General features: G+C 47.1%; 5 protein-coding genes across 5 annotated transcripts in view; 4 read left to right on the top strand and 1 right to left on the bottom strand.

The window, feature by feature from the left end:
* Positions 1–16,366: 16,366 nt before the first annotated feature.
* Positions 16,367–20,237, top strand: LOC136546269 (WAT1-related protein At4g30420-like). The gene is made up of 6 exons (XM_066538238.1): positions 16,367–16,729; positions 16,868–16,942; positions 17,128–17,244; positions 18,708–19,101; positions 19,236–19,387; positions 19,506–20,237. The coding sequence occupies exons 1-6, from the start codon at positions 16,440–16,442 to the stop codon at positions 19,708–19,710; spliced, it is 1,233 nt and encodes a 410-aa protein (XP_066394335.1). The 5' UTR covers positions 16,367–16,439; the 3' UTR covers positions 19,711–20,237.
* A 703-nt stretch (positions 20,238–20,940) lies between these two features.
* Positions 20,941–33,318, top strand: LOC136541968 (WAT1-related protein At4g30420-like). Its single transcript, XM_066534171.1, has 7 exons — positions 20,941–22,534; positions 22,636–22,704; positions 22,809–22,925; positions 31,365–31,596; positions 31,708–31,866; positions 31,967–32,118; positions 32,260–33,318. The coding sequence occupies exons 1-7, from the start codon at positions 22,335–22,337 to the stop codon at positions 32,462–32,464; spliced, it is 1,134 nt and encodes a 377-aa protein (XP_066390268.1). The 5' UTR covers positions 20,941–22,334; the 3' UTR covers positions 32,465–33,318.
* Positions 33,319–34,983: 1,665 nt separating this feature from the next.
* LOC136546268 (WAT1-related protein At4g28040-like) lies at positions 34,984–37,510 on the top strand. Its single transcript, XM_066538237.1, has 6 exons — positions 34,984–35,656; positions 35,746–35,859; positions 36,108–36,321; positions 36,452–36,613; positions 36,708–36,859; positions 36,993–37,510. Exons 1-6 carry the CDS (start codon positions 35,388–35,390, stop codon positions 37,195–37,197), a joined length of 1,116 nt encoding a protein of 371 aa, XP_066394334.1. The 5' UTR covers positions 34,984–35,387; the 3' UTR covers positions 37,198–37,510.
* Positions 37,511–40,709: 3,199 nt separating this feature from the next.
* Positions 40,710–42,530, bottom strand: LOC136541967 (tetraspanin-8-like). The gene is made up of 2 exons (XM_066534170.1): positions 41,905–42,530; positions 40,710–41,399 (listed from the first exon to the last, which is right to left on the bottom strand). Exons 1-2 carry the CDS (start codon positions 42,409–42,411, stop codon positions 41,088–41,090), a joined length of 819 nt encoding a protein of 272 aa, XP_066390267.1. The 5' UTR covers positions 42,412–42,530; the 3' UTR covers positions 40,710–41,087.
* Positions 42,531–68,292: 25,762 nt separating this feature from the next.
* The window catches only part of LOC136541966 (protein GAMETE EXPRESSED 2-like), a 6,204-nt gene continuing 3,836 nt past the window's right edge, over positions 68,293–70,660 (top strand). Inside the window, 8 exon segments of the mRNA XM_066534168.1 lie at positions 68,293–68,329; positions 68,332–68,607; positions 68,610–69,095; positions 69,448–69,698; positions 69,700–69,775; positions 69,858–70,064; positions 70,227–70,246; positions 70,325–70,469. Of these exon segments, the coding sequence (XP_066390265.1) occupies positions 68,293–68,329; positions 68,332–68,607; positions 68,610–69,095; positions 69,448–69,698; positions 69,700–69,775; positions 69,858–70,064; positions 70,227–70,246; positions 70,325–70,469 (1,498 nt within the window).

The raw sequence follows: 70,660 nt of genomic DNA, 5'->3' as shown, positions 1-70,660 counted from the left end.
TTGAGCTTAGATCATATTTCTATGTTAAATCTTGAGGAAGCTTGCACATTGAAAGGATCAAGATGCTCAAGAGGTGGGGTGAATTGGGCTAATTCTAAATTTCTTTACAATAATTAAACCCTACGGTTAGCCCAACTTCACCCCTTATGCCTAGAAGGTGTTTCTAATATTCTACCGCACAAAAAGTCTTGCAACCTAAGTTCCAATCCTACTCTAGCATGGCAATTCTATGAATGTAAAGACAAGAATTGAATTGCTCAAAGTAAAGAGAGAAGGAGGACCACGGCGATATTTTGCCGAGGTATCGGAGGGTTGCCACTCCCCACTAGTCCTCGTTGGAGCACACGCGTAAGGGTGTAGCTCCCTCTTGGTCCGCGCAAGGATCAAGTGCTCTCTATGGGTTGATTCTTTGACATTTCGTCGTGGTGAATCACCCACAACCGCTCATAACTTGAGTTGGGTCATCCACAAGCTCCACCGGATGATCACCAAATTCTCAATCATCACCAAGCCATCTAGGTGATGGCGATCATCAAGAGTAACAAGCATGAACTCTCACTTGACCACGACAAGCCTAATGAGAAGGGTGGATGCACACTTTGCTACTCTTGCTTTCACTAATGAGGGCTCACTCTTGGATTCTCAAATCTCAATCACCTCACTAGGACCTTGCTCTTCTTGGCACTCTCAAGAGTGTTTCTTAGCTGTTGGAATGAGCAAAAGTATTCCCTCACATGAATGGAGGAAGTATTTACACACCCGTGTTAAAAACGAACCGTTATGTACCTCTGTGGGGTGACCGGACGCTCCGGTCAAGTTGACCGGATGCTCCAGTCAGTTCTCCCCGACTTGCAGTGTGTCCAGCGTCTGGTCAGCACTGACCGGACGCGTTCGGACATGATTTTCCCTCTCTAGAACTTACTGGAGTCAACCAGACGCTGGCACCAAATGTCCGGTCACTCACCTCTCAGCGTTCGGTCACGCTAGATGATTTTACCTTGATCAAATGAACTGACCGGACTCTGCACCAGCGTCCGGTCAGTATTTGACCCTCTATTCACTTCCAACTCTTAATCATACGTGAATGAAGTTTGCTCCAATTAATCTAAGGGCTTTTAGGAGCTACCAAATGCTACATTTGACAAGTTTGCACCACACCTAACTCACTAAACTCACCTAGGTCAAGCTACCCGTCCATACCCCTTTAATAGTATGGCCAAAAGAAAAAAAATCCTAAACTACTCTAAGTGTCTCTCCAACTCCAAACGGCACTTAGAACTAGTCCATCCTTAACCTTGTCGTCTATCCTTTGAAAACCAAAACAATTTCCATCATAGGGGCATGACAACCATGATTGCCCAATCAATCTCCATTTTCATGACCTAAATTAATTGCCTCTGCAAAACATACGTTAGTCATAGTAATTATGTATTATCATTAATCACCGAAACCCAACTAGGGGCCTAGATGCTTTCAATCTCCCCCTTTTTGATGATTGATGACAATACCACCTTGAGTATGTGAAAGAGATGAGGTTTTTAACATGCTTGGTTCACATAAGCTTTTAACAATAAGAATAAAAGAGTTAGGCAAGCTTATATGACCTAAGCCAACATGACATACTTAAAAGATATGAAATAAGCATGAGTACAAGTAATAAAGCTCATTTGCATCAGAGTAAAACACAGAAGCAAAGCAAATGAGCATAACACAAGTGATATGACATATAAATAATTCAAAGTAGAGAGCACATATGTCACATATCACATAACTATCATGATCACGTAGATATCACTATCACATAAATATAGTTCGATGCATGAAAGTAAACACATGAATGCATAATAGTGTATCACACATAAAAACTAAATATAATAGATAAGCTAAATTCCCCCTAGATAAGTCGCTCTCCCTAAGTCTAACATACTCAATCCCTCAACCCCTTTGGCGTCAAACACTAAAACCTAAGGATCAGTCAGTGGGACTGCAGCGGACGAGTCAGGCGCTGAGGTATGAGGAGCGAGCTAGAACTGTGTGCCATCATCATTTGATCTTGAGCTCTGAGCTATCTGACCCTCTGTAGCTAGAAGCGATGCTGAAGTGATCTAGGTCGGATCAGGGACTAGTGCGGCCTAAGACTCTGTAGGTATGACTGTAGCAGGTGGCTTTGATGATGCAACTAAAGAAGGGAGCGTCTCTATAGTCCCAGTAATAGGTGCAACTATGGAAGGACCTGGGACATGTAGATATGGCGGAGTCGGCTGCCCTGTCAACTCACTGAAGGTAGCACCAAGGCTCTTGAAAACTATGGTATCTAGTGCTAGCAGCGAGGAAGTCTGAGCTGATATGAAGCCTGTCTGAAAAGGTGTGAACTGTAGGGCTGGCACCGGTGAGGCAAACCACTGAGACACTTGCTCTATAGGAGAAGGAAACTATGCTAGTGGCTGTCCCTGACTCTGAAGCCCACTGGGCTGTACAACTAGAGTCATAGAAGTGGTGGTAGGCTGGCCGATCTAGGGTGAAGGCTATGACAGTGAAGCCCCAATAGCTATCACAACATGCTACATAAATCCGAGGAGCTGCTGCTACATGAGGAGCTGCTGCTGCTGCGGTATAGCCTGCTGCTATCGTTGGAACTCATCTTGCCTAGTCTAGAACTGTGCAAAAGTAGCAGCGGTCTCCTAGGCCTAGCGAGCCTAATCCTGCCTCATCCGCCCAAGTATAGCAAGAAGAGCAGGGTCTGTCTGTGGTGCAGGTGGAGCTAAACTAGAGCTACCGGCCTCATGGTCATGTCATCATGGAGGCATCTGAGGGATAGCCTAGTAGTCATCATCTGAGCTGTCACTGGGGTCACTCTCGACCATCCCCTCCTGCTGAGCATCTAACTGCTCCTCTTCTATAGCTACTATGCCTCTGATGGTTTCATCCTACTGAGCTGTAGTCTTTGGCACCTCTAGATGACGGCGCGGCTGGCTAGGTGTCCTCACTGCACTATGGCGGAGCATCTGAGTCATGTTGTATGCAGGAAACTCTGTAGTAGCACCATTGTACTCTGCTAGCATCTCTAAAGGCCTCACTGTCACTGCCCTATGAATTAAGAATATAATCCAGTGAACATAGGGCAACTGTCGATGACCTCTGAACCCCTCTACAATAGTATCCTCCATCTCTGACAGTAGGAGATCCCAAATATCAAATATAGTCTGCTGCATCAGAGAGTTTAGTAGCCATAACTGTATGCGAGTCAGGCCCTCATGATATCCCATCCTCAGAAGCAGGGTTTTCCTCATAATAGCATCAAGCACTCTAGCTGTAGGAGTGAGGTTTCTAGGTGTCCTGCTCGACCCCTCGCTGAAAGGCTCTATGAAGCAATGGCGGACTAGATCTATAGGGGGGCAGAAGACCACTGTGAGGGTGTCTAGGAGGCTCTGTCTATCCATAGCACACCTCATGTAGCTAGATGGGCTGCTCCTAAAGCCTGAGTATCTCTCTGACCCTAAAGCTCATTAGCCTGTAGTCTCTGCCTCTGAAAGCAAAATGTATAAATCTATGCTGCGGGTCAATCCAAAGTGTAGCATAGAACTCATGGACCCAAGATGAAACATATAAGTCTATCCGTCTGAGTAAGTCTGTCAGCCCTGGTAAGTAGGATAGGTAATGGCGTATATGCTCTCCAGCTACTACTATAATGGACTCAATGTTGCACACCCTCTGTGGTCTGAATATAACCCCACTATTAAGATATGCATGATAAAAATCCTCCTGTAGTGGTGTGTAGAAGCCCTCTGATGCACGCTCATCCTATCTCGATGGAAACCACTCCTCAAACTGAACAAACCTGAGCTATTACACCTACTTGGCCATGGTGGCCCTCAAATCCAAGTGAGTCACTAGAGGCGGACCTTGTGGTCTAGGTGGCAGACGAGAACCCCACCGTTGTGTCTCTGCCCCTTGGTGTCACCTGGGTACGAGTATGACTAGAGCAACATAACTGTGGCTAAGGTGCCAGCTCTGTCTCCTCGGATTGCACTCCCTCCTGAGTCAGCTCTGCTGGTTGTAGCTCCTGCTATGACTCCCCTGAAGCTAACTCTCATCAATAACGACACATTGTCCTCTAAACATGGCTGTCCTAGCTGGACCACCATGATGATGCTCAACCTCTGGGACAACGGCCATTTGAGCTGGAGAAAGCTGCTCTGCAATGACTACACCACTCCTAGCACCCCTACCTCTGCACGCTCTGCGATAGCTACAACTACGACTGCTCTAGCGGTATCAACATCTGGATACTTGTGCTTCTTCATTGCAAGCTTCTTTGTCGCCTTGCCTTTTGCATCAGTAGGTGAGCGAGGTGGACGCCTCGGATCCTCATCACCTGGACCACCACTGACATTCTTATCATGGGCCATTTGAAATGAACTGCTACCTCTGATAAAGATCAACTGCCAACTATCACTTCCAAGGCTTGGCCTCGATCTATACTCGTGAGCTTGGCCCTGAGTTGACTAACAACTCCCAAGATGACCTCAGAAACACCGACTCACTGAATGTTAGAATAGATCAGATATATGAATAATTATAATATATCTAGAGATACGAAACCCTAAGCAGCAAGCAATAGATACAAAATTGGAAACGAGGGCTTGCTACCTGATGAACCGGTGAATCGATGAGAAGAGGAACGAATTAGGGAACCACCGGATCAGCACTATGAAGCTAGGATTAGGGTTGCGCTGGTCGGCATGGATCGGCAGCAGGGAAGATGCAATGTAGGCAGTGAATGCTGTTGGCTTTAGCGTGGATGGAAGCTAGGGTTCTGGCGAGGCTTTTGAGGCAACACTGGCATTAGGGCACTAGAGCAGTGAGCACGGTGGTGACATGGAATAGAAACGCGGGCACAGCGTCTCGGGAGCGAGGCGCGTGGGGCCAGCGGCGGTGCGGACTACTGCGGGAGGCGCACGGGCACGGGAAGGCACAGCGCGGCGGCGACGCTGAAGCAGATCGACACAACTAGTGGTGGAGCATGGCTAGGGCATAGGCACAGCGTAGGCAGGAGTGGCAAAGTCGGCGTGGTGGATGCAGATAGGTCACGGCGTGACGCGATTTATGGTGGCCCCTGATGGAATAGAAAAGGAAACGAGTAAGAGTTCAAAACCCACACGTTTTCTACTGACCGGATGCTCCGGTGGCAACGGCCGGACGCTGCCACCCAGAGTCCGGTCAATTTTAGAGAGGTCCAAAACCCCTGGAATCACGACCGAACATGTCCGATCACCACTAACCGGATGCAACCAAAGTTCGGTCCAACCTATCTCCTTCGTCTTCGCTCGATCGGACGTAGGAATGCCTTCTGATCGGATGCTGGATAGCAGAGTCTGGTCACTCCTTCACAGCAAGGTTCACCTCCTATGACTGACCGGACGCTGGACTTTAGAGTCCGATGCAGCGTCCGATCACTCTTTTTCAGCAAATCTTCAAAGTTTCTTCTTGCTGTCTGTTTCCAATCAAGTCCCAACTTCAATAAGACCTAAATAAACACTAATTTGGAACTGATGTGAGTGACCTCTCTCAAACCTTCAAAATTTTCAAAATATTTTGCCTTAGGCTATAATTCTTTTTAAGAAAATAGACAATAAAAGGATGATTGAAGAGAAATGACAAAACAACATTCATGCATATGCAATGCAATACTTGAAAGTAAATCTAGTTGCTTATCAAGTTTGATCCAAGGTTAAGCTTCTTCACACATTTTCGGCGGTTATCTTAACCATGTTAGACAAGCTCTATATGCATTACCAAAAATTAAACATATTGTATATTACAATGCAATGCAAGGGACAACACAAGCTCATTTTTAGTGAAGTTACTAAAATCAAGAACATTGAGCTCATTTCGCAATCAACAAAAAGTCGCCTTATCTAGCGGTTTAGTGAAGATATCCGCCAATTGATCCTCGGTCCTTACACCTTCTAATGAAATATCAATCTTTGCAAAATGATCTCTAATAAAGTGATGGTGGATATCTATGTGCTTGGTGCGAGAGTGTTGAACCAGATTATTTACAAGTTTTACCGCACTTTCATTATCACATAAAAGAGGTACTTTTTTTAGAACTACACCATAGTCTAGCAAAGTTTGTTTCATATAAAGTATTTATGTACAACAAGCACTCGCGGCAATGTATTTTGCTTCGGCGGTGGACAAAGCCACACTATTTTGTTTCTTAGAGGACCAAGACACAAGTGATCTACCAAGCAAATGGCACCCTCCGGATATGTTTTTTCTATCAACTTTGCAACCGGCATAATCCGAATCAGAATAGCCAACTAATTCAAATATAGCTCCTTTGGGATACCAAAGGCTAATGCTTGGTGTGTGCTTAAGATACCTAAGGATTCTTTTAACGGCAATTAAATGGGTTTTCTTAGGATTAGCTTGAAATCTAGCACACATACACACATTAAATATGATGTCGGGCCTAGATGCGGTTAAATATAACAAGCTATTAATTATAGAGCGATAGATAGTTTGATCAACCATGTTACCTCCCTCATCTAGGTCAAGATGTCCATTAGTTGGTATTGGTGTCTTGATTGGCTTATATTTATCCATATTGAATCTCTTGAGAAGATCATTTGTATATTTCTCTTGAGAGATGAAAAACCCTTCTCTTATTTGCTTGACTTGAAAACCAAGAAAGAATGTAAGCTCTCTAATCATTGACATCTCAAACTCCTTCAACATCAATTCACCAAACTCTTTGTAAGAATCTTCATTTGATGATCCAAAGATGATATCATCAACATACATTTGACAAATGAAGATATGTCCATCAAGCTATAAACATGAAGGAAGACCATATAGTGTGAATAGTGTGGTGTCGACCTTTCTAATGGTGAAGCCCTTCTCAATGAGGAAGTCCCGAAGACGCTCATACCAAGCTCTTGGGGCTTGCTTAAGACCATATAACGCCTTGGACAACCTATAAACATGATTAGTATGTCTAGGGTCTTTAAACCCAGGAGGTTGATCAACATAGACTAGTTCATTAATAAAGCCATTTAAAAATACACTTTTCACATCTATTTGATATAGTTTCATTTCATGATGTGATGCATATGCAAGGAGGATACGAATGGCTTCTAGTCTTACAACTGGTGCAAAGGTCTCTCCAAAATCCAAACCTTCAACTTGAGAGAACCCCTTTGCAACTAGTCTTGCCTTGTTCCTCACAACAACACCTTGATCATCTTGCTTGTTGCGGAACACCCACTTTGTTCTAATGATTCTTACGCCTTGTGGTCGCTCTTCAAGAGTCTAAACTTTATTGCGGGTGAAGTTGTTCAACTCTTCATGCATGACATTTATCCAATCCGGATCTTGAAGAGCTTCTTCTACCTTAGTGAAAGGTCCTAATGGCTAGAGGGAGGTGAATAGCCTAATAAAAATTTCTACAACAACACTTAACAAAATGGTTAGAGAATTATGAGGCGAAGCAAGTGTTGCGCTAGCCTACTCAAAATACAAGCCACCTACCATAATTCTAGTTTAGATAGTGTCTATTCACACAATAGCTTTGACACTACCCTATGTTAGTGTGCTCTCAAAGGCTAACTAAAGAGCCACACCAACCAAGCAAGCAAGCTCACACAACTAGCTATACTAAAGTGCTTGTCAACTAGTTTGCGGTAAAGTAAAAAGAGTGATCAAGAAGGTTATATCATCGTGTAGATGAAGGAATCAATCAATCACAAGGATGAATAACAATGAAGACCAATCACCTCAGAATCAATGATGAACACAATGATTTTTTACCGAGGTTCACTTGCTTGCCGGCAAGCTAGTCCTCGTTGTGGCAATTCACTCACTTGGAGGTTCATGTGCTAATTGGCTTCACATGCCAAACCCTCAATAGGGTGCCGCACAACCAACACAAGATAAGGATCACACAAGCCACGAGCAATCCACTAGAGTACCTTTTGGCTCTCCACCGGGGAAAGGTCAAGAACCCCTCACAATCACCACGATCGGAGCCGGAGACAATCACCACCCTCCGCTCAACGATCCTCGCTGCTTCAAACCATCTAGGTGGCGGCAATCACCAAGAGTAACAAGTGAAACCCATGGCGAAACACGAGCACCAAGTGCCTCTAGATGCAAACACTCAAGCAATACACTTGGATTCTCTCCCAATCTCATAAAGATGATGAATCAATGATGGAGATGAGTGGGAGGGCTTTGGCTAAGCTCACAAGGTTGCTATATCAATGAAAATGGCCAAAGATGTGAGCTTCAACCGGCCATGGGGCTTAAATAGAAGCCCTCATGAAATAGAGCCGTTGTACCCCTTCACTGGGTACAGTGTGGGGTGACTGGACGCTTCGGTCCGATCGATCGAACTTAGGACCCAGCGTCTGGGCGCTCGATGTTAGCCACATGTCACACTACGTTCAACAGGAGTCGTCTAATCTCAATGGTCATCTATTGACTGGACGCTTTGCTATAACTGATCAGACTTTGAGCCTCCAGCGTCTGGTCATTTCTAGTAAGGTTCCAGAAATGTATTTTGCCGACCGGACTCGTCCGATCATGCTTGACCGGACCCTGCCAGTGTCCGATCAGACAACGTCTCCTCTATGCACCTCACGTCAGCATACGTCAGCACTGACCGAATGCACCCTACCAGCGTCCGGTCGCAGAGCAACCCAACGTCTAGTCATTTGACCGATGCTAGCATCTTCGTTGTTACACCTGACCGGACACGCCGGTCCAACCGAGGCTAGTGACCTCCGTCTTTTCTGTTTAGGGCATCGGTGGCACCGTCGGACTATCCGCACTCTACGGGCGGACACTCCGCCGGTGGAGTTACTTACCCTTGCACCTAAACCTCACCACCCTTGATCAAATGTGCCAACCACCAAGTGTATCACCTTATGCACATGTGTTAGCGTATTTTCACAAACATTTTCAAGGGTGTTAGCACTCCACTAGATCCTAAAGGCATATGCAATGAGTTAGAGCATCTAGTGGCACTTTGATAACCGCATTCCAATACGAGTTTCACCCCTCTTAATAGTTCGGCTATCAATCCTAAATATGATCACACTCTCTAAGTGTCTTGATCACCAAAACAAAATAGCTCCTATGGTTTATACCTTTGCCTTGAGCTTTTTGTTTTTCTCTTTCTTCTTTCCAAGTCCAAGCACTTGATCATCATCATGGCATCATCATCATGTTATGATCTTCATTTGCTTCACCACTTGGAGTGTGCTACCTATCTCATGATCACTTGATAAACTAGGTTAGCACTTAGGGTTTCATCAATTCACCAAAACCAAACTAGAGCTTTCACTTAGTAGGCTCAAAGTAAGAGACAAAAGAGTGATGTTCAATAAACGAAGTAAGCTTTTGAGAGCGAGTCATTACTTCCTTTGATGGACTTCCTATGATGAGATCTTGTGGATGAGCTTGTAGTGGAGGTGAATTTCTTCTATCAACCACTTGAGGGAGAGGTTGTGGAGCATCAACATCTTGTGCTTGTACCACCATTTACTCATGGTAGACATGAGTGTCTTCATTTTCTACTCTCCCATCTTTTTCACCATCTTGTGGCACACTTGATGAAGAAGGTGGATTGATCACTTGTACATCATCATCATCATCATTAGGCTTGATGTCTCCAACCGAAATATTCTTCATGGCCTCTCTCAATGGTTCATCACCTACACATTAAGATTCTCATGTGCTCCTTGGGAGCCATTAGATTCATCAAATTCCACATCATATGTTTCTTCAACCAAGCCGGTGACATGATTAAATACTCTATATGCTTTGGACTTTGATGAGTAACCAACAAGAAAACCAATATCACAACATCTTTGAAACTTTTCTAGGTGTTGCCGCTTCTTGTAGATGTAGCATTTGCATCCAAACACCCTAAAGAAGGAGACGTCTGGCTTCTTCCCATTGAGCAACTCATAAGATGTCTTGCCAAGAAACTTTTGAAGGAATAGGTGGTTGGATGCATAGCATGCGGTGTTGATAGCTTCCGCCCATAGAGCTTTGGGAGTATTGTACTCATCAAGCATTGTTCTTGCTAGTGTGATCAATGTCCGGTTCTTTCTCTCAACTACACTATTTTGTTGAGGAGTATATGTTACGGAGACCTCATGCTTGATCCCAACTTCATCACAATAGGCTTCTATGTTTGTGTTGTCAAATTCTTTGCCATTGTCACTTCTAATCTTCTTGAGCTTCACTTCAAACTCATTTTGTGCTCTCTTGACAAACTTCTTGAAGCATGATGCAACTTCAGATTTGTCATGAAGGAAGAACACCCATGTGTATCTTGAATAGTCATCAATAATCACAAGACAATAAAGATTTTCTTCCAAACTTTTGTATGTTGTTGGTCCAAATAAATGTGGAGTTCTAGCACTCTTGTGGTTGACATGAAAGCTTGTGTTGGATGAGTATTTGCAACTTGCTTGCCGGCTTGATATGCACTATAAAGCTTGTCCTTTTCAAACTTCACATCCTTCAACTCTCTCACCAAATCATTCTTCATTAGCTTCTTTAGTGAGCTCATCCCAACCTGAGCAAGTCTTCTATGTCATAGCCACCCAAGTGTTGTTTTGGTGAATAGGCATGTCTTCAAGTTAGCATCTTTAGAGGTGAAATCCACTAAATATAGATTGTTATATCTAAATCCTTTGAATATCACTTGATCATCATCCTTCTTAGATACAACAACTTTCTTCTCGGTAAACAAGCATTGGAAGCCAAGATCACACAATTGTCCAATGGATAGCAAGTTAAAACTCAATGAAGCAACATATAGCACATTTAAGATTGAATGGTCATTTGCTATTGCCACTTTGCCCAATCCTTTAACCTTGCCCTTTGAATTATCTCGAAATGTGATTCTTTCATGTCCATCTACTTCTTCATCTAGTGAGGTGAACATACGAGGATCACCAGTCATATGTTGTGTGCAACCACTATCAATTACTCAATGACTTCCACCGGTCTTATAGTTCACCTACACACAAAAGATCAAGCTTTAGAAACCCAAACTTATTGAGGGCCCTTCACCTTCTCAATAAGTGACTTTGCAACCCAAATTTTCTGAGGCATATTTTTGTTTGGAGGTCCTAAGAACATGACTTTCATCTTTCCACTAGAATCCTTTTTAAGCATGTAATGAGCATTGAAAGCAAAAGGTCTATCATGCTTGGGCAAGGGTTGTGGTGGTGGAGTTTGACACTCATGGGCAAAGTGGCCTTCTGGTCCACACTCAAAACATCTCTTTGGCTTTGGCTTTGACTTGTGTTGTTGTTGAGTTTGAGCCTTCTTCTCTTGGTTTGCCAAGTACCTAATGCCACTTCTATCCATTTTCATGACGGTGTTCATTAGTAGCTCACTTTAAAGATGCTTGCCTCTTATGAATTTGCTCAATCCAATCTTAAGATGCTCTTTCTCTAACTTGAGCTTCTTGTTCTCTTCCTTGAGTTTCTTATTCTCTTCTTTGAGCTTCTTATTCTCAAGAATCAAGTCACCATCATGATCAAGAGTTTTTAGCACTATAGTATTGGTGGTTTTGAGCTCTTCAAGATCTTTCTTGAGCTTTTCATTGTCATTCTTGAGCTTGACAAACTCATCATAATTATCGGTCTCAACCACTTGCTTGCCCTTGCTACTAGAACTTTGCTCAATGCTCTCAATGATCAAATCATCACATGATGTAGCTATATCAATCTTAACAACATCGTTAGTAGCATCATGTGGCTCATTAGATAAATATTCTTGAGCAATGACAAGATTATCATGATTAATCTTAAGATTGGTATATTCATCTTTTAGCATAATATGGCTAGTGATGAGCTCATTGTGTATCCTCTCAAGTTTATCATGTTTATCTTTAAGCTCTTTCTTAGAAGATTTGAGCTCCTTGAGTTTGGATGACATAGCATCATTTGCTTCTCTAAGCTCAATACTAGCCTTTTTTGCTACATCATATTTAGCTAAAAGAGAATCATTCTTAGCTTCTAGCTTGTCATTTTAGCTCTAGTCTTATATAGATTGTTCTGCTGGGGCTGAAACGATCATATACAATCGTTGATTATTACTGCTGGTTGGTTTGGTGTGAGAGAAAAATACTATTCTGGCTAAAAATTTACGATCATTTACGACCAAGCGAACAGGCTGATAATGATCTTAGTATATTGATTTAGCAATTTAATAAGATCATCATATGAAGGTGTTTCATATTCATCATCATCACTATCACTATCACTATCATCATTGTTAGCATGCTCATCACCACTACTATCATCATCATTTGATACCTTGCGTTCACCTTTGGCCATAAGGCATAAGTGTGTAGAGGATGATGGTGGTGGTGTCGATGAAGGTGATGAAGAGTCAATCACAATGGCGGCCACCTTCTCATTATCACTATCATCATCGGATGAGCAACTTGATGAATCAATGTTCGTGAGCCAATCACCGACGATGTATGCCTTGCCATTCTTCTTTTTCTTGTGAAAGTCCTTGCCATCCTTCTTCTTGTATGGCTTGTTTTTCTTCTTCTCATCTTCTTCTTCATTACTTGAGTCATCTTAATTGCCCTTGTACTTGTTCTTATGCTTGTCTTTCTTAGGCTTTGTGCATTAGTGTGCTAGATGATCAAGTTCTCCACAATTGTAGCAATCCATCTCCGAGATTGGCTTCCTTCTAGAGCTAGTGAAGAACTTCTTTTTCTTGCCATCAAACTTGATGCCACTCTTGTTAAGCTTCTTTAGCATCTTGACGGTTCTTCTCACCATGAGAGCAAGACTTGCATCATCAATTTCATCATCACTTGAGCTCTCATACTCAAGCCTTGCTTTGCCCTTCTCTTGGCTAGCTTTCAATGCTAAGTCCTTGTCTTTCTTCTTAGTAGAGGATGAGCCATCTTGTGGTGTGATGTGCATGTACATCTCATGAGCATTGATCTTTCCTAAGATTTGTGTCAGTGTAGCGGTGGAAAGATCACCTTGATAAAGCACGGTCACAATATGCTCATATTTGTCAATGGGGAGGACACTCAAAATCTTTCTTACAACGTCGGATGGTTGCATTTGAGTAAGTCCAAGCCCATTGACTTCCTCTACAAGAACATTCAAGCGTGAGTACATTTTATTAGCACTCTCTTTAGGAAGCATCTCAAATGAATTTAGCTTTCTCATGACAAGATGATAGTGTTCCTCATGCTCGCTCTTTGTTCCCTTATAGAGCGCACAAATATCCGACCATAGTGTATGGGCGTCTTTGTGGTTCCTCGCCCGGTTGAACACATCTTTGCAAAGACCTCTAAAGATGGTGTTTCGAGCCTTTGCATTCCATTTCTCATAATTTACCTCATCGCCTTGTAGGTGTGTGGCATTCCGAGGTTTTGGAAAGCCTTGTGAGGCGGCTCTAAGTATTCCAACATCTAGAGCTTCAAAATACGATTCTATGTGAAATTTTCAATAAGGAAAATCATCCCCCTCAAAGATAGGAGGAGGTCCATCCCTGTGAGACATCTTTCTCTAGGCGGTTAAACCTAAATACGTGAGCACGAGGCTCTAGTACCAATTGAAAGGATCAAGATGCCAAAGAGGGGGGTGAATTGGGTTAATTCTAAATTTCTTTGCAATAATTAAACCCTACAGTTAGCTCAACTTCACCCCTTGTGCCTAGAAGGTGTTTCTAATGTTCTACCGCATAAAAAGTCTTGCAACCTAAGTTCCAATCCTACTCTAGCATGGTAATTCTATGAATGTAAAGACAAGAGTTAAATTGCTCAAAGTAAATGCTCAAAGTAAAGAGAGAATGAGGAACACGGCGATATTTTGCCAAGGTATCAGAGAGTCACCACTCCTCACTAGTCCTCGTTGGAGCACCCGCGCAAGGGTGTAGCTCCCCCTTGATCCGCGCAAGGATCAAGTGCTCTCTACGAGTTGATTCTTTGACACTTCGTTGCGGTGAATCACCCACAACCGATCACAACTTGAGTTGGATCATCCACAAGCTCCGCCAGATGATCACCAAGCTCTCAATCATCACCAAGCCATCTAGGTGATGGCGATCACCAAGAGTAACAAGCACAAACTCTCACTTGACCACGACAAACCTAATGAGAAGGGTGGATGCACACTTTGCTACTCTTGCTTTCACTAATGAGGGCTCACTCTTGGATTCTCAAATCTCAATCACCTCACTAGGAACTTGCTCTTCTTGGCACTCTCAAGGGTGTTTCTTAGCTGTTGGAATGAGCAAAAGTACCACCTCACACGAATAGAGGAAGTATTTATACACCCATGTTCAAAACGAACCGTTATGTGCCTCTACGGGGTGACCGGACGCTCCGGCCAGTTCTCCCCGACTTTCAGTGTTTAAGTTGTGATCGGACACGTCCGATCATGATTTTCCCTCTCTGAAACCTTACTGGAGTCGACCGGACACTGGCACCCAGCATCCGGTCACTCATCTCTCAGCATCCGGTCTCGTCAGACGATTTCACCTTGATCAAATGAACTGATCGGACTCTGCGCTAGCGTCCGGTCAGCATTTGATCCTCCATTCACGCATATGTGAATGAAGTTTGCTCCAATTGATCTAAAGGCTTTTTAGGAGCTATCTAGTGCTAGATTTGACAAGTGTGCACCACACCTAACTCACTAGACTCACCTAGGTCAAGCTACCCGTCCATACCCCTCTTAATAGCACGGCCAAAAGAAAAACAAAGTCCTAAACTACTCTAAGTGTCTCTCCAACTCCAAACGACACTTAGAACTAGTCCATCCTTAACCTTGTCATCCATCCTTTGAAAACCGAAACGATTTCCATCGTAGGGGCATGACAACCATGATTGCCCAATCAATCTCCATTTCCATGACCTAACTTAATTGCCTCTGCAAAACACACGTTAGTCATAGTAATTACGTATTGTCATTATCACCGAAACCCAACTAGAGTCCTAGATGCTTTCACACGTGAGAGGGAGTGTTGAATTATAAGCGAACTACCCGTGTTTAAGTTGAAATATCCTATAATTTTGTCGTGTAATATCTAAATAATTAGGTTGGATATATGAGGCTAATAGTGGTGTTAGATATCCATTACAATGGCCTACATATGACATGCATAACTTTAAAAATTATATATGAGGAAAGTTTGAGAGGGTTTGATACACATTTAACTAAAGTTTTTTTAATTAAAGAGAACTTATATATTATAAATGCTGTAATTTTTTTATTGGTCAGCGAGTTGATACACGACCTTAGCTTGGAACAACTTCCCAGCCTCTGTCTAAGTGATAGGCATACAACTTAAGAAAAAAATTGAGCACACTATAGTGACATTCAATCCTAAGACTAGATCGTCACCTGTAGATATCCAAATGATTGATAAAAACTTTCTAGAAACATATTTGGTGAAAAAGCCATGTAGGTGACTATGTTGACATGGAAAAAGTCCCACCCATTTTCAGCCCCACAAAAATAATTTATGTGGTCACATTTTTTGTACCACTTTTGCTTTAACCGATCCTAATTATTAGTATACTACTCTTAAGTTACATGTATTTATGTCCTAAGTTAAATATTATACCTATTTTTGGGTACTATCAATTTTAAAAAGTTGTATAGGTTAACAACTATATTTTTAGATTCACTATGAGACATAATTTCATAATATATAATTCACATATTGTGGAGCTATATGAATTTCTTGGAATTGATGGTCAAAGATAAAAAAAATATTTAACTTATTAGGACAAAAGACAACTAATACAACATGTAATTTGAAACATCAGTGTTGATTTCGAAAACTGGATCCTAGCTATTAGTGTACTGCTCCCTCCATTCTAAATTATATGTTGCTTTGACTTCTTTGATATGTAGATTTTGCTATGTATAAAGACATATGCTATATCTAGATATAGCAAAATTGATGTATCAAAAAATCAAAACGACTTATAATTTCGAACGTAGAGAGTATTTATAAGTGTCGATTTCAAAACCCTGAATTGATATTGAGAGGTGTTTTTGGAAAGAAAACTTCTGGCCGAGGTCCCTAAATAGGGTACTGTAAAGTGTGAACACCAGACAACCTTCAAATTTCTTCCATAAGTCTGCTAAGTAGAAGTAGCTACCATACCATGTGAGCACATGTAGATATAAACTTTTGTGATATATTCCACGGTACAACAACCATGTAGCCACCGATCCTCATGACAGCAGACACGTCCAACGGTGCCCTGTGAGCAGCACATGCAGATGAAGGTACCTGCGAGGTGCGAGCTACTACTCCTAGTCTCCTACTACGTACGTATAGGACGGTAGGAGTAGCGACAACCACTCTGGTCTCCCTCTCTACCGTGTGCCAGTCTGCTACTACTCCATCGCCTAGCATATATGAGGTGCCTGCCTGCCTGCCTCTTGCATTTGAGCAGCGTGCGAGATCGAGCCAGTAGTAACGGACGCCAGGCGCCGGCAGGCTCTGCAAGTCGATCTGCATCAACTGCAGACGCCATGGAGGAGTACAAACCGTGTGCGGCCATGGTGGTGACGCAGTGCATCTACGCGGCTCTAGCGCTCTGGTCCAAGGCGGCGTTCACCGGCGGCATGAGCCCCCTGGTCTTCGTCGTCTACAGGCAGGCCGTTGCCACCATTGTGCTCGTCCCCGTCGTCATCGCGGCCAACAGGTGCATGCATGTCTTCATTTCTGCTGCTACTTTAATTTGACAACTTCGGTCGATCGTATAGAAATACGATACCTGCACCAGCTGTTTCATCATCACCTGATTCTTGTCGTCCGCCATGGCTCGTGGATCTGCATGCAGGAGGAAGATGAAGGAGATGATGGGCCGCCTTGGAATGACAGGCTTCTCCTTGGTCTTCGTCGCGTCTCTTGTCGGGTATGCAATATATAGAGCAATACAATACTAACGCACGGAAGATCGGCCACAGAAGAAGCCTGCATCGCCGATTCACATCAATATTGTTTTGGTTTAGATACAGCGTAGAGGGAAACCCCTTCAGATTCTTATTTGTGAGTTAGTTCTGACATCAAGTTTTGCTCTATGCATGCGGCATGCGACAGGGCGACAGTGAATCAGTGTTTGTACTACCAAGGGGTGAATCTGGGCTCGTCATCGATGGCAACGGCCATGACCAACTTGATTCCGGCCATCACCTTCGTCATGGCAGCATCAGTCGGGTGAGTACCTGACAGAGAAGAGAGGTACCGTTTCATCAGCAAATTAGTGGATCACTGTTTCTCTGCTCCACTGTCTCGTCTAATATGGCATAGTACTGCGTTAGTTTGGCTCCATGGCTGCGTGTTTGATTCTTTAATCGCGCCTAAAATTCATGTCACATCGAATGTTTAGATAATAATAAAGAGCATTAAATATAGATTAATTACAAAATCAATTACACAGATGGAGGCTAATTTACGAGACGATTTTTTTAAGTCTAATTAATCTATCATTAGCACATGTTTACTGTAGCAACATGTTGTCAAGTAATTAGGCTTAAAAGATTTATCTCGCAAATTAGTCGCAAGTTGTGTAATTAATTTCGTAATTAGTCTATATTTAATACTACATGCATGTATCTAAATATTCGATATGACAGAAATTTTAGGAGCGCCTGTAGAAACCAAACGGGGCCTTAGTCGGGTGCTCAGGACCAAATAAAGCGGCACATCATTCACCAGCGGTCCAGTATAGGACATTTCGTGTAGGTCAAAAGTTGAACTTTCTAATCTTTGATCAATAATTTAGCTACAACTTCTAACTATTATAATACAAACTTGATACTGTTAAACTTGTAATTAAATGTACAGTCCAATAACCATAAGTTTATAATCATAAATAATATAAAATAAAATAAATAAATGTATTAAGTGTAATTTAGGAGGGAGTAATTAGTTACACGTTTATTCCGGGACCGTAATATAGCCTCAGAACAAAAGGGCATGGATGGCCACATGACGCTGCCTACGACGGTAGCAACAAACCACTTCTTTTTGAAGGGCCAATATCACAAAGATAAAAGTCCCATGAATCAACAATAAACTTACATGAGCTCGAAAGCTAAAGCTTAATTTGAGAAGTTGTGAACATCGAACAGATTGGCTAATACATCTCTTTTTATGCGACAGAATTAAATTCAGACTTGGGGTTCGGGCATAACAAGTGACGGGTTGCCTCTTTGGATTTATATGTTTTTCTTTTCCAAAAAATCAAGATCCAGGTCATGCATACTTATTCTGACAGTCTGACTCTCTGTCAGCTTTCAGAAACAGCATATGTTTCAGTTCATGCATAACACTTTCCGGACGGCCAGTTCGTTTCGCTAAAATTTGGTTTATGTTAATGCTTATGCTAATTTATTGTGAGAAAAAAAATACAATTTCTTCCTTAAAAAGCACAGATGAAATAGTGCTGCATAAGTAACGACAAAATGATCACTAGGTTCACGCACTACCTTTTCCTGCCATGTTAAATTATTTTGAGACGCCCACTAGCTCCAGAATATTCTGCCAGTCGTTCCATTGATCGTCTTCCATTATTAGACTGTTACAGTACCCTCGTGAATTGGCAAGAGTAGTACAGAGTGTGAATTTGCTGATACTGTCGTGTGATGTGATGCCTCCATCACATCAATCAACAACAGGCTAGAGAGGGTGGACGTGAGGAGGCCGAGGAGCCTGGCCAAGATCTTGGGCACGGCCGTCTGCGTCAGCGCCGCCATGGCCATGGCCTTCTTCAAGGGCCCGAAGCTGCTGCTGGGCGACCTGCACGCTCTCCTCCTCCTGCACTCGCCGGCGGCGGGCGGCAGCAGGTGGGTGACGGGCGCGCTCTTCCTGGTGGGCAGCAGCTCCTGCTGGTCGCTCTGGCTCATCCTGCAGGTGCCCATCTGCAAGTCGTACGTGGACCCGCTGGCGCTGTCGGCGTGGATGTGCCTCCTGTCCACGCTGCAGTCCGCGCTGCTCGTCGCCTTCCTCCTGCCGGACCCGACCGCCTGGAGGATCCACTCGCTCTTCGACCTCTCCTGCTGCCTCTTCTCGGTAACTATCGTCAACGATATGATGCATGGATGCACGATCCGTCGCCGTGACTCGCATTGTTGCCTCCTCTCGGTGATGGCGCCGTTCGTGGACCTTGGAGGTGATGTCGTCGTGGCGGTGTGATGGCAATGCAGGGGGTGTTCGGGTCAGGTGTCACGTTCTACCTGCAGTCGTGGAGCATCTCAGTGAGGGGACCGCTCTACTCCGCCATGTTCAACCCGCTCTGCACCGTGATCACCACCGTGTTCGCCGCCGCCGTCCTCCGCGAAGAGCTGCACGTCGGCAGGTTCGTAATCGTAATGCATGCAATGCAAGGTTCATTTCGTACGGTGATGCTGCATGGAGTTGTGAGTTTGTGACGAGACATGACATCGATCTTTTGTGGCTGACCGATGGTCGATCAGCTTGCTGGGCGCGATCGCCGTCATCGCGGGGCTGTACGTGGTGCTGTGGGGCAAAGCGGGCGACGGCAAGAGGGCCGGGATGGAGCCAGAGCAGCACTCGGAAGATTTGGAGAAGACGTCGGCGCGGTCGGACTCGACGGTCGACGTCGGCAGTGGCATCGCCGAGCCCCTCCTGGCGGCCGGCGATGATCCAGCGGAGAAGTAGATGGGATTTTGCTCCTCAGCGTTCTGTGCGTGCGCCGTGTTTCAGGGTCGTCGTCGTTATGCTACCGGCGCAGTGCCGTCCCATTTTTGCAATGCACAGTACTCCCGCAGTTTCAAATGGCCGGCTGGTCGAGTTTGATTTCATCTCCTTGCTGCCGATGTGTGTTATCCGCACGATTTTGTTAATCAACGCGGCAAACCCCCGCCGCCGCCGTCCAGGCGTCCAAAGTCGTCGTCGACAACTCCGGTCCGGTCCGCTCGCCGTCGTCTCCATTCTCCAACTCCGTCTAGCTTGTGGGCTGGCCGGGTCTGGGCCTGCTGCGACTACATGGCCCACATGCCGCCGCTTCACAGTCCTAAAAAAAAAGGCCCATCAGGCCGGGTCCAAGAAGCAAGTATTTGTCCCAGTAGAATCAGATGGGCATAACCAGGCCCGTATATTTTAGACCAACTCGGAAGATGATATTTGCAGGCGCACCAATCTAAGACCAACTGAACTGGGGAAATTCTCACGTCAACAGGGGCGGAGCCACAGTTCGAATGTTGCTATATCAATCAAATCACGAAACTTTGTAAACAATTGTTTATATATATATATATATATATATATATATATATATATATATATATATATATATATCCCCATGTGTTATAGTAACCCAACTATCGTAAATATGTATTGACATTATCGTAAATTAGTATATAAAATTATCGTAAATGGGGGTGGCTTGATCAGGCGCTCACACGTTGGATTTCAAGTCATAGGCCTTTTAAGTTCCGTTCTAAATTACACATATTGGCCCCGTTCGCTTGGCTGAATTTGGTTGAAAAACATTGTTCCGGCTGAATTGTTGTGAAAGAAAAATACTGTTCCGGCTGAAAAAAAGCTGAATAAGCCGGATTATAAGGTAAGCCGAACCGGGCCATAATTTTGATCAAAGTAATATATAAAATACACCAACATTTATATACATTATTAAATTCTTAATGAAAATGAATCTGGTTTAGCTCCGGCAAGCGGCAAAGAAGACGTCTGCGTTGGGCGGTGCATGGCTATCTGCCGACTGTACGAAGCCAAATGCTTGGCCTGGTCTGCTGGAGTTAATTTGGACTTGTTTGATTGGCTGTAGTTGGGCTTTAGCTTGGCTAGACGCGTACGCAACTGGGCCTGGCTCAAAAGAACGAAATCGACATCCTTTTTTCTGGGGCCTGGCTCAGCTCGCGTGGGGAGTTTCCTCACCGCCCACCACTCGCCCCGGTGACTTCTCGCGTCGCCATCTCCGGTCGAGCAGCTCCGTCCACGGCCGACGGTCGGCGAGCGAGCGCCGCGCCGTCTCGGCCAGCTGGCTCACGAAGAGGCGGAAGGAGGCACCTGGCCGTCGCGCCGCCGTCTCTACTCCGACCCAACCAAATACCGCATCAGTGTCGTCTTCCCTTCCGGCAGGGGCCCAGGCCGCTTCCCCGGCGAGCTCCGTGGCGCGGCAGGGGCGGAGGGGAGGCTGCGAACAAATGCGGGCGCTGGCGCGCTGGATCGAGGCGGTGGCCGTGGAGCGCGCGGCGGAGGACTCGGAGGTCGGATGCACGAGACGCGGCGACGGAGTCGCACGGCAGGTGCCCAGGCCGCTTCCCCGCAGAGCTCCCTGGCGTCTTCCCCGGCGACCTCCGTGGCGCGGCAGGGGCGGAGGGGAGGCTGCGAAACCACCTGCTCCTCCACTCCAACAACTCGCTGTCGCTGACGCTGGCGGCCTCCGTCATGGCCGCGCTGGCGCCTGCCGCGCCGGCCATGGACGCGCCCAAGGCTTCGGCCGGGGTCCTCCTCGCCACGGCGACCGTCACGATGGACTCCGTCAACAGGGTCAAACCTTCGCAGCTCGCCGAGGAGCAGCGCAACGCCACGCGCCTCTGGTGGACGTGCCCGGGCTGCCGCCGGTGCCTCCGCCGTCCCTCTCTAGCGCTACTCTTACATTGGACTGACGCAGCAAGCCAAACTGAAGATTACTTTCAGCAGACAGCAATGTTGCGTGCAATCGAAACTGAAGATTAGTTTCAGAAGACGGCAATGCCGCGTTCAATCTTGCGTCAGAACATGAGCACGATGCATTATTAGCTCATAGCATTTTATTACGGTTCTGAAATAGCACGATGCATGCAATTCCAACTGAAATTCAGACGTCAGAATATGGGCGCAACGGAGGTCTTCATGGACGAAGAGGAGAGCAGCTAGCATCACCGCGATGGAGCTTACCACGTGTTCGATAGACTGCTTTGTAACCTTACCGGCTAAAGATATGGTGATTCTATGCAAGACAAAGCAATCAACCAAACAAACTCTTATGAAAACTAGGCCAGAGATAGCAGCACAACCAAACAAACCCATATGGCTGGCTGGGACAGGTTTAGCCTAGCCAGACTCCAATTAAAGCAGGAAAACCAAGCAGACCCATTGTGACTCACTCCCCTGATTCCCTCCACCTCCAGGCTCCAGGCGCATACAAAGCCTCGGGTTCTGACGGCCACCACAAGTGAAGAGAGCTCCAAATCACGGTCTTGCAACGCTTCCTCCTCTCTCTCTCTCTCATCAGCACGCGCGCACAGACACACTCCAACTCCAGTGCCTGGCCCAACATGGCCGGCGGCGGCATCCGTGCGGGTGCGGAGGGCTACAAGCCGTGCGCGGCCATGGTGGCGACGCAGTGCATCTTCGCGGCAATGATGCTGTGGGTCAAGGCAGCGTTCGGGCGGGGCATGAGCCCCATGGTCTTCGTCGTCTACAGGCAGGCCGTCGCCACCCTCGTCCTTGCCCCGATAGCCATCATCGCCAATCGGTACGAGTTGATCAATCAAGTGTTCAGTGATGCTGCTCCTGCTTCTCGTCCCCTAACCACTGATGTGTTTTTCTTTTTTTTAAAAAAAAATTAACTGATAGGGCGAGGCTGAAGGAGATGAGACTGGGAATGAAAGCTTTCTTTTTGGTGTTTCTGGCGGCTTTGTTTGGGTACGGGGTACCTATAAATTCTTGTTAACTTCTGAACATAATCGTGCTCCTCGAACATATGCTTCCTCTGTTCTTGGCAACCCTCATCTTTTCTTGTGCAACAGAGCTACAGTGAATCAGAACCTGTGCTACCAAGGGCTGCACCTGGGGACGTCGTCCCTGGCCACGACCATGTCGAATCTCATACCGGCGATCACCTTCGTCATGGCAGTAGCCGTTGGGTGAGTAACTAGAAAACACGCCTGCATATGCTTCGATGGATAAGTCTCTGTGTAGGTCTTTTGTGGGGTTACAGCAGCATGCTGGTCTTGCTGTCCATTAAGAACAGCATTCTTGACTGAAGGACAGCATCTTAACATTTAGGACTAGCATCTATCTAGGATAACATCTAGGACAGCATCCAGGACTAGCATCTAGGAAAGCATCTAGGAAAGCATCTAGGACTAGCATCTTGACATATGCTTGGCTGGCTAGCAGCCTATAAATATGTATCCTCAACCTCTCAGGTTGGCATGGTATTTGGAAATAAACCAGAAAATTGCCCAACTCCTAGTGTCATCCTCTCTCGATGAGAGTAAGAATTCTGCTACTACCAAGAGTAAAAATTCAACGACTAACAACTGATATAAAAGCTGTATTATCCTGTAGCATGAGCATCTCATGCTCATCTTCTTTCCCAGCATCGTAACAGCCCCAACTAAGAGTAGCAGCCGCTCCGGCCGCTCCTGCTCACCCCTCTCCCTCTGCACAGACGAGCAACCCACTCCCCACGCAGCAGCCCCCGGTAGCGCGTCATGTCCGTAGGGCAGTCTCAGCGCTCGATCGCCTCGAGCACGCGGCGTCGGCAGGAGGCCGAACTTGCCGCGGCAGAGGAACGCGAGCGAGCGGCGGCAGAGACCGTTGCGGCGGCGGCAAGGACGTCGAGGCTGGCAGCGGCGGAGCTGGCAGCAGCCAGAGCGGAGGCGGAAGCAGCGGCGGCGGCGGATGCAGCGCGTGCAACGACAGCAGAGGTCGAGGCCCTGCGCGGCAGCATCAGCAGCTCTGTTTCTGCTGACGACAGCGCCGATGCGGACCTCGAGCTGCTGGGGAGGGAGACAGGACGAGCGCGGGCGGCGCAGTGGGCAGCCGCGCACGCCCACGAGCGCGACGGCAGCCCAGACAGGCACGGCCGGCAGCGCTCCTGGAGGAGGCGCGCACGGCGATGGCGCACCTGGAGGAGACGCGCATGGCAACGATGACGGACGGGCCGATGGAGAGCGCGGCCTTCACAGGCAGCGTGGCTCTCTCTCCCCGGATCGATACCGTGGTTACCACGGGCTCTAGGCTGTCGTCAGGGACATCGGCCCCAGCGGTGGGTGGCCTACCCTCACTAAGACCAACCACGTTGAGTGGGCTACGGTGATGAGGGTAAAGCTCTAGGTGCGGTACATGTGGGAGGCAGTCCGGTACGACGACGTCGACTACGACATAGATCGACGAGCGCTGGATGCCCTCATCGCTGCAGTCCCGCACGAGATGCAGTTCTCGCTTACCAACAAGCGGACTGCCAAGGAGGCTTGGGACGCCATCGCTGCGGCACGCATCGGCAGCGACCGCGCCCGCAAGTCCACACTGTAGGCACTTCGCAAGGAGTGGGAGAACCTAGCCTTCAAGCCAGGTGAGGACGTTGATGACTTTGCTCTCCGTCTCAACACTCTGTTGCATTAGATGGTGCAGTTCGACGATGACACCTACGGCGAGGAGAGAGCTGTCGAAAAGCTCTTTCGCTGCGTCCCTGAGAAGTACAAGCAGATAGTTCGCTCGATCGAGTCCCTGCTGGATCTCTCTACGATGTCGATCGAGGAGGCAATAGGTCGTCTCAAGGTCGTCGACAGCGATGAGCCACAGTCTCTCTTGGGGCCCATCACCACTGGCGGAAAGCTCCTTCTCACTCGGAAGCAGTGGGATGCCTGCCAAGGTGATCGGAAGAAGGGGGAGCCTTCTTCCACGATTGGCAGCCGCAAGCGTGGCAAGCCGCGTAAGGCGCGCAGAGACGCCCAGGCCGGGGCGCGAGGACGTGCCGATGGTGATGCCCGCAGAGGCACCTAGGGCGGCGCCGCCGGCTAGCACAAGCCGGCACGAGACGACACCTGCCGCAACTATGGCCAGCTTGGCCATTGGGCCAAGGACTGTCGACAGCCACGACGCGGCCAAACCCACGTCGCACAGGCGGAGGAGGAGGAGCCGGCTCTGTTCATGGCACATGCAAGCATCGAGCTACCTCCAGCAGCACCGGCCGCAGCGGCTCTCCTCCACCTTGACGAGCTAAAAGCACACGCCCTCCTCGGCAACGGCTCTGGCAACGACAAGACTGACTGGTGGTGTCTCGACACTAGCGCCACCCATCACATGACCGGTCGACGGGAGTTCTTCACCGAGCTTGATTCTAGCGTCCGAGGCTCCATCAAGTTTGGGGATGCCTTCGGCGTGGAGATCAAGGGCGTCGGCTCCGTCATCTTCACCGCCATGTCTGGTGAGCATAGGCTGCTCACCGGAGTCTACGACATTCCCGCGTTGAGGAACTCCATCATCAGCTTGGGACAGCTAGATGAGAACGGTTCGCGCGTAGTGGTTGAGGATGGAGTCATGAGGATTTGGGATCGTCATCGCCGCCTTCTTGCCAAGATATCTAGAAGCGCAAATCGACTCTATGTCCTTAATGTGCAGGTGGCATGACCCCTCTGTCTCGCTGCTCGTCGAGACGATGAGGTGTGGCAGTGGCACGAGCGCTTCGGGCACCTTCACTTCGAGGCCCTGAAGCGGCTCAGTGCCACGGAGATGGTGCGAGGCCTGCCATGCCTCGACCATGTGGAGCAGCTCTGCGACGTCTGCGTGTTGATGAAGCAGAGGCGACTCCCCTTTCCCCAGTGGGTGAGCTTTCGAGTCAAGAAGAGGCTCGAGCTTGTGCACTAGGACTTGTGTGGCCCGGTGACACCGGCCACACCGGGAGGACGACGCTACTTCCTACTGCTCGTCGACGACCTCTCCCGCTACATGTGGGTGATGGTCCTCGGCAACAAGGGAGAGGCTGCGAACGCCATCAGGAGCTCGCAGGCTGCTGTGGAGGCGAAGTGCAGCCGCAAGCTGCGCGTGCTGCGCACCGACAACGGCGGTGAATTTATGGCGGCTGAATTCACGTCGTACTGCGCTGATGAGGGCATTCAACACCACTACTCCACGCCGTACAGCCCGCAGTAGAACGGCGTCGTCGAGCGGCGCAACCAAATGGTTGTGGGGATGGCTCGGGCCCTTCTCAAGCAGAGGGGGATGCCGGCTGTCTTCTGGGGAGAGGCGGTGGTGTCGGCCGTCTACATCATCAACCGCTCGTCTACCAAGGCACTCGATGGCAGGACGCCGTACGAGGCTTAGCATGGGCGCAAGCCGACGGTCTCCCACTTGCGGGTCTTCGGCTGCCTCGCGTTCGCCAAAGAGCTTGGCCCCATCAGCAAGCTCGACGACGGGAGCACTCTAGGAGTGTTCTTCGGTTATGCGGAGGGCTCGAAGGCCTACCGCATCCTCGACCCGAAGACACAGCGTGTGCGCACGGCGCGCGACGTTGTGTTCAACAAAGGGCGAGGATGGGCGTGGGACAAGGCGGTGGACGACGGCTCGGCTCTGACGTACGATGACTTCACTGTTGAGTACGTCCACTTCGAGGAGCTGGGGAAGTAGACAGCTCTTCTTCGACGAGCGCGTCTACCTCAGTCCTCGAGCCTCCACCGACCCCAATGCCTGCTACTCCGACAACACCACACTCTCCGCTAGGACCTCGGCTGCGATGAGTTCTTCACCGACTCCACCACAGCCGGCACCAGCACCGACAAGCACCTCTCCGGGCACGTCTACTCCAACACCAGCTCGTGTCGAGCACAGCCTAGTTAAGCTCGCTACTCCTCTCTCTCACGACGAGGAGCGCATCGACGCGTACCACGACGGCGAGCCGTTGCGGTACCGTACGATAGAGAACCTTCTTGGCGACCAGCCGGTGCCGGGACTGGTGCCTCATGACCTGGAGGCGCAGTTACACCTTGCGTGTGACGATGGCGAGCCTCGGTCGTTTGCTGAGGCCGAGAGACATGTGGCATGGCGCGCCGCGATGCAGTTGAAGATGGATGCGGTTGAGAAGAACCGCACCTAGGAGCTTGCTGACCTTCCTCGTGGTCACCGCGCGATCACCCTTAAGTGGGTGTACAAGCTGAAGAGGGATGAAGCCGGCGCCATCGTCAAGCATAAGGCTCGCTTGGTGGCACAAGGTTTCGTGCAGCAGGAGGGGGTCGACTTCGACGACGCCTTTGCTCCCGTGGCATGGATGGAGTTCGTGCGACTCTTCCTTGCGCTAGCTTCCCAGGAGGGCTGGCGTGTTCATCACATGGATGTCAAGTCGGCGTTCCTTAACGACGACTTGAAGGAGGAGGTCTACGTGCACCAGCCGCCGGGATTTGCGATCCCCGGCAAGGAGGGCAAGGTGCTTCGCCTGCGCAAGGCCCTCTATGGCTTGCGGCAGGCACCAAGGGCGTGGAATGTCAAGTTGGATTCCACGCTAAAGGGGATGGGCTTCGAGCAAAGCCCGCACGAGACGACCATCTACCGACGGGGCAGTAGAGGAAATGCTCTGCTGGTGGGTGTCTACATCGACGACTTGGTGATCACCGACACCAAGGTTGCAGAGGTGGCGGCATTCAAGGAAGAGATGAAGGCCACCTTCCAGATGAGTGACCTGGGGCCTCTCTCCTTCTACCTAGGAATCGAGGTGCACCAGGATGACTCCGAGATCACGCTTCGACAGACCGCCTACGCCAAGCGCGTCGTTGAGCTAGCTAGGCTCACCGACTGTAACCCAGCCCTCACTCCGATGGAGGAGAGGCTGAAGCTGAGTCGCGATAGCACGACGGAGGAGGTGGACGCTACGCAGTACCGGTGTCTTGTGGGGAGCCTTCGCTACCTCGCCCACACACGGCCGGACTTGGCATTCTTCGTTGGCTACGTTAGTCGGTTCATGCAGCGACCGACAACGGAGCACCAGTATGCTGTGAAGAGGATCATCCTCTACGTTGTGGGGACTCTCGACCATGGCCTCTACTACCCTAGGTGCCTTGGGGCGGCATACTTCGTCGGGTACAGCGACAGCGACCATGCCGGCGGCATCGACATTAGCAAGAGCACGAGCGGGATCCTCTTTCTCCTCGGCAAGTGTCTCGTTAGCTGGCAGTCGGTCAAGCAGCAGGTGGTGGCCCTGTTCAGCTGCGAGGCCGAGTACATAGTGGCCTCCACCGCTTCGACTCAGGTGCTCTGGCTCGCTCGACTGCTTGATGATCTCCTCGATAGAGACACTAGAGCGGTGGAGCTCAGGATGGACAGCAAGTCCGCTCTGGCCCTGGCAAAGAACCCCGTTTTCCATGAACGGAGTAAGCACATCCGGGTGATGTACCACTTCATCCGAGGCTATTTGGAGGAAGGGAGCATCAAGGCAAGCTACATCAACACCAAGGACTAACTTGCGGACCTGCTTACCAAGCCTCTTGGGAGGATCAAGTTTCTTGAGCTCTGCTCCAGGATCGGGATGGTTCAACTTTTCCACAAGACGACGCACAAGACTTAGGGGGAGAATGATGGATAAGTCTTTGTGTAGGTCTTTTGTGGGTCTGCAGCAGTATGGTGGTCTTGCTGTCCATCAAGGACAGCATCCTTGACTGGAGGACAGCATCTTAGCATCTAGGACTAGTATCTAGGACAGTATCTAGGACTAGCATCTAGGACAACATCTAGGATTAGCATCTTGGCATATGCTTGGCTGGCAAGCAGCCTATAGATATGTATCCCTAACCCCTCAGGTTGACATGACATTTGGAAATAAACTAGAAAATTGCCCCAACTCCTAGTGTCATTCTCTTTCGATGAGAGTAAAAATTCTGCTACTACCAAAAGTAAGAATTCTGTGACTGACATGCTTATATATAAGTTTTAACTACTAGTATGTTCCAGTAGTTCTAGGTGTATTTTGCACAACAGTTGTGCGATAGTTACAATGACTTGTCATTTTGTCGATGATCCAGAGGCCACTAACGCACACAAGGCGCGGTAATGTTCTGCTCTAGTTGCTTGTTATATTAGTCATGATGGCATGAGATGGCGAGTCACCTAGCTCGTCACATGCATTGCATACTCTCTTTGTCTTTTGCGATCAGCCGATCACTGTCTGGAGTGCCGTTTGGTCTCGATCTCTTGTAGCTAGCTTTGTCAGTACCTAATAAAGCTGAATGCCTGATGCCTGAATGTTCCTTCCCATCCATTTGTACATGTTTCATGAGATCCCATCTTTCATCCAGTCCTAGATTTTTTTCTTACTTGAGACAAATAAATCACTTTATTTGAAAGAAAGTCATTTTCTGTTTATGTGTCGATTGATTCGCTAAAGAGAATTGCAGTGAAGAGAAAAGTCAAGGGTCTATATTTTTCAGTATAAGAGAAAGCAAGATATATGGGCTAACTTATAATTTGTTTTTTCTTGCATTTTCATCACAAAGAAGAAATTATATAATTTATTTCATATCTTCCCATCGTTCCAATATCGCGGTTGATGAAGTTTGGAGCTTATTTTTTTTTTCTAACATCCATTGAAAAATTATGTGTTTCTAAATTGTTTTTTAAGGAATAGTTCCAGCATTAGTAAATACATATATACAATCAATTTTCAATTAAATTGTCAATCATTAAAATAAGCAAAAAAGCACACAAAAACTTAATAAAATCATAAGCAAAGTCTATTATTGCTTGGTCATCCATTATTGGTGAAGATATCCAAAGTGACAACTTCTAATGTTTTGTTTGCCAAATGGGCTATCTTTGTTGTGTCCGCTGCAGCAACACCTAAAACCGCAGCCAATATGTTCTCTTGAAAGTAACCTGCAAAAAGAAAAAAAAAATCTCAAAGCCGCTCAGAAATGGAAGGAATAGCTGCTGCGAAGGTAAACCATAATGCTGCTGAGTGATCTCTTGGAGATAGAGGTGAGACTTGGAGTCGAGAACTTGTCTCTCTATCGGCAGCATCTTGATCTCGATGTGCCTATCTTGGAAACTGCTCTTTTTTAGAAACTGGGTGTTGCCTGAGCACTGAATTTCCCACATAACAGCTACAACTCCCACAATGATCCAAATAGTATTACCTTGTTAACAGTAAAAAACTAGATGGTTAATTGTTTCACTGCAATCACAAAAACAACACTTTTGAATGTCGGTAAAAACCAGGTGTTTAATTGTTTCACCGCAATCACAAAAACAATACTTTTAGATGCTAGTTCAATCGCTTTTGTTAAATTATATGTAGTTGGGTGTACCACGTGAAAATCTTTATCTTAAGAGGGATTTTCAACTTCCCAATAAACTCATTGGTGAAAGGGGTGCCTTGGTTTATCAAATACTGGTACATTGACTGCACTAATAATTGCCCGTGGTTATGCAGGTACTAGTTAAAAACATCTCTCTCATTGAAAAGCTGAATGTTGATTATTTTGGCTACTAGATTGTGTCAGGTAGTCAATTTGTCCCCAACTAACCTCTTCGATAGGAGACATGAAGCATTTGATTCAAGACACTCTCCACCATAACATGTGAATAATGACTATGTTATACATGCTAGAGAAGTATTGCTCTTTTAGGGAGTGTAGAGCCTACACATGTATCTTTCTAAAATCTAGTTTGTGAGCCAAATTTTATTTTGAAAGCCCCATGTCTCACAAAAAAAAAATCATCCCTGACCTTTAATAAACATTTCAAAAGCTAAGTCCCCAGGTTAATTTAAATCTGAGTTTCTACATGAGCCCTAGGACCTGGCTATGAGATAAACTTTTATATACGGTTTTCAGGAGAGTCAGGCTAGTTACCCATCTCAATAAAGTATATAGCTATTTGTTCAATGAATGTATAGGGATTCAAGCAATTGCGGATGATTTTGCTAGTAAATATGTTCATCCTATTGTTAATAATTTTATCATTTAGGGAGGATTACACTTTTTCTTTTCTAGTGCAAGACTGCAAGTCAATCGGTTTACTATGACATTTTACTATCGACCAACCATTACAGATAACTTTCCCTCAATTCAATATATAATGACGGAAACCATCTTAGTTTCTTAATCTGCTAAATTCATTGATGGTTAGCATGTATTACCAATTTGCCACAGATTCTTAAAAGAGTTAAATACACCACCATCCCTTCAAATATTCATCATGGTGCACCGTTAGACCCACGGACTTTCAAAACCCATTTTTAGTTCATTATTAAACTTGTCCAATAGTGCACCGTATGTTCATGTTACCATTTCAGCACATTAGGATAACTGATTGTTAATTAGAGAAGGGAGTGTTTTTGTTTCTAGTTAATTCCTGCTTTTTATTCAGTACAAGATAATAATTTTTGGCCATTCAATAGATAGAAGTTGTGCCTTTTGTTAAACTTATCATCTTAGAATAACCATTCCATTTTGTAATCGTGCTTGGAATTCACATTTACTTCTTTGGATGATATACGTTTTTCCCTGCCTGTATTTTTCTAGGCCGGAAAAAAATATTGGCTACATTTACTAATGTTAGTGCTTCAATCCATGCATGAAATTCATCAACAGGCAAGAAACAGTGAACATCAGAGAAGTAAGTAGCACGGCTAAGATCTTAGGCACGGCTGTCTGCGTGGGAGGAGCCATCACCATCGCGTTCTTCAAAGGTCCGAAGCTGCCGAGGGAATTTGTCAGTGACCCGTTCATGCTTCTGCATGAGTTCAGCAGCAACAACTGGGTGATGGGTGCGCTCTTCCTCGTCGGCAGCAGCTCCTGCTGGTCCTTGTGGCTCATATTGCAGGTCAATTTCCCTATGCAACCATCATGCCTAGACTACACAACCGTCAGAATTTTACTAGTAGTACAAGAAAGAGTGAGTAGTCAGATAAAAACATGGTAATCTTGTTTCCAGGGTCCTATCTGCCAACGGTACGTGGATCCTCTGTGCCTGTCGGCCTGGACCTGCTTCCTCTCCACCCTGCAGTCCGCCGTGGTCACTTTCTTCCTGCTGCCGGACCGTAGCGCGTGGAGGATCCACTCGCTCTTCGAGCTCTCCTGCTACGTCTTCGCGGTCAGTGCCACTTCGTTTCAGAAACTACGCAGTCGGAAGATGAGATCGATCGAACTTCTTGGCTAACAGAGAGACTGGTCGTGAGGTCGACGGAGTGCAGGGCGTGTTCGGGTCGGGCGTGGTGTTCTACCTGCAGTCGTGGTGCATCTCCGTGAGGGGCCCTCTCTACTCCGCCATGTTCACCCCGCTCTGCACCGTGCTCACCACCGCGCTCTCCGCCGCCGTTCTCCACGAAGAGCTGCACATCGGAAGGCACGCTCTGTCCTTCTCTGAAAGACAGACATTGTTCCTTCAGTTCTCTGGCGTTCTCATCAAGCGACCAAACCGTTTTTGCATCAGGGAGTGCTGACGCCAAGAACTGATTCCTTTTGTGTTTCTTTGCTGTCCGTCCAGCTTGGTAGGGGCCTTGGCCGTCATCACTGGCCTTTACATCGTCTTGTGGGGCAAAGCAGAGGACGCCAGGATGGGGAGGATGCCACCGGCTCTAAGCAAAGCGGACGTTCAGCCGCACCCTCACTCTCACTCTCAGCTTGACATTGAGAACACTCTCTCTGCACCTCTCATGGCAGGCAGGGAGCGTGCACAAGCACGCAACTGATCTAGGGAACAGAGTAATTCTTTTCGATTGCTATATATCTGGAGGTAATTGTAGCTGTGAAAATGTAAGTGTGGCGTGCCATTCTTAAGCTACATAAGAAGTAAAGAACTGAACAAGCTGATGAGGTGTTGAATGCGACAAGGACTGTGGATATACAATTATACAGTAGGATAGAGTAGTAGTATGTGGTGGTGCTTGGCTGCTAGCAGATCATGTGGTGGAGATGCTCCTGTAAGGCGGCTTGTGTGATGCTAAACACTGAGGAGGATCTCCTTCACCTCCTTTTTCATTGTCCTTTTGCCCAGGCATGCTGGTCCACTCTGAATGTCTGTTTGCCCAATTCAGATGATATCCTGGTTGTCTTGGAGAGCCTCAAAATTCAGATAAATCAGTCTTTCTTCATGGAAATTATCATTACAATATGTTGGGCCATCTGGATGCTACGCAATGACATCATTTTCAAGAATATTTCACACTCAGTTCAAAGATGCAAGTCTGTCTTCAAGAAAGGGTTTGCTTTGGTTATCCTAAGAGCAAAAGAAGCGCAACACCCTTCACTAGATTTATGGCTAGACAACTTTGTTTAATCCTAGCTATCTTCTTTTTGACGTTTTATGTATCTTGATTTGGCCCTGTAACTCTTTGTTTCTATATTTAATAAATTTCCAGTAGGGGCTTAAGCCCCTCCTGCTTCATAAAAAAAAAAGACGGTGATGTGATCGGGGGCCTCGGGGAGTCGGGGCAACGAAGAAGAAGAGAAATCGACCAAGTTTGCTGGTAATCGATTGATGATATTATCAATTCATATGCTGACACCGGCATGAACTAGTTCTGATGAGATCCAGTCGAATATTTTTTTTAGAAAAAGGAGGTTTTCCCTGCTTTTGTATTAAAAGCAAACAAGCATCCAAATTCAGCGTTTTAGGTGCGCCCGCCTTACAAAACAGTTCTTATTCTGACGGCGACAACACCGCATTATTTAACGCCACATTGGCAACTAAATCCTGTTCCAGACGCCCTGAGAACACATCAGACTCCTATAAACTCATTGCAGCGCTGGAACCTGTAAGCCGAACACCCAATGGTGCCAACTCTGATAACGATTCCACCTGATTGTACCACATCAGCTGAGACGGCATTGATGCTCTGCATTCCAGTTGGATAATCACCTCCTCTATACGTACTCCAGAATCTTGCTACATCATTGGGATCCATCTTCGTAACATCCTGGCGATCTTGAAGAGAATGCCCTTCAGGCCCATCCACTTGTGCCCCTGAAAACATAATTCATTCCGGAATTTTCAAAACGACTATAAGACAGCCGCTGAAATAGTATTTGTAACCTTATGTTTCTTATTTGCTAGCCAAAAACGAGCAACCGATTCAAAATCATGACCAATTCTTAAACCAAGGAGCTCAGAAATATAGTCCCAAACCAACTTAGCCACACATCACTCAAAAATTAAGTGGTTGATAGATTCTTTCTCACTACACAGAAGACAAGTATTATCATTAACAGTTCTCCTTTTTGCCACATTATCCTGAGTTAAGAGCTTGTTTTTAGACAGGAGCCACAAGAAAAACTACACTCTTGGAGGGATAGGTAACTTCCAAATTGAACTAACAAACACTAGGGAAATTCCCCTAAAATTGACAACAACGTACAAGGATTGTACTGAATATTTTCTAGAAGAACTATATGCCCACATAATTTGATCCTCCTCTTCAAAGAGGGTGACCTCACTCATCAAATTCACCAACTCCCACCAAAGGTTCATACCTTGTTCAGACACTGTCCTTCTAAAAGTAAGCATCAAATTTTCACCATCCCAGACCTCTCTCACAGACTTTCCCTGTTGTTCATTAATGACATACAGGGGCCAGTATAAAATAGCTAAACTTGTATTTCCCAACCACTGATCCTCCCAAAATCTCACCTTATCACCCTTTCCCAGATTCCAGTGTATACCGATTTTAGCAGCCTGCATAGCCCACACCACTCCTTTCAAAAAAGGAGAGGTTCCTACATAAGAACAACACAGGACATTTGGTTTATCTGTCCTGGATTTATAATCCACAATTTTAGTCCAAATAGCAGTTTTATTAAGCTGGTATCTAAAAATCCAGGCACTCATTAAAGCAAGATTAAGGCTTCTTAAGTCAGGTATGCTTAACCCTCCAATCTCTTTCTTCTGAGCCACAAGAGGCCAATTAGCAAGGTGATACATGTGCTTTTCTTCTGTATTATTCCACAAGAAATGTCCCATATGGGAGTTGATCATATCTATAGCCCATCTAGGAAATTTGATGATAGACAAAAGGTATATGGGAATGCTTGCTAAGCAAGCTCTCAGCAAGGTAAGCCTACCTTGCATAGGACAGGAGCTTCCCCCTCCAACCAGCTATCCTTTTTGGGCAGGATTCATTCCGGCTGATAGAATATTATACAATTATAAACTAAAGATTCAGCCGGAACTATTCTGAAGGCCATTCCCCAGGAAGCGAACGTGGCCTTAATGATTTTGTCAATCACAGATTGTAAATCAATTCTTCTTAATTTTGAGTAGTGAAGAGGGACTCCTAGATAAGATCCAGTCGAATATTACATGCATGATTAATTTGCATATCCGTCGATTCTCTATCTCAACGATTTGGTTTGACGACGGAACTCCACTGGAGAAAACAATCAATCGGCCGTAAACAAATGCCAGAGTGACGGCGCAGCTGACTCATCAGAGCACGGGCGGTTGTGTAGCTGCTCGTTTGTCCGCGAGCGCGCGGGGGGGCGCGCGCACATGGATGCTCCTACTCAGCTGGCGAAGCGGCGGATCGAGGGAGACTGGGAGAGGCGCCTCCTGATCTCTGCCCGTACGTCTCTTCCTGCCCCGTTCCCACGCGCGCTCGCGGATCTAGCTCGCGCGCCATGGCAGGCGCCGGCACCCCGCCGTGGCTGGAGCGGTGCGGGCCGAGCGTGGGGATGGTGCTGGTGCAGCTGTTCTACGCGCTGGTGGACGTGGCGCTCAAGACGGCGTACGGGCTCGGCATGCGCCCCATCGTCTTCGTCGCCTACCGCCAGGGGATCGCCGCCGCCACGCTCCTCCTCGCGTCGCTCGCCACCAGGGGGTGCACGCTGCAGCCCATGGCCGTCGGCGCGCGGGGCGTCGCGCTCCTCTTCGCGGCCTCCCTAGCCACGTGAGTACGCAACGATGATCATGAGCTCACTCCTAGCTAGTTCTTCATCGACCTCTGATTTCTGATTCGATGGGAATTATATGGGACAGTGCGACCGGTCAATACTTCTACTTTCAGGGCCTCCACCTGGCTTCGCCGTCTATGGCCAGGGCCACCACCAACCTCGCCCCCGGCATCACCTTCGCCATCGCCGCCGTCATCGGGTAAGTGACTGTACAGTGTTCTCTTTCTTTGTTTTTTCCCCTTTCTTTCTGTTTTGTTTTGTTTTCGAGGAAAGTTGGGCCTACTACCATTTCGCGTTTTTAGACTACTGGGCCAGAACAGACTCTTTACAGATGGGCTTATTTCCTTTGTGGGCCCAGTTGGCTCTGTTGAAATGAAAGAAGGAACATCCCAAGGCCTCGCCCGTAGCAGCCCAAATTCTCACTCCCGCCTTCCATCCTGCTCGCAGGCTAGAGAAGGTGGATATCAGAAGCTTGAGGAGCGTCGCCAAGATCGTCGGCACCGCCATCTGCCTCGCCGGAGCAGCAATCATGGCGTTCTTCAAGGGCCCAGGGCTCCTCGGCGCAGCTCTTCTCTCGGCGACCAGTGACAGTGACTGGGTCAGAGGAGGGATCTACCTCGTGGGAAATGCTATCTGCGTCTCCATCTGGTACATCTTGCAGGTACAAAACAACTGATTACAGTGACGCCAATACGCCATCGACCGTCCTGGCAAGATTCATTTTCACTCAACACATCATCACCGTGGCTGAGGTGACTCACTGGTGGCAGCGCTGCGTCGAATGGTTTCAGGTGCCGGTCTGCAAATCGTACCTTGATCCTCTGTCTCTGGCGACCTGGATGTGCTTCCTGGCGACCTTGCAATGCGCGGCGATGGCGCTCTTCCTGGAGCCCAACTACCTGGAGATCTGGAAGCTTACCTCGTTCTGGGAGTTCCCCTGCATCTTATATGGAGTAAGCTCATCTGGACCGCTGGTCCATCATCTACACATGGGTTTGAATTGCATTGCATAGTAAACGAGTGACAGAAATTGAACAAATTTTGTAGGGCGTGTTCGCGTCTGGCGCCAACTTTTTCCTCCAATCATGGTGCATAGCAGTCAAAGGACCCCTCTACAGCGCCATCTTTACGCCACTGAGTGCTGTGATCACAGCAATGTTATCCACGCTCTTCCTTCATGAACAGCTCCATGTTGGAAGGTATGCTTGCTTCCACTTTGCATAATGCAGCATAGCGTCTGAACACCTTGCATCGCTACTATATATAGTCACTAGACAAGTATCAACCGTTCAATCGGCAGTGATATCACTGATTTTTTCCCCTCTTGTGCAGCGTCTTAGGTGCAGTTACGATCATCGTTGGCTTGTTCGTCGTGTTGTGGGGTAAAGCGGATGATACGAAGGGCAGAGATCTCCAATCCAGTGATTCCAAGCAGACAGTAGATGCGGATTGCATTGCTGTCAGAGTAGAGACTCGAACCAATCTTTCAGAACCATTGCTACCGACGACGACGGATGCTAATACTCAGTTATTCTAATTTCTATTTGAGAACATGATAACTGCATGTTCAAACTTGTTAATGGTTCAAACTTCCAACGTTTCAAGTGTGGGGATGCTATTGTTGGGGAAGTAGCCCACTATAGGAACACACCCAGGGCTGACAGTGGATCGGGTAAGATGCAGGTAGAGTAAATACCCGTGTGTGACAAATTGTATATCGGATAAAATTTCATACCTACAGCTGTACCCCGCGGGTAAGATTTTGGCCCTGTTCGCTGAAAGGAATTTGAAGGAATCTGAATGAATCTGGAGGAATCTATGAGAGAATGAACAGTGTTTTTCGCGCACAGTTAAATCCGACTGGACCAGCCGAACGAGCCCTTTGTATCCGCATTCATATTGGGTACGATAGATACCCACAGGTACCCGCACCCACAAGTTATATTATCAATAGAATAGAGGAGATTTTTTGTGTTTTTAGCACTAAAGGCTAAAATATCATACCCGCGTCCATATCAGCAGGTAGAATCTTGTACTTGTACTTGTACTCACAGGTACCCAGAGGAAGGAACAAATGGGAGTCTCGAAAGCACTCCTATATTCCTATAGAGAGCTGGGGGAGAGTGGGGGTGTTGACATATCGAGGGGCCCGCTGGCCACTCCTAGCGCTCCATAGCGCAAGCAATAGCTCGGATGGTGCGCTCTCCAGGTGCGGAGGCCACCGGTCACGAGTTCGAGGCCCTGCTCAACTCGTGATTTCTCATCAGGGTCTCTCCCCAATAATTTTGCAGGTCTTGGACGTATGCGTGAAGTCATAATGGTAGTGCGACCTGCCCGTTGTTTGCGGAGCCCGTGAGACTTCGTCGATATCTGGATGGACGCATGGTGTGTGTATAGTTTGTAGGTCTAGCGTGCGCTCTAGAGGGGGTGCGTCTGCATGCGTGGGTGTGTGTGAGTGTGTTTAAGCATGCGTTCAACAGATACTACTGCCGTAGCTTAGTAGTCCAAGCTTAAAAAAACTACAAAAAAAGGACCAAGTAGCATAGGAGACCACTATATTTTGGGTATAATGTCCTATGCAAAGTGTGTGATTAGAACAATCAAAAAGCGAGTCACCGGTTGGGTTACCAAGGGCCAGAAGATTAAAGTCTTATTTGGTTCCTTTAGTCACTGGACTAAAGTTTAGTCATCTTTTTGTCGCCCCTTAGGGACTAAAGAGACTAAACTATCTTAGTCACCTTTTAGTCATCATGTTTGATATTTTATATACTAAAAGTGACTAGTTTAGTCACCCCAAACCAAACAGACCCAAATATATAATGCCCCCCAAACCAAACAGACCCAAATATATAATGCCCTCTACATGAGTCCGTCGACGGCATCCAGTTGACGCACTCAGGCTCTAAGCCGACCTAGCCACAATGGGCCTATTCGGCGGTCATGCTACTGGACTCCAAGCGATCATGTGGTGATGGCGGAGTAGATTGAGTGCGAGCTAAGGCCACGTATAACGCTAGACGCTTATAGGTCGTTGTACTGTTTTCATGCCACCGTGGAGCACAGCTTGGCCAAGAACGGGCGCTTGCGGACGGCGTCGGCGCTCCGCAAAGCAGCAGCGCTTCGGCCGGCTTTCAGTTAATTTTGATATACAACATGGTTTTTGCATTGTAGATTAAGCAGATAAAAGAGATGCAATTTGTTTTTTTTTTTCCTTTAGACATGCGTGGATGTTCGCGTATTTCTAGATTTATTTCAGGATTTAATGCCGTTGTTCTTTCCACAGTAGGTAACATGCTCGTCCATAGCGAGACGTTTCTAGTGACTTTATCAGTCTCGAGATCTATTAGCTCAACAGTCTTTCATAGGTGTTCATAAAGGGAAAGATATGTGCATACATGTATGAGTGTTTGTATGTATACTATGATTCTTAAAAAAAATCGTGTAGAAACCACACCACACAAATGTCATATGATGAAAATTAGGGCGAAATTGTTGTGTGGGTGGGTGTTAGGGGGGGGGGGGGGGGGGTTGTTTTTATTTTAAAAAAATTCCGGTTGAGTAGTTAGATGTTGTGTAACGTGCGGTTTTAGAGTTGAAGATAGACTACTGTGATATTTTGAGGTTGAAAATTCAGATTTTACCGGTTAGCAATGCTTATGTAAGAGTATGTTACATTAAAAAGAAGGCTTATTCTTTGTAGGCAAGGTTGCCTCCAAACTGAGGTCATGGAGTATCATCTCGTGAAATGTCCCATCGAACAATATAGTGCCGGCTCTCTCACTTCATTTTCTGCAAAATCGAACCATCAGTCTCAACCCCTCTAGATATTTCCAAGCGCACCAGCAATAGTCTCGCTACTTCTGGAATCAGTAACAACAACCACATTTACGCACTTGCAGCTGTACGATGCATCAGCCCATGTGTTCTCACAATCTATTAAAGTTTTAGCATCCTTTTGGAAGGGTTTGGTTTGATGAATTATTGCATTCTAGATGAGATAGCGCATCATAAATTTATTCTATAAATTTAATTAAGTAAACTTCTTTACAAGTACTAATTAGAAATAAGATGACGATAGATCAATTCATTCAATTTGCAAACGGAGAAAATGTGAAGTACTTTATTCTTTGGACCAAACACACTATTAGCACCTAACATTGAATCGATCACTGTCTCTAGTATTTGACACTACTAGATATTTCTCAACTGACAAGGAACGTAATGGAAGATGATGCCATGGACCTAGTCTAATTTTAAGCATGCCCACTCGCTAGGGTAGAATCGCTCACCGAAGACGACAAGCAAGACAGTGGAAGTGGAAAGAGGTGGATATTTCCGGAGGAACGTTAGGCTGGACTTGCCTCTCATGGTCATGGGACACCACAGGACCACAGCTTTCATGTCGCTCGTCATGGTTGAAGACTTAAGCCTTCGTCTTCCTTTCTTTGACCACTTCATTGTGGAAAATGGTGCTACAAGTCAGGAAGCGTCAGCAGCAACCTAGCGAAACCGTGTGCCAACGTGTGCAGGACAGAGATAGGTGCAATGGTTCCAGAACCGGAAATGGCAGTTAGCTCAACAACTCGAGGTAGTAGGTAATATCATGGAGAGCAAACAGAGTTCAAAATTGACTCAGAGCGCTTGAAAAGAGCACTAATTAGCTTGCTAATCCTCTTCCGCGTTTTAGGATACATGTATCTTGTGAGATGTGCTGTTTTTTTCAAGCAGTATCTACATTCAATTTGGTCCGATGCATCCTCGGAAGATGATGTCAAAATCCACAGTTTATTTCCTCCATTATCTAAAAGAAAATGTTCGCTAATCCTCTCCCATGTCATCATTATCTATGTTCTGTGACGAGTGAAGTTATGGGGGGAAAAAACTGTCCGACGTGAAAATACACGTCACACACCGAAAATCTGTTGACGCAGTGAAACTGTAGAATTAGGTGATGCTGTGCCGTGTCATCATCAGGCGAAGTTTCGAAAAGAAAGTGAAAAACTGAACAATCAAAGGTGCAGGTCACTCGGGAAAAAGTCTAAACGAAAGTAACTGGTAAAATAAAGGCATCCATATATGAAAATAGCAGTCTGACGAATCAATGAGCAGCGTATACAAAACCTACCGCTGATCTGATCATAATATGATAATAATATAACTAGGAAGACGATAAGAGTCCGCAGTAACCTGATGTAGCCTACTGAATATAACTAGGAAGACACCTGTACAGCGTATACAAAACCAACCGCTGTGTACAGGTGATGGAGATTGTACATGTTCAGTAGCCTACTGAATATAACTAGGAAGACAATCTCCATCACCTGTACACAGCTACATCAAGCCTACTGAACATGTACGACAGCAGGGAGCAGAGCACTGAGCGTGCATGGTGACAGGAGCCCCAGCTCTGCTCCAAACCATGGTGGATCAAGCGTACCCGCCCTTCCACCCGCCGCGGTAGGCGTTGTCCCTGCGGTTGTTCCTGAAGGCGCAGCAGCCGACGGAGTAGACGATGATGATGAAGACGAGGAAGATGATGCAGACGACGGCGACGCGCTTCCAGTCCCGCTTGACCGTGGCCACCACGCCGGCCTTGCACGACTGGCAGCCGTAGCAGAGCGCCGAGTTGCTCCAGGTCTGGCAGTCCGGGTCCGACGATGAGTTGGTGGTGACCGCCGTCCAGTCCGTGCCGCCGACGTAGGTGTAGCCGCAGCTGGTGGGGGGCTTGCAGCAGCCAGACTGCAGGGAGAAGACGTACAGTACAGATGAGTCTTTGAAACGGAACACAAACGTGGCCGGCAGTATCGTGAAATGTTTGGATTCTGCAACCTAAACGTCCGGTGAAAGTGCACCAGACCGTTGAAATGTAGGCATATATGTGCTAGGAACGAAAATTCCTGCTCCAATAATACAAAGGTCAGAGCATTGGGAGCAGGTACTAATAGTTGATTGAGACTGAAGAAACCACCACAAAATACTAGCAGTAATCCTTTTGACAAAATCAACGCTAAGTCTGATGCACTGTTTCTAGATGTACAGTTCAAACTATGCACGTCTGATGAAGATGCACAACCGTACAAGTAACCATCAGCCGGCCCTGAATAAAGGTTTTTGCGTTGGAAAAGCAAACATTTTCGTCTCAGTGTTTGACATTAGCAGATTAAGCATATATACACGTATATTACTAAAAGAAAGAAACCGATCGAGTTTTGACGAGAATGAATAATATAGATTAAAAAAATACCTCGATGGGGGAGAGGTCGGAAGCCATGAACTGCGCGATGGTCTCGTTCTTGTCCTGCAGCTTCTTACAGACCTTGGAGTCCTGGAGGCAGCTCCTGATCCTGTCCCAGTTCTTGGTGTTCTCGACCCGCTTCTGCAGCCAGTTGGAGTAGTCCCCGAGCCTGTACTCCTTGTACCCTCTCCCGGAGACGGCATCCCCGGCGCCCTTATTCGTCACAACGAAGGCGAAGACGGTGAAGCAGAAGAGGACGACGATGAGGACGAACATGGCGAGCAGGTAGACCCAGAGCAGCCAGGTGACGCGGCAGCATGCGCCGACGAGCCCCGCGAGGGAGACGACGAGGAGGAAGGCCCCGACCGCGATGAGGGCCGCCCAGAGGTACCGCTCGCACTCGGTGCCGTCGGCGCGCCGGCCTAGCCAGATGCCCGCGCCCAGGATCGGGATGGAGAGCAGGAAGGTGATGAAGTTTAGGATCCCGATCAGGTTGTTGCTCAGGCGGAACGGCATGGCTGGTGGACGCCGGGGTGCGGGACTGCGCGTGGGGTGGGGTTTTGTTTGGGTCGCGGGGAGGGGAGTCGGGGGCACGCTGAAATGCACCGTGCGGTCTGATGGTTTTGGGGGCGTGGTGGGCGGGCGTATTTGTAGCCGCCTTGGTTGGAGCTGGAGTCGGAGGGGCGCCGAACCAAACGGAAGGAAGGAAGGAAAATGCTGCGCCGTGGAGGGAGGGAGTGCACGCGCAAGCGTATTGACCGGGTACTCGTGTACTTTTCCTTTCTTAAACGTGTTCCTGGATGATAGCCTCAGGAGCAGGGCGGGGTCTGAATAGTTGCAAGATTTTCATCATTCGACGCGTTCGAGCTCTGAGTCGCTGTAAATGAACGTTGGCGGTCTTCTTCGAGTTGGTAACGACCTGCACTGCAGGCAGATATGGATACACAAACACACACGCACCGCGTGACCAGCCGCCGGCGGTGAGAAAAAACGAACAAAAGCGACAGCGCAGGTACCGCCCCTCGACGCGCTGAAGGTATCCTTCCGTGTTCTCCTCGATCTATACGCTGCGTAGTAGATGTGGCAAATCACCAGGCGTGGCAGCCGGATTTTGTGTAATCCTGCTCTTCTTTTCCGGGGTCTTGCGTGCACTGCCCTGCCACGGCGAGTGCCTCACAAGTTTGGCGCGATTTTTTTTTTCTTTTTCCATGGCCTGCCGCTTTCGACGATCGTGTCAAGGCCAAGCTACCGCGATCGTCAACGCCGGCGAGTGCGGGTCGGTCTTACGCGGAGTCTCGTGATCCTGGGCCGGGCCGGCGCTGTCGTACGGGGGGAGGCGCGACACGGGTGCACACGGCCGTACGTATTGGCGACATTTCGCGGAATCAGTCTACTTAGCACGGAACGCGCGCACAGATCATCGCGCTTATGCTGATTATTACATGGTTTAGCATATATGTGTTGAGGGAGGGAATAGGTTATAGGTGTGAGTAATTCCATGTGACGCTTTGTTTTATTCTTTCAAGTTTGAAATTTGCCCACCCGATATTCTTTGTGAGTAGTGACTGTGGAATTACTGTCACTGGTTGGTGCCCGGTAATCTGTTTTTGTGTGTGTGTGTGGGTGGGTGGGTGGGTGGGGGGGGGGGGGGGGGGGGGGATTTCAAGTCTACAAACTACAAATGATACCAGTAGGCACAAGCACCCGAGCTTGGTAAATTCAATCCCAATAATGAGCTAACTCGGAGTGTTGATGTGGCAGGATTACCGTGTTGCTGCAACAATCTTGATTTGCCGCAACTACTTTTCCATATTTCCATAAGCATATTGTAGAAGGTCCAAAACACTCCATTACACATGAAGTTACAGAGAGAAAAGAATTAAGCTGCAGAAGCTTGATACTTTATAGCTGGTGTGAGGCGTTCAGATATTGCTTGCGTTTGGTAATGAACATGTTGAGCACCTAGACCTAACATCTGTTGTTAATATGGTGAGAAGGCTGGCAGACCCTAGCCGTAGCATACTAAGCCAACTGAAGTGGGAGAAATGCAACCAATAAAATCTGAAGAAAATACGAAAGGAAGGGTCGTGGCAGCGTCAAGGGCAGTCTCAGTTGTAGAACGCCATGGAGGCATGGAGGACCAGCTCTTGTGCAGTTACAACATCTGGATTCTGCCGCCCATCTTGTTGCCTTACAGCCTTACAGGGTTGTAGTCGTGGTTGATGCTGGTTGATGCCGGCTCCCGCAGGGCGGTCCGTGACAGCTCTGTTCAGAACCACAAATGCTAGGAGCTGTAAAAATTTGGAAAATGCAACAAGACAACAAAGAAATTTGAGGACAGACTCACAGACATTAAAAATCCATCTTGCAGTTCCAGCTACACGTAGAGCTATAATACAACTCAAACTTAATTAAAAGAAATGGTATATAGTGCATTGACATTTCATCAAACATCTCAAAGGCATATAAGCAAATGGGGCCATGTTTAGATTGCAAAAAATATTAACTTGATGAATAGTAGCATTTTCGTCTTATTTGGTAAATATTATCCAATCGTGGACCAACTAAGCTCAAAAGATTCATCTCGTGATTTCCAACTAAACTGTTCGTTTAATCGTTTCATTTACGTGGTTTATAAATCGACTGATGTTGTTTTATTATGATAGAAAAATACTATATCATGGCTTACGTCGGTAGAACCGACAACCATGGCAACTCGGTAAGGAATAGCTTGCTGGAGCAACTGGAGGAGGAAAAAACCAGAGCCCGTGGGTTTGTTGAGATATATGCGCATCTGGAGTTCTGGACCAGAGAGCAGCATGATGGAGGTATGCCAAGTCTGCGGCAGGGGCTGAGCGCCTGAGCCCACACAGGGGACAGCGCGGAGAAAGTGAGAGAGCAGAGGTGTGGGAGGGCCGCCACAGGCGCACTTGAACCGGAGAACTCTTGGTGGCCTTTTTCACTTTTTCTTCACCTCGCAGGAGGAAGAGCGCTGAGCGCCTGAGCGGAGGAGCCGAAGGAGGGAGAGAACTCGTCGTTTTCCTCGTTTAGAGCTAACGCTACTATTTAAGCGAATGAGCGTGCAGCAGGTGTCGCACTGTCGTTTCCTAGGAACAACGGTAGCACACGGCTCATTTGACGCTGGGACACGGGTGCAGGCAGAAGGAGGCACACGCGTCCACGCGACGCTGGGCTTGAAGACACCAGAGAGCAGGGATCCCATACGGCATTAGGAAGCTAGGCCCTATTTAGATTTCAAAAATTTTTACTTCAAAATGTCACATCGAATCTTACGGCACATGCATAAAGTACGGCCCCGTTCGGCTTACCCCATATTCGACTTGTTCGGCTTGTTTTTTCAGCTGGAACAGTGTTTTTCTTTCACAATAATTCAGCCAGAACAGTGTTTTCCAGCCAGTTTCAGCTAAGATTCAGACCAACGAACGGGGCCTAAATATAAACGAAAAAAACTAATTGCAAAATTGGGTGAGAAATCACTTGACAAAACTTTTGAACATAATTAGTCCATAATTAGACACTAATTGCCAAATACAAACGAAAGTGCTACAGTACCTGAAACAAAAAAAATTTGCCATCTAAACGTGCCCTTAGTAAGGGCATGTTTAGTTCCCAAAAATTTTCACCCCAAAGTGTCACATCGAATCTTGCGGCACATGCATGGAGTACTAAATGTAGACGAAAAAAACTAATTGCACAGTTAGGTGAGAAATCGCGAGACGAAACTTTCAAACCTAATTAGTCCATAATTAAATACTAATTACCAAATACAAACGAAAGTGCTACAGTAGCCGACCCAAAAAAAATTTGGGAACTAAACGCGCCCTAAGTATTCGGGGCTCAGGATTAACTGCTTAACTGTTGCTGCTGATTGTGATGTGTTGTTGGCCACACCTGCTCTTTCTTTTTCTTTTTCTTTTCTCTCCCAGGGACACTTCCTCTTTCTTTTTTTGAGATTGACGCTTCCTCTCTCTCTCTCTCTCTCTCTCTCTCTTTTTGAGATTGACGCTTCCTCTTTCATCCGAACAACAAACTTGCACGGTATCCTTTGGCGAGAAACAGTGAAATTTAGCCCATGGAAAGATTCTGTGCTGTGGCCCAACTTGACAAGTTCACTATTTTTTTAGGGAGAATGTCCATTCGACCTTCCCAAGGTTATATACCCAAGTCCGGATCGTCTTATTACCCAATGGAAAACGGGTGTTTTGTGCTCCTCCATGATTTGGAACAATGGAAAACGGGTTTTGTGCTCCTCCAACATGCTAAAGTTCAATTTTGAAACCGTTGGAATGCGCTAGGGGGAGTAAAATCAGATTGTTTCAAAAGATGACGGAACCTAAAAAACTGGTTTCCATTGGGAGAGACGAAATATGATTTTTTTATTTTATATTTTCTAAATTCATCCTTTGTAATAGTCGTCTAAATCAGAAAATTGCATGACCATACTGCCGCCGCCAACTAAAATTGCGGAACTACATACCACCAGCTGAGCCGCGGAATATTTGTTACTGCCAAATCATTAGGCTGAATTTTATTTTTCTGTCAGCTCATCTTAAAAAACCATAACTTTTAGGAAAAAAATTTTACAATGAAAAATTCATATGAAAGTAGTAGAGAAAAAGGAGATCTATAACATTGCAGTTTATGACTTTTTTATTTAAGATTTGTTAAGATACCTAGAATTGTTATCGTCGGTGCAGCAAGTGACCAACACGTAAATATTTATAGTTTTGTCGTACGTTGTGATCGGATGTGGCCTAGCACTCAATGACACAGGGTTTATATTGGTTCAGGCAACGTGCCCCACGTCCAGTTTGAGTCGGTCGGTGACTTTATTCCTGAGCCCAGGTGCTCGAAGTTTGCTGTGGAGTTACAAACGGAAGGGAGTAAGATAGGGGATGCAAGAGGTCCGGTCGGACTCTGGACCCAAGGGCCGAGAGGGACAGGAGCTCCTACGTGCGCTAAGTATTCGAACGTGTGCTCTGTGTAGCTTTAGAGTGTCTAAAGCTAACAGAGGGTAAATCGATCGCTGGTTCTTCGAATAGTTCGATAGTCGTAGGTTGCTCGACTCTGTGAATCGATCGTGTATCGATCCTAGTGGTCGAATCGTCTGAGAGTCGTCCGGGAGAGAGCGCATCTCCTTTTATAGATGAAGATGACGGCCTTACAAGAGAGAGGGAGAGAGAGAGAGAGAGAGAGAGAGAGAGTACGTACGCTACTAAGTCTTATTGCCCACGTCGTCGGGTACAAGATAATTGTAGGCGCCCACAATACTGTTAATGTCAGATGCATATGGGAGGTTCCGTCGTCTTCTTCTGGTATGACAGATGTCGGCGCCTACCATACCGTTGATGCCTAGAGGCATGTGGGTGGTTTTACCGTGTTCGCCTGGTATGGGAGTTGAGGGCGCCCACAACACTGTAGGGCAAACGTCAGCGCCCACAACACTGCTAGGGCTCTGACATGCCTGGAAGGTGGCAGGGCACCCTTCTGATATGCCCTGTTGATACTATGCTGCAGGTGTACAAGGTACGATCTTTGGTATTACGGTTGACTTGAGCGCCCTGCCTTACTTGCTCCACTCGTTTCCTAGGTCCTCACCGAGCGAGTGTCCCTGGTCGGTTGGTCCCAGTTAAAGATGGCAACGGGCGTGGTGCCCGTGGATAGTACCTTCTTACGCCCGCGCCCGCCAGCTAAATCTCTCGCCCGCGCCCGCGCCCGCGACCCGCCACGGGCAACAAACCACGCCCGCGCCCTCCATCCACGGGCATGAAATGCCCGCGGTCATGCCTGTGTGCCCGCCAGGTTGAGCATATACATAAATCATAGTGCATTACAAGAGATACGAAGATACATATTCACAACAAATCGTGTATATATACATATATTCGCTTGTAGGTCCCACATGTCAGACCTGTGGAGCGGGTCTGGCGGATAAGCGGGCGAGGATAGCAAATTTCTTTGCTCGCGAAGAACTATCCTCTGGGTTCAGGATGGTGCCCGCGCCCGTGCCCGCGGGCAAGAAGTGGTGCCCGTATCCTTGCCCATCGGGTTCCATGCCCACGGGCATGCAGGCATTATGTGCCCGTTGCCATCTTTAGTCCCAGTCGGCTCTGACTGCGCCAGTCGGAGAAGAGCTGTAAGCAGAGGTTCGGTGCATCCTCGGTCGAAGACGCGGGTTAGAGTCGGAAGCGGTGCTGGCCAGGCCTTCTGGTCAGAGACGCAGGTCAGAGTCGAAAGCGGTGCTGGCCAGGCCTTCCGGTCAGAGAGGCGGGTCAGAGTCGGAAATGGTGCTGGCCAGGCCTTCCGGTCAGAGAGGCGGGCCAGAGTCAAAAGCGAGCGTCGTCCTTTCCTTGGCCAGGCCTTCCAGTCAGAGATTTGGATCGCCCTTCTACGCCGGCCTAGGAGTTGCACGTCGTTCACAACGTCGTCTGCTGGTCTGAGCTTTTGATAGGAAACAGTTTTAGTTGTGGCTTTATCGATGGAGCAGATTCACTTGGGGTGCTTAATCTGTTTTCTGGACCGTTTGACCCTGGTAGTTAGAAAGGGTAAAATCTCCATAATGCCCTTTTTTCTCTTTTTCTTTATTTTATTTCCTATCTCTTTTCTTAGAGCATCTCCGGCAGTAGGAGAAAACTCCAACCCAAAAACTAGTTATTGGGGAAGATACAAAACGTGTTTTGAGATTTTGAAGGTCTTCTCTCTAGCATAACGAGAAAATCCAATCCCCAATAAGAAAAATAGTGGATTGGGGGAGGAGAGATCTCCCCTTTATTTGAGGAGTGGGAGACTATGATTTGAGGGACCGAGAAATTTTTTTCTCATTGAGGTTGGGTTTAGGGAATTGCTGGAGCTACGAGATCTCCAAAATAACAGTTTTTTCTCATTGGGGTTAGGAAAGGGGACTGCTGGAGATGCTCTTACTTCTTTTATTTTATCCTCCCGTTTCTCTCTCCTCCTCAGAATCAAACAAACGCATCGTTATCCTCTCGTAACCACAAACGTGGCCATTGAACGCTCCGCCCGTTTCTCTCTCCTCCTCCCGCTGCAACCTCTAGCGGTGTCGAACGCTCCTGCGGTCCACGCTCCTTGCCAGTGCACACGCGCACAGCCACGCCGGTGCACAGGCACTCCGCCTCGCCCGTCGTGCTCACGCTCCACATCCACCTCGCCGTCACGCTCGTGCTCCACCTCCACCTCGCCGTCGTGTCCGCGTGTCATCTCGCCGTTGCGTCCGCGTAGCCTCGCCCACCCGTATCGGGGCAAAAGAGTTCAGGCCCGAGCGTTGTCAGAGGGAGCCGGTGGGAGCTCGATTTTCTGGCTCCAACCCACGTCACTGGCACGTGAGAGCGCAAAACAAGGGGATCTTTCGTCGAAGCTGTTGCCTTTTTACCTGTTTGGTTTGGGGAGCAACAAAACAGCTCCAGGAGATGCACCTTAAGCCATACCAAACGGCCCCTAAGTAGCCACAATAACATGCTACATGCAGCACATAAAAAGAGCAGCCACAACTAGAAGATCATAACAGCAGATGGTATTTGTATGCATGACATTTTTCATCCAACTACTAAGGCGCCCAATTGAGATGGTAAAAAAGAAATGCCCACTAGAAATCTAGTGTTACACTTGTTAGCCTTGGATAATTCAAAAATTTTGGAAATCTTGCTAGCCATCATCATTCATAGGCTAAATAAGGGAGTTGTTAAAATCTAGGTGTCTGAAATTTAGGTTTCTTGCATGCGACGGATATTACGCATATTTTATGCTAAAATTATAGCTTTAGCTTGATGCAATTTTGTTGGCATAATCTGCAATTTTTTGATCCAAGAATAAAAAACTCGATAGACAAAATCACAAACGTGACAAATCTAATATATATTGACACAAAGACAATTAACAATTCATATTTTTTTCTATAGTTAGACAAGGACAAAAAAAATAATATGTTGTAACACAAAAACAATTGACAAGTCACAAGAGAACAAGTTACAAGATGATTGAAAAAATTAGACGAGGGAAAAAACGAGGGAGCTGATGAATCCCGTGTCCTGCTACAGCTAGCGTGTTTGGATAAAGATCTGATAGGCAAAGCGGGCCAATACAAAGAATACGTACACCATCACCAGCACAAGCTACGGGTCTACGGCACAAGATCAGACGGACGAGCCGTCGCCAGAACAAATGAAGCATTTCAGTCGACTGATATATATATAGGAAACGTGGCTAAATAATGGTTGCCATGTGTAAAAGAACATCGTACCCACATCCATTCCACCCAATGTGTGAGGATTTTACCGGTTAACAAAACCACATGGGACTACCGCATGTCCAAATTACGCCAGATAAAAGGTGAAGTATATTTGTCCCCTATTCCTATGTTCTGAATGTAGTCGGATAGATAGTACGTTGAGTCGTCCCAATATAGAAATGAAACAACAAGAAATGCTTTAACGGGAAACATGTACTCTCTCCGTCCTGAAAAAGTAATGTTCTGTGATTTAAAATTTATCCTAGAAAAAATAATGTTATAAGTTTTAGACATGCTGTTGGCCCACAAATCCAACACCAAATTATCAATTGAGACGCTCTACCGTTTGTTACCTGCCTCGGATCTCTGCATGTTTGCATGCAGCGCGTTTAATTAGGAAGTACACCACGCACTAGTAGAGAACAGACCTTTGATCTTCGGTCAAAATGGACTCTAGTCCCTGCATTTTTTGCGCCCGGGACTAGAGAGACCTTTAGTCCTGGTTGATGGCTTCAACCGGGACTAAAGGTCTCTGCCCAACGGCTACTGCGCCAGACAGAGGTGGCAGGGACCTTTAGTCCCGGTTTTGTATGAATACTGAGCGAGGGAAACATGTCTTTGCTATGTACTTCTAACAAAGCTTCTCTGAAACTCATCTTTCCTTTAGCACCTCGCTTCCAAATCTCAAAATAGAGACCATCAAATCCCTTGTGAGAATGATCAAACTCCATGCTACGGATATGTTCCCTGAAACCGTATATAGCTAACTAGAAGTGGGGAAACATTGGGGAAGCCTGCTGCAATCTCCAGCGCTTGAATATAAAACCACATCTCCAATTCTATTCCACCTATATGGCAATATGTGCCATCTTCCACATAATCTTCAATCCACTTAGTCTCATTTGCTAACACTTCACAGTACTGGACATATGCTAGATCTTCGTTGGTATTATTAAGAGTTGAGTGGTAACGCTCCCAATCTAGATATGTGGCTAGCGCCGGACGCTCGCGCAGCCCGCCCTTGATCGCCTCGCCCCGCCCTGCACGTGGTCCCCGCCGCTGTCGCAGCGTCCACGGCTCCTTCCCAGCGACCTCCTCTCTTTCCGTGCGGACGGAACCCGGGAGCCAGGATGAGGACGAGCACGCCACCATCCGTACGACCCAGGCGCGCCACGTGCCCCGACCGCCAGCACCTGGCTCGCCGCATGCCCCCATGACTCTCTAAACACACCTCTAAAACATTAAACACTTGAATGCAACATACGTCTCAAGCAGATAAAACATGCAACATACACTTGTAACATGTATGTAAAACATATGAAACATCCAGATAAAACACTTGCAACATGAAAACACTTATTGCAACATAAGACTGAAATAGTTGAAACCATTGGAACATACTCTTGCAACATGTGTGAAATATATGCAACATCCAAATAAAAAACGCTTGCAAACATACGTTTGAAAAGAGATGAAATATTTTGAACAAACGCTTGCAACATGCCTCTGAAACACTTACAACATCCCAATCTAGCTTTGCAACATATCTCTGAAACATTTGAAACATACGCTTGCAACATGTCAGGTGCGACACTCTAGTGGGCGGCGACCACCTTGTTAGGCGAGCTGAGGAACTCGATAACCGCCTCGATGGGCGGGCAGATCGGTGCTAGGAGGCGGCGGAGCAAAGAGCACCATGGACTTGGCTCCCATGAGCTTCTCTGCTACCGGGGTGCGAGGAGCCTCGAGGCCGGCGCGAAAGGCACGGCCGCGACTCCCTCGCTGCCTGCAGCCGCAAGAGGAGGTGATGAGGAGGACGCTGGCGCTAGCAACAGCGATGAGGGCAGGGTGGGTGGGAGGCACGACTCCAGCGGCGGAGCTGGCGTCGTGGAGGCGGGCGAGGGCCACTGGGAGGAGGAAGCGGAGGCGCGGAGCCAAGCCTGCAGCGAGCGCCGGCGGAGGAAGTGGAGGGGAGCCTGCGGAAACGCGTGAGACGGAGTGAGAGATATTTTTTTATTTAGAAAGACAGCGTCCCAACAGCGTATCATTATTGTTACCACAACTACGTGCCTGTTTAGTTCCAAAAAATTTTCAAGATTTCCCGTCACATCGAATCTTTGGACGCATGTATGAAACATTAAATATAAATAAAAAATAAAACTAATTACACAATTTAGACGAAATTCACGAGACGAATCTTTTAAGCCTAATTAGACTATAATTGGACACTAAGTACCAAATAACAACGAAAGTGCTACAGTACCATTTCCAAAAAAAAATTCGCCAACTAAACAAGGCCTACATAGCCTTATCCTCTGGTAGTCATCAAAGTGCGTGCTTGGCTGCTTGCAGAGTTCAGGATCGAAGTACCATTCAAGGCTTTCCTCATAGTACTTCAAGAACCCCTCTTCAAAAATTGGATGAAGGGTACTGCAGTTTCAGATTCACATCATCCCAGCGCACCCAACTTCCCATCCACTGTAAACTCATAAGCTCTGATGTGGTACATGGCTAGCCGCTCGTACAACTCCATGAGCTCCTCAGGTTCGTATTCAGGGCAATAATCACGCTCAGGAGAGTCGGAGTTTAGCATTTTGGTAAAATATATGAGTCTTCGAGATGGTTTCATCGTCTACGTCGAGGAGGCAGTGGCGGAGCCACGATTTCACATCAGGTATTCCATGTTAAAAAAAATTCAATGCAAATATGAGTAATAAGCAAAGTACAATATGCAATAGTAATAAGCAAAGTGCAAATATGTTGGCACCCTTCTTCTTCATCTAATTACAAATACAATGCAAAAAAAACAAAATCTTTATTCACATTTCTTCGATCCGAAGCTGGGATGGGGACAGAGGGGAGGGCTGATCAGTCGGAGCCCGAAGAGGAGATGCTCCTCTGCTGCAGTCCGCCGCAGTCTCCTTTCCTGGCAGGCTTCGACACCGGCCGCTGGGGCTGGATTGGCGCAGTTGAGCAGAGCTAGGAGAGGCGAGGGGGGCTGAGGGAGAGAGCCAGAGAGGTGCTGCCGTGCCGCTAGTTTGTGCCGCCGGCTGCTTCCGGTCGATGGCTCGATGCGAGCGACGGGAGCATAGAGCGTCGGGAGATGTCAATGGGTTTTTCTGGATTCTATGACTTTTATGGGCTGCTACTGCTAGTCGTTCTATTGGGCTTGTGGGCCATATTTGCAACATCCAATATACCAACATGCTATACCATTATATATTTGTATATGTATTTGTTTTTGTTCCCAAAACATGGGTATTCCATAGCAACAGGTGCATACCCCTGGCACCGCCCATGTGAGGAGGGTCTGCAGCTTGGAGGGGCGGCTTTCAAGCCCTGCAACAAATTTGCCTAGTCGACGACCGAGCGTAGCTCGGTTGGCTCGTTCCTGTGGTCGAAACGCCCGGTCCTGGGTTTGATTCTCAGAATCAACTAGGAGCCTCACCTCGGGGATTTTCTCCCTGTTTTCGTCTACGGCTTCTCTCGCGCGGAGCCAAAGAGGGATTGCGACGTGCCCGTTGCCTACGGCGCCTTGATGGTCCCGGTGATCTCAAGAAGGACGCGATCTTATGATCTGTGTGCAGTTTTACACGTGTGGTGTGAGTGTGTGGTATGTGTGTGGGTAGCGTAGGCGTGCGTTCGTGTATGAACATGATACTACAACTGTACTCACATAAGAGGCTTCAAAAACAAATTTGCCTGGTCAAAACTTGCCTGCACCTTGCCCGAGGTAGGTTTGGTTGCTGTCTTGAGTAGCGCCTGTACCAGTGCGTGGGTGCCCAGGCGATTGAAAATTTGAAATCGTGCGCCTGGCTGGAGTGGCAGTGTTGCCTAGGCTAATTGCTCCGATTAAGGCCCAGTTTAGTTGCCAAATTTTTTGGCAAAACGTTACTGCAGTGTTTTCGTTGTTATTTGACAATTAGTGTTCAATCATAGTCTAATTAGACTTAAAAGATTCGTCTCGTGGATTTCGTCTAAACTATGTAATTAGTTTTATTTTTTATTTATATTTAATGCTTCATGCATGCGTCTAAAGATTCGATGTGATGGAGAATCTTGAAAAATTTGACGTTTTGGAGGGGAACTAAACATGCCCTAATTGATTGACCGGTGGAAAAGAACGTGACACGTGTTAGCTTTTTTTTTTGTCTCTACCGTTCCTCTTGTTTCTTTTGTCTGGTTCCTACTTCTCTTAAATAAAACTAAATAACATTTTTTTCTTATTATGGTGATTAGTTGCTTCATGTCCATGAATGGATCTATTAATCATGAGACAAAACTTAATTATTCTTTTCAAATACTTTTTCGCTGTTACTTGTTACTTGTTAGTCTCAAATACACATGTGGGAAAATAACACTAATCTAAACCATCTATTTATTTGAGTCAAACCATAAAAAGTGTATGTTAATCATACACCTATATAAGTATTATAAACGCACTAGTATTGTATTTATTCCCTATTACTAGGTTCGTGCCCGTGCATTGCTACGGAACAGCTGAACTTTTATATTAAAAATACACGGATCGCACGATAAGATAACAATACTGTAAAAATAAATACCGACATTAAAGTGTCGTCCTTGACGGTATTGTCCTTCAACTGTAAGCATATATATTGCAAAAACAATGGTGCCACATGTAGTACACTTCTTTATAATTGTAACCTCCAAACACAAGGAGCTAGAAAAATCCCTATTTTACCTGTCCCGCACGAGCTTCTCCTCATAGCGTTGCTACGGGATTTAAAAAAATAGTTAATTGCCCATGTGTTACCACATGATTAAAAAAAGATACACAAGCATCATTGAAAATTTACCAACATGAATTAAAAACACAATCAGCTCTTTCTTTCTCATGGGACAAATAAGTTTCTGTTGTTAATGATCTCCACGACAACCATATATATTTTACAACATCCAGCCTGCTGTCCATCACATACATGAGAAAAATGAAATACTATTACATTTGGTCAAGGGTGATCATCTTATTTTTTGAGAACATATATATCCATTCCTTTGCATTAAACCTGACATCATAGAGAGATGAGAAGTTGTCACTTTGACATGAAAAACAAGATCAGGCATTATGGGGAGAGAAATGTCACTCCCTTGACATGGATAAGATAGACATTTCAGTATGGAGGGGCACATGGTAGATAGCTGGATGAACAGATTAGGAACATCACCAGAATGTCCAGAAAAGGCAAAAAGACATATCCTCCAAGCCAGTAAACTGAAAATCGCAATAACTGAATCGTGAAAAAGTAATGCTATTATACTATGAAATAAGCTCTTATCTGTTGCAAAAGAGTATATAATCTCAGGGTTCAATCTAATATGTTTGTAGCCAGAACATATGGTCTCTGGTCTCGACTTCCATAATCAACTATTTCACGACGCTGCAGTATAGAATGGCATATTTCTTAAATTAACCCTGCTCCCATGAACGGGATCAATGCTAATTAAGAATAGGATTCGACAGGAAAGAAACAAGAAATGCTCCCAAAGATAGTCTGAAGCAAATGTCAGAAGTAGATCATTTGGCTTCAGCTTGTGGACTTGAATAGATGGTTCAGCACTGAGAGCTGGCCTCTTCACTGCAATAGGGGTGGGGCAACTTGCCGAAACAAGGGGGTCCAAGCTATACTCCAGTTTCTTCAAATAAAAGTCAACAATTGATCTTGATACCTGACAGTGCAACCATCACATGTTAGTTCATGTTATTACTTCTGTTTTCCTGCTTCTGTGAAACTTCACATTCACCAGTGTTGGTATTTTTACTAATAAAAAGAATGCATTAAGTTTGATGATCAAACAATATGTTCATTATTCAACAAAATATATATTGGTTTGCAACACAAAGCCACCAGCGGGCAGACATTATAGTATCAGGAAACTATGTTCTGTGTTAGTTGTAACTTAAAATATTTTTGCAGAATAATGACCGCTAGATATATAAAGAGCTTATAACACAGTTTTTTTTTGTGGGGAGCTAACACATAGTAGCTCATGTGCACAAGTGACTATCCTAGGATATAGTGAAAAGTTGTTTGTAGAAAGATATTAATGGCCCTGTTCGCTTGGAGGAATTTGGAGGAATTTGTGAGAGAGTGAACAATGTTTTTCAGCCCAGCACAGTGATTTCCGGGTAGTTTCCAGACCAGCCTGCTAAATGTCTTGACCCTTCAAAACTAAATGTGTCATCACAAAAATACCTACTCCTTCCATTGCAACTTTTTCATATAAAAAAATCACATTTAGATATCTCTTCAAAAGGAGTATTACCTCCTCAAAATGAAGATAGATGTTGCGCTTAGGCAGGACAATAATTTTTGGAGAGGTAATCATTGTTGCAGCTTCTTTTTGCTAATATGAAATAGCTGAAGAGAGAGAGAGAGACAGAGAGCTACAGTGTAAAAATAAAGATGGTTCATATAGGAGGCAAATAATAGGAAACTGACTGCTTCGAAGATGTAAAACATGCAGAATATGACGAATTAAGAAGTTCATTTCTTCATGGTATGAAAAACAATTGTACTGAAAATCATGAAAATAGCCAGATTTTAAAGTAACAAAAAACCCTATATCTGAAAATAAGAAATCAGTGGGCATTAATTTCTCAATCGATGGATGCCACTACAGAGCTACAAAGATACATAGCTCGTGCATATTCCGAGGGAAAAAAGAAGCATGCAGATGGAACTGAAGCATGCAGATGGAGATGTTCTAACAGTTATCAAAGACAACCTCAAACAAGTTATAGATCTCAGGTCCTAATATGACTAGAGGAGGGTGAATAGCCTATTTAAAAATCTATAAATCAAATAGAGCAATTTGATTAGTATAACAAATGGCGAAATACAAACTTGCTCTAGCTTTACAAGGGTTGCAAGCCACCTATCCAATAATTATAGTTACTATGATCACTAGACACACAAATTGCTAAGTCACTACTCACTAAGAGCTCTCACACTTGCTACACTAAAGAGCTCCACTAGATGAACTTAAACTACAAAGCAAGCTCTCAATTCTAGCTACACTAAAGAGTTTGCTATAACTAGTTTGCGAGAATATAAATGATTGAGTTGGGTGATTATACCACCGTGTAGAGGAGTGAACCAATCACAAGATGAATACTAAATCAATCACCTGGAGAATACCAAAGGGCAAGAGACAACCAATTTTCTCCCGAGGTTCACGTGCTTGCCAACACGCTACGTTCCCGTTGTGTCGACCAACACTTGGTGGTTCGGCGGCTAAGAGGTGTTTCACGAACCACGTCCACACAATTAGACACCACAAGACCTACCCACAAGTGAGGTAACTTAATGATACGAATAATCCACTAGGGTTACCTTTCGGCGCTCCGCCGGGAAAGGTACAAGTCCCCTCACAATCACCGGAGATAGCCACGAACAATCACCAACTTGTGCCAATCCTCCTCCACTGCTCCAAGCCGTCTAGGTGGTGGCCACCACCAAGAGCAACAAACGAATCCCACAGCAAAACACGAGCACCAAGTGCCTCTAGATGCAATCACTCAAGCAATGCACTTGGAATCTCTCCCAATCTCACAAAGATGATGAAATAATGATGGAGATGAGTGGGAGGGCTTTGGCTAAGCTCACAAGGTTGCTATATCAATGCAAATGGCCAAGAGAGTGAGCTTGAGCTGACCATGGGGCTTAAATAGAAACCCCCACGAAATAGAGTCGTTGGCTCTCTGTTCTCTGAAAAGTCGGGGCGATCGGGCGCGCTGGTCAGATCGACCGGACGTAGGACCCCAGCGTCCGGTCATTTCCAGTAAGGTTCCACTCGCGACCGGACGCGTCTGGTTGATAACGACCGGACGCAGGACCCCAGCGTCCGGTCACTTCCAGTAAGCATCTAGAGACAATTTTTCGTGATCGGACGCGTATGGTTACCCCTGACCGGACTCACCCAGCGTCCGGTCGAAGCCCGACGCCAGCGTCTTCACTTCTTCCACTGACCAGACGCTCCGGTCCAGTTGAGGCCAGCATCCGGTGCACTCTGTGAAAACCTATCTTTTTTGTACAGGGCGCCGGTGGCACCGTCGTACTGTCCGCACTCTATGGGCGGATACTCCGCCGGTGAAGTTTCGTACCCTTGCTCTCAAGTGCTAAACACAATGTGTATCACCTTTGTGCATGTGTGTTAGCATATTTCTTAAACATTTTCAAGGGTGTTAGCACTCCACTAGATCCTAAATGCATATGCAATAAGTAAGAGCATCTAGTGGCACTTTGATAACCGTATTTCGATACGAGTTTCACCCCTCTTAATAGTATGGCTATCGATCCTAAATATGATCACACTCACTAAGTGTCTCGATCACTAGAACAAAAAGCTCTTGCCTTGAGTTTTTTATTTTTCTTTCTCCTTTTTTCAAGTTCAAACATTTGATCATCATCATGTCATCACCATCATCATGTCATGATCACCATTGCTTCACCACTTAGAGTAGTGCTACCTATTTCATAATCACTTTGATAAACTAGGTTAGCACTTAGAATTTCATCAATTTATCAAAACCAAACTAGAGCTTTCATCTCTACCGTTTATGTCTTGAATTAAACATACAGAACAACCAGATGCATTAATCGCCATTCAATAATATTAGCTAGAATAGAAAGACACGACATATTATTTCTCATACAAATTCACCTTACTGGCATTTTAGCATACAACTTGGAGGTGTAGAGAAACCAGGATCATTCCTTCCTGTAACAGTCTGTCAGCCATCCAAATCTCACCATTCAAATGAAAAAAAAAACAAATGAATATGTCACCTGTGCTTGGAAAGCGATGCCAGCAACGTTGTGACGGCCTCTTGGACGGGATCACGCATGAAGTCTAGGGAGCTGGAGCACCAGAAGTTTAGAGACGGTGAAAACTCTAGTTTAGTTTTGGTGAATTGATGAAACTCTGAGTGCTAACCTAGTTTATCAAGTGATCATGAGATAGGTAGCATATTTTAAGTGGTGAAGCAAATAAAGATCATGACATGATGATGGTGATACCATGATGATGATCAAGTGTTTGGACTTGAAAAGAAGAAAGAGAAAAACAAAAAGCTCAAGGCAAAGGTATACAGAAAAGATGGAGGTCACTGGAAGTGACCAGACGCTGGCCTCGGTTGGACCGGCGCGTCCGGTTAGTAGAAGCTGCAAAGACACTGGCGTCGGTCTCTGACCGGACGCTGGGTCACTTAGTGACCGGACGCTGGAGGATTGCGTCCGGTCTTGCTGACGTGGCAGCGCACAAGGGAGACGCCGAGTGACCGGACGCTAGATGTGTCCGGTTGAGCATGACCGGACGCATCCGGTCGTGATTTTTCATTTCTGGATACTTACTGGAAACGACCGGATGCTGAGGTCCAGCATCCGGTCACTTCGCAGCAGCGTGTCCGGTCATCACTTGACCATTGGGATCGGGCGCTCAGTATTTGAAGAGAGGGGACACGTGGCGTGCATCGCGTGACCGGACGCTGTGGTCCAGCATCCGGTCAATCTGACCGGTGCGTCCGGTTGGCCCGTGTTTTGTGCAGTGAGGAGTCCAACGGCTCTATTTCGTGGGGGCTTCTATTTAAGCCCTATGACCGGCTCAAGCTCACTCTCTTGGTCATTTGTATTGACATAGCAACCTTGTGAGCTTAGTCAAAGCCCTCACACTCATCTCTATCATAGATTCATCATCTTTGTGAGATTGGGAGAGAATCCAAGTGCATTGCCTGAGTGTTTGCATCTAGAGGCACTTGGTGTTCGTGTTTCGCTGCGGGATTCGTTTGTTACTCTTGGTGGTTGCCGCCACCTAGACAGTTTGGAGACGCGGAGGTTGGTGATTGTCTCCGGCTCCGATCGTGGTGTTTGTGAGGGGTTCTTGATCTTTCTCCGGCGGAGAGCCGAAATGTACTCTAGTGAATTGCTCGTAGCTTATGTGATCCTCATCTTGTGTTGGTTGTGCGGCACCCTATTGAGGGTTTGGCGTGTGATGCCAATTAGCACGTGAACCTCCAAGTGAGTGAATCACCATAACGAGGAGTAGCTTGCCGACAAGTAAGTGAACCTCGGTAAAAATCATTGTCTTCATCATTTGATTCCGAGGTAATTGGTCTTCATTGTTATTCATTCTTGTGATTGATTGGCTCCTTCATCGACACGGCGGTATAACCTTCTTGCTCACTCTCTTTACACTACCGCAAACTAGTTGTCTAAAAAAGACAAGAACCTTGTTTTTCCAAAAATCCCTAAAAAAAAGAAGAAAGTATCCCTCTTTCTATAAGATTTAATGAAAATTAATAAATCTTTTAATATAATTGCTATGCTTAGTGTGTGACTCGTTAGTTTTTTCTTTAGGGTCAAAAATAAAAAAAATTGTCTGAACCCTACTAAAAATAGAAAAAAACTTAGTAATGATAGAAAATTAACTAATAACCAACCTATTGCTTCATATTGTCGAGATCCTAACTAAGAAACAAGCTCTTTAGTGTAGTTAGTTATGAGAGCTTGTTAGTTTGGTTAGTGTAGCTCTTTAGTTAGCTTTTGAGAGCACACTAACTTAGTATAGTGTTATAGCTATTGTGTGGATAGAAACTATATAAACTAGAATTGTGGTAGGTGGCTTGCTATTTTAGTAGGCTAGCGCAACACTTACTTCGCCTCATAATTGTCTAACCGATTTATTAAGTATTGTTGTAGAAATTTTTAATAGGCTATTCATCCCCTCTATCCATTACAATCATACGGCAACAAAGGCTTTTTATAGATTAGTCCAGCACCAGAAGTCCAGCTTGCTTGGTTTGATCGAGCCAACCATGAGCTGTTGGGCTCAGACTCCACTCCAACTCTCAGTGCTGATATTCTCGAGACACCACGAGTCCGCGAGGCTACCTAATCACTATGATTCCAGCAGAAGCAACAGAACGCTCAGAATGGTCCTTATCCAACATAGACTCGGTAGCATCTGTTGCAGTGGGCTTATCACCACCACTAGATTCCATTCACGGGCCTACAAATCAAAAGAACGGTTTTTCGAAGAAATTCACCTCCCATCATACATAAAGTCCAGCTCCCAGATCAGGGGCGGACTTGGCGTGTAGCATGTGGGTTCAGTTGAATCCACAACAAGTTCACAGAAATGATTTCAATAATCCTTTCATCTGCAATCCTACAACATCAGTCCATCCACAATCACCTCATCAGTACAAACATTAAAACAAATCGCAGATCTGTGTGGGAGAAAGTTTTACCTTGGGAAGCCTGGCGGCATAGGGCGGCCATGCTGGACCAGCGTGGCTACTTGCCTCCGGGTCCCGGCGGCGTCGGCGTAGGGCGGCGGACGGGTGCCTCGTTATTCCACACAGACGGATCGGGGATTCGGGGGAGTGAGAGAAACGACGGGCGGTGGAGGCATCCAGCACCAGAAGTCCCGCTCCCACGCTTGCAGACGTCGGCGCCAATGATGCAGCGACTGCGATTGTTGCCTTACAAAGGAGCAGCGTCCCAGCGTTGGCCGCGGTCGCACCGCCACGGACCAAGAGCATCTTGTCGCCCTCCTCGTCTAGCACCAGCGCACACACGCAAATCCCCAGCCGCCACACGCGCGCCCGCCGCCGGCTACAACCACGCAAGGTGGAGAAAACCGCATGGGTGAAAAAAAAACTCGCCTGGTGGGGAGATGGGTCGAGGGGCTCCACCGCACCGCGCTGTTGCGAGGCAGCGACGTGAGCGAACGCAGGATGGGCAGATCTGCTTTTCCTCTTGTGCTGCGGTGATTGAATGATGGGCGAAGCTGTCGGTGATTGCTCGCACGACGCCGGGTCCACTGCAGGTGCGAGCTAGTGAAGACGCGCCGGGCAAGCGCAGACGTCAGCGATTTTTCGCACACCTGTCAATGATTCTCTTATAAATATTTTAGTTGTAGAGATTAGTTTGGAACACAGGTCTCCAACTAAATAGACGTTCTCTAGACTTGTCTGGTCAGATAAAAATTATCATCTTTTCAAACAAATCTAAGACAACATTTTTTTCTGGCGTCACTCAGGCTTCCGACAAACAGCCCTGGGCCACCGGGCGCAACCGCGGTTGCTAGCTGCTACTGTTTGTGGTCTGTCGACCTGCTTTGCAGCAGCGCAAGGCCTCCGTCTGTCCACTGGCGTATGGAGCTGGGAGGAGGAGCCGTTGCGCCGAGCGGCCACCCATGACCGCCAAGCGCTGAGCACCCGTGTGACTGCCTTAGAGCTAGGCTAATAATATAGTCGGCTGCTGGCTATAATATTATTTATAGGTTTTTATTAGCCCATCTATATAGTAGTTAGTTCTTCACTATTAATACATGACCCACTTATCTATCTCACAGAGTTTCTTGGTTCTTGTGCCTAAGCTGGCTGTAAGCTTAGAGCAACTCCAGCAGTAGCCCCAAAAATAGGGCCCCTACTTTCATTTAGGTGCTCCCCCACTTTTGGGGGCCCTGTTTTTTTTTACTTTTGCTCCAGCACCACCACCCAAATTTAAGTCCCCAAAATCATTCCAACAGACACGGACAAACAGGGCCCGCTCGTCATACTCTCTGTCTTCTTACTTCCTCTCCCTACCGGAGCTCTCGGTCTGCGTCCCACTCGCATGGTGGAGGCGAAGGCCGATGGCCATGCTCGCACAGTGGAGGCCGGCGGCCGCGCTCATCGGAGCCCGGAGGGGAGGGTGGCGTGGTGGAGGCAGAGGCGGGCAGCCAAGCACACGCTCGTGCGGTGGAGGCGGAGGCTGGCAGCCACGCACGCGCTCGCTATCGGAGCTCTCGATCTACGTCGCGCTGGTGCGGCTGGAGATTCAAAGAAGAGAGGGAGTGCACGACAGGGCCATCGGAGGAGACCACGCCGCCGACCGAGCAGCCACCGGAGGGGAGAGAGGGGACCGAGCAGCCACCAGAGCGGAGAGAGGGGACCGAGCAGAGGGAGGACAGGCGCACTCGCTGGAAGGATTGGCGCTCGCTGAAGCTGGAGGGGAGGGGGCGCGGTTGAAGCGAAGCCGCGGAGGTGGGTGGCTGCGCTCGCGCTAGCGGAGGGAGGTGCTCGCGTGAACGGAAGCCGGATGGGGGCCGAGGTATGGGGCCAACAGGAATCGAGTCTGGAGGAGAGATTTTGGGTGCCCACCCCAAATTGGGGGCTCCAGTAGGGGCTCTCCTGGAGCTATGTTTTTGGTCTGTGCACCTATATTTAGCTATGGGAGCTTAAGTAGGGGCCCTGCTAGAGTTGCTCTTATAGCTCGCTTCTCCTCTCTCTCCTTTTCTCTCTCTTTCGTGTTAGCATTTAGCCAGTTTGCAGCTCCGTGTTATACTTGCTCTTAGAGAACCCGCCGTCGAGACCTCATTGGGGGACTTTTTAAAATTTTAATACTTTTTGTAAAATAATTTTAAATCTAACACAATTTTTTTTAACTAACACTTTTGGTCGCGCCTATTGTCATGGCGCGGCGAAATGCCTGTGCCGCGCCATGCATGGTGGCACGGCAAGAGGGTGACGTGGCGAAGACCGGGGCCGCTGACCGGTGACGTGGTAGGGTCTGTTGCGTCACCGATCTTGGTGCGGCACTGACACGCCACGGAGCATGGCGCGGTAGGATCAGATAAGTATTGCCCGTGAGCCGCCCCTGCCCCCGAGCCGCTCGCCCTGCCTCTGCCTGCCATCCCTGCCCGAAGCGCCACCACCGTCGTGCCCACAGCGCATGCCGCCGCCGTGCCTGCATGCCGACCACCGCGCCTACCCACCCACCCGGCCGGCCACCCGCACGCCGCGCAGAGCCCCGCCGGCCACCCGCCCGCAAATCATGTGCCCGCCCACTCCGGCCACGCCACAAACGCCGGCGCGTCACGGCCGCTGGCTGCCCACCGCCCACTCGCCCGCCCGCTCATATTAAGGTAGGCTCTCTCAATTTCATGTTATTATGATTGTTGTTTTAGTTAGGGTTAGTGATTTAGGATAGTTAGGTTAGTGAATTTGTTAGGATTTGTTAGTGATTTAGAATTTGTTAGGATAGTGATTTAGAATTTGTTAGTGATTTAGGATAGTTAAGGTTTGGTTAGGTAGTTAGGGTTTAGGGATTGATTTTGGGTTTAGGTTACGTAGTTTTGGTTAGGTAGTTAGGGTTTAGGTTACTTTTAGTTAGGATTTTGGGTTTAGGGATTGATTGTCGGTACTTAGTAGTGCGTGATACGGCGATTTGGATGACTTGATGAAGCTTCGTTAAATTCTTATTTTTCTAGTGAAGTTGTTTAATATGTCTGTTAATGTTACTTTGAATATATACATGTGCTTTCATATTGTGTTCGTATTGCATAACAAGTAGCTCAAATTTTGCAATGCTACATAATGTTAATTTGAATACTCTAACCCTTTGTTTATCAATTTGTAACAGGATGACCCCTCCCACGCAGCACCCGTTGTATCCCATTCTTGAGGTGGAGTACGACGACCAGTACCGAGCAACATCTTGAGTGACACCGACGCACAGGTGGCCTTGCCTACTTTGAGGCCCCACACGCACACCAGGACGCACCAGTGGGACGAGCGTTACGCGCCGTATATACGGCGTGCCGGCTTCCTCGAGCTTATCCGTGTTGTCAACTACGGTCTTTCGCCCCTTGACCCAGCACTACTTACTGCAGCTGTAGATAGGTGCGAGTGCCTTCTTTGTACGTAAACATTCTTATAACAAATTTGAGGCAACTAACAGTCGTTATATTCTTATAACAGGTGGAGGCCTGAGACCCACATGTTCCACCTACCTTGAGGCGAGATGACCTTGACCATGCAGGACGTGAAGACTATCTTTGGCCTTCGGTTGGGGGGACTTCCAGTGACAGGGATAGTTGACAATGATCACTGGAGGGAGCTGGTGGCTAAGTTCACTGGCTTTCTTCCACCGGACGACGAGGCTTCCAAGAAAAATAAGTGAGCAATTCAAGCCTATTTAATACTTGCATTGCTTTCCTGCAGTCATCGGGTCTCATTTTCTTCGATCAATTTCAGGAAAAGTTTTGGTGTTTCATCGTCCTGGATCACATAGCGTTTTGAATACTTGGACCCATAGGCTGAGGAGGCTCAGATCGACAAGTTCGCGAGAGTGTGGCTCTAGCACTTCCTTAGTGCTTTCCTCTTCCCAGACGCCTCGAGCAACACTATCAGTTGGATCTTCCTTGACATACTACGCTAGCCGTGGGAGAACATAGCGGCGTACAGCTGGGGCAGCGCAGTTCTGGCATGTACGTATCGATAACTATGTGTTGCCTGCCGTCGCACCTCAAGGTATGCGAACCTTGGGGGTTGCTCCTACCTACTCCAGGTTTGGTGTTGGGAACAATGGCCTATTGGGAGGCCTCTTAATACTGGTTTACCGGTAAGTACTTTGGTTCACTATATTCTTCGAGGCAGTTACATATGATGAAATTATTAATGGTTAATTCTTTATCGTGTTCAATGCAGCAATGGAATGGGCAGGATACACTCCCTACAGCTCTGTATATCTAGACGGAAGCAGAGTTAGTTAGAGGGAATGCAAGGCGTAAGTACAGGAAGTACATGGACGGTCTCGACGTCCTGACACAGCACCAGGTTATGCTCTCTTTACTATCATACATATGTCTTGTTTGATGTACACTATATCACAACCTAACTCAATTACAAAATGTTCAGGTGCATTGGTGTCCTTGGGATGCTCTGGAGCTCGAGTACTATCTGAGTCCTATCACTAGGGACGAGTCAGACGAGTATCGCTACAACGTCTGTCTTATTTTCTTCCACGTGGTCGAGATTCACTTGCCCATCAGGGTCTACAGACAGTTTGGAAGAATGATAGGCTACCCACCACCGCTTTACTCCACCAACCAAGGATTGCACGGGTGCGTTATCGATTAATAACAAAGCTATAATTCAGAGGTGTGTGTGGTACAACTAACATTGTTTTGTTGCAGGTATGACCGCAGGAAAGGATACAAGACCAAGGATTGGCGCGTGACACACAACGCGCACATCCTTTTGTGGGAGACCATGGAATGGTAGCCGGCCCAGGCGGGTCCTCCACACGACCAACACACCTTCGACGAGTACCTGTGGTGGCTTCAGAGGTCTACAAGGACACATATCAAGCCTCCGTACACTGAGGAGGTGATTGACGAGGACTCGGAGGAAGATGTGATCGAAGATGTGTACGACGTTGTCACTAGGGAAGACACACAGCTACAGAGAGCCCCGCTTCAAAGATACGTGGTAAGATACTTGAATGATACAATTTGTTATCCTTTTGGTATTAAGTATGTGTACTAAAATTGTCCAACCGCGTCTCTATACCCAGGCGACACAATTATCAAGAATGTCCAACGAAGTAGCGTTTTGGCTTCACGAGTCTAGAGGGCAGGGACCAGGCATCCTCGAGGCTTTTGTGGAGGTAAACATAAACTTTTACCATTCCAAAAATGATTCTTTATTGTATATGTGTTTGGGAAATGCACTAACTTTAACGTCTATTTATGCAGAAGGTGAAGAAGAGCTGCAGGAAGCTAGCTCAGAAATTGAGCTGTATGGACACTTCTTATGTGGAACCGCCGCTCCCAACGCGGTCGGGTGGCACGTCTTCAGCCTCTTTGAGGACACCAGCCGACTCTTCTCAGCCGGTGACAGATGCCACTTCCGCAGTGTGTACACCACCACATCATAGCGTTGGGAAGGACCCTGCAACCGAGGACGACGACGACGACCCCCCGGGCTTCCGCAGACAGCACGGCCAGTGGGACGATTGGCCGTAGGACGAGATCGGTATGTCTCAGCTAGGTGGTGCCCCGCTTGGTACCCAAGGAGCCTCACAGGTACTAACAAAGGTAGTTTCTTTAAATACGTAGGCTCTATGAACTAATGATCATAAAGATTATAAGTAATCGTGCATATCATATACTTGCAGGGTACGAGCCGTACGCAACGGCGACGCGACCACACCGACATTGGCAACACTCTCAATGTGTTGCCAACAAATCTGAAGAGACAGAGACGTCCGAGAAATCCTTACACTCCTAGGTCTTAGTTTGTTAGGTCGAACGAATATTGACGTCCGAAACTTGCAGGCTTAGTTGGTTATGTTATGTCGAACTTATGTCAAACCAATGAAAATTTTATGTGGCAGCTTGTCAACTTGTGCACGGACTCCATTTATTTGCTTCATATTCGTTTCAATGTGTCGCGGCAGCACTGCCGACGAGATTAAGTAGTAAATAGTTCGAAAACCGACAGTCCCGACGTATCTCGACGCCGGTGGCCGGCGTCTTGACCCCGATCCTCCCGAGCTTGGTCATCGCCGCCACGAAATCGCCGAAGAAGGCACCCTAGTTAGACGCGCAGTAGTCGACCGTGCTGCGCGACCCCATGTCGGACTAGAGCACCTAGTCGAAGCCCACTAGGTCGACGAAGCCGGGGTCCATGGTCCATGATCGCGTCACTGCCGATCCTCAACCAAAAGCAGTCGATCTTCTGTCTGCGCCCAGGTTCTGCCGCGCCATGCGCCGTGGCGCGTCAGTGCCGCACCAAGAACGGTGGTGCGGCAGACCCTGCCACGTCACCGATCAGCGGCCCCGGTCTTCGCCACGTCACCCTCCTGCCGCGCCACCATGCATGGCGCGGCACAGGCATTTCGCCGCGTCATGACAATAGACGCAGCCAAAAGTGTTAGTTTTTTTTTTAAATGTTAGATTTAAAATTGTTTTACAAAAAGTGTTAAAATTAAAAAAATCACATTGGGTGGGGAGCGGTCCGCTCTGACGCTCTGTCTGTGTGCCCGTGCCCCTGCACCCTGATGGCCCTGGCCTGCTAGCCAGACGACCCAGTCCGCTGTGCACCCGCCGCTTGCCATAAGTTTCGAAGCCCAGACGCCAGTTATCACTTTGGGGATTCCACTTCCCATCGTCCCATGCTTGCCCTTGCCCGCCCGCACTCCCGCTCGCCATTTGGAAGTTGTCACCACTCACCAACCACCCCATCCATCGCTTCCCTTCTCGGCTGTCTCCGGCAACACGACGAAGGACTACCACGTCCCGGGGGGCCGGGAACCAGACGATCGATCAACCGAGCCATGACCAACACCGCCTCGACATCCCGGCGCACAGCCATGTGCCCATGTCGTCGTCGTCACCGCCGCTTTCTCTTCTTCTCTGCGTGTCGCTGCTGCTCTCCTCTACGGTGCAGCAACCGCCTTCCACCCAGACCCAGCAAGCAGCAGTGCAAGCCCCCGACCCGTCCTTCATGTTCGGCTGGCTCAACAACAAGTGGGCGTACACCGCCGGCGACACCGCCGTCATCCAGGTCATGTCCCTGGACCTCCGTGCCGCCGCCGCCGTCCGCGCCTCGCTGTCCTTCACGTTTTCGGTGAACGGCAAGGAAGGCAACAGCAGTACGTCACCGACGTGGCCGCCAACATCGGCGCTGACCCGAACGCCTGGACCGTCTCCTTCGTGCCCCTGCGCGCCGGGGACTTCGGCGCGCTCGTCGGCGAGAAGCGGTTCGTCGCCGCCGAGTGGCCGCTCACATTCACGGTCGCCGCGGCTGGCGTGCACCCATCCACGTCGTGGGCGTCGTGGACGTTCCCCGGCCGGCGCGTCGTCGCCGGGTCCAGGGCGTTCGTGTCCATCGCCCCCCGGGACGCCTTCGGCAACGGCATCGCGCGCGGGCCCGACATGCCTGGTTACTTCAGGGTGTCGGGCTCCTTCCTCAACGGGTCGGCAGTGGAGCTCTGGGACTTTCACTACAACGGGTGGACGGAGGATGGACGCATCGGCGTCGAGTTCAGGTCGAATGTTGCAGGCGACTTGTTGGTGCATGTTTACGGGGACGATAGGGAGCTACGTGATTCGCCTCTAATGCTCACAGTGAATCCAGGTTAGACAAGTACTCCTATATGTACTTGTACTTGATTGAATACTCAAAATAACTTGTGAACGGCTTTGTGCATGCGTCCATGTTGAATGCTGATGCAGCTACTGGATAGTTTCATTTAGAATCTTGGTCTTCTCCCAGCAAAGTTCTTGATGTATTTCATTTTCATCAGATACTATTTATTAGTCTAATGCTTCTCCTCATTTTGTATTACGTAGCATCAGATGCATATTCATGCTTTTGTAACAAAAAATGCATATAACAGTGTCCTAATTTATTGTGCAAACATATGTAAATTTATTGACATTTTTTTGTGGAAATGTCAATAATTCGTCGATGTATTTTCATATGCCAGGTGTCCTTAACATAGCAGTAAGCACATGCAGCTGGAAGCATGGAATCAATACTTTGCAGGTGTCTTCCAAGCTCGAGATATTCATATATCAGAGAGACTCCTTTGGAAATATTGTTCCAGATATCCATCCATTCGATGCTCAAGTAGTTGATAAAGCCACAAATTTGTCCATCCCAATAGTAGATCTCGCGATGGAAGCAGTAGCTGATGGAGTGCAGCTCCTATCTTTTAATGTTGTAGAGGCTGGACAAATTTTTTCTCACAGTTTTTGATGCTCAACTGGACGAGAGGGTTTCCAACAGTGTGCACATGTTTGATGTTTTTGTAGGTATGCAACTATACTCTTTAGTTTGCTCATCAAGATGCTCGATTCCTGATCGTGGCTGATTTTGCTATGTTGCTACTTTCAGGATATTGTGATGGGTCAAACAGTTTTGCAAATGGGTCTGGTTTGGCAAATTCTATTGCTGGCTCAGCGTCATCCTTTTCTGTTTTCTTGTTGGATCACTACAGAATCCCTTCTCCAGTTGAAACTGCAAGGCTGCAAGTGAAGATTTTGGATAAAAATGCCACATCTTACGCAGACCCAATCATAACACCTGCAAGAGAACCAAATGGTAATGTTGTATGTTCATTTAGCGGTTTAGCCTCCTATTAACCTTAAAAAAAATTTAAAAAAAGGATCCATTTTTAATGAATCCTAAAATTCTTTTTGGCTTGAATGTTGAATAAATTCACTGAGACGATATCTAATGAAGGAGAAAATTCTATCAATTCAGGACCTGCTGACCACCAGGAGGCAAGTACCTTATTCTTCAGCTTAATTTTAGTTGGTACAGATAAGTGGCATGATCACTGAAATTCTATATGTTATTAGATCATTTCTGGGAATTCAAATGTGCAAACCAGTAAATTTAATGTCTCATATACTCCCCGAATTGCTGGCGAATATGAAATTTGGGTACTGTGTGGGAACATAGTGCTAAATGGTGGAAATCCATATGCCATGACAGTTTTGCCAGGTCTGATTACCTTTCTTATGTGCCTTTATAATCAATTTTTTTACATTCATTTTTTTGAAACATTTTTTTTTGCAATGCATGAATTCACTACCATATAGTAATGCAATTGTAATTCTTGCATTCTGATACGCTACTGCTATTTCACATGTAATGTATGTAGTATGATGATGCAAATGGATTATATTCAAGTG

Source organism: Miscanthus floridulus, chromosome 3 (genome assembly GCF_019320115.1).
Source record: "Miscanthus floridulus cultivar M001 chromosome 3, ASM1932011v1, whole genome shotgun sequence".
Lineage (NCBI taxonomy): Eukaryota > Viridiplantae > Streptophyta > Magnoliopsida > Poales > Poaceae > Miscanthus > Miscanthus floridulus.
The sequence above is the reverse complement of the archived record's forward strand: the minus strand, read 5'-3'. Positions and strand labels throughout refer to the sequence as shown.

Excerpts from the sequence above, each read along its gene's own strand:
- LOC136546269 (XM_066538238.1), top strand. The coding sequence starts at position 16,440 with ATGAGGTGCCTGCCTGCCTGCCTCTTGCATTTGAGCAGCGTGCGAGAT. Across the intron at positions 16,730-16,867 it reads GTCGTCATCGCGGCCAACAG|GAGGAAGATGAAGGAGATGA; the intron begins GTGCATGCATGT and ends ATCTGCATGCAG. Across the intron at positions 19,388-19,505 it reads GAAGAGCTGCACGTCGGCAG|CTTGCTGGGCGCGATCGCCG; the intron begins GTTCGTAATCGT and ends ATGGTCGATCAG.
- LOC136546268 (XM_066538237.1), top strand. The coding sequence starts at position 35,388 with ATGGCAGGCGCCGGCACCCCGCCGTGGCTGGAGCGGTGCGGGCCGAGC. Across the intron at positions 36,322-36,451 it reads CCATCTGGTACATCTTGCAG|GTGCCGGTCTGCAAATCGTA; the intron begins GTACAAAACAAC and ends GAATGGTTTCAG. Across the intron at positions 36,860-36,992 it reads GAACAGCTCCATGTTGGAAG|CGTCTTAGGTGCAGTTACGA; the intron begins GTATGCTTGCTT and ends CCTCTTGTGCAG.
- LOC136541967 (XM_066534170.1), bottom strand. The coding sequence starts at position 42,411 with ATGCCGTTCCGCCTGAGCAACAACCTGATCGGGATCCTAAACTTCATC. Across the intron at positions 41,400-41,904 it reads CCGACCTCTCCCCCATCGAG|TCTGGCTGCTGCAAGCCCCC; the intron begins GTATTTTTTTAA and ends TTCTCCCTGCAG.
- LOC136541968 (XM_066534171.1), top strand. The coding sequence starts at position 22,335 with ATGGCCGGCGGCGGCATCCGTGCGGGTGCGGAGGGCTACAAGCCGTGC. Across the intron at positions 22,926-31,364 it reads GTCATGGCAGTAGCCGTTGG|GCAAGAAACAGTGAACATCA; the intron begins GTGAGTAACTAG and ends ATTCATCAACAG. Across the intron at positions 32,119-32,259 it reads GAAGAGCTGCACATCGGAAG|CTTGGTAGGGGCCTTGGCCG; the intron begins GCACGCTCTGTC and ends CTGTCCGTCCAG.